This window comes from Gracilinanus agilis, chromosome 3, assembly GCF_016433145.1.
Source record: "Gracilinanus agilis isolate LMUSP501 chromosome 3, AgileGrace, whole genome shotgun sequence".
NCBI lineage: Eukaryota > Metazoa > Chordata > Mammalia > Didelphimorphia > Didelphidae > Gracilinanus > Gracilinanus agilis.
This window is the reverse complement of record NC_058132.1, coordinates 566,368,916-566,441,004: the sequence shown is the minus strand read 5'-3', so window position 1 is coordinate 566,441,004 and position 72,089 is coordinate 566,368,916. Positions and strand designations below refer to the sequence as shown.

Below are 72,089 nucleotides of genomic sequence, written 5' to 3'. Positions count from 1 at the left end.
AATTGGAAAATCAGGATAGGTCTTATGTGGTAGATAGTACTTGAGTTAAATATTAAAGGAAATTAGAGTTCTAACTTAGAGGTGAGAAGGTATGAGGGACAATCTGTAAATAGGCAAGGGGATGGGAAATGGAATTTCAATGTGCAAAATAACAAACACAAGAGTTTAGCTGGATTGTGGAGTATGTAAAGGAGAATAATGGAATGTAATATAATTTGTGTAACATAAGAGTGTGAAAAGATTCAAATACCAAACACATAAATTTGTATATGATTTAGATGAAATAATGAAAAAATTCAGCACTTGAAACAGAAGAGGTATTTAATAATCAATTGATCATTCAACAAGAGCTTTTTAATTTATTACTTCATTCAAAAGTTTCTTGAGATAGAAAGAGGCATAGTCAGATTTAAATTCAAATATATTAATTTGTCAGTTGTCTATTAGATTAATTAGAGAGGGAAAGATAACAGAAATAGGGAGATCAATTAGGATACAATAATAAGAGGGGAGGTGATGAAGACCTAAGATACATTGGTGGTCATATGAATGGAGAAAAGGGAATAGATATGTTGTGGTATTAGAACTGAAAAGACATGGCAGTTTTTCTATGGAGGGTAAAAGAGGAAAAACTGAAAAATTACTCTGGGATTATGAATCCAAGTAAGTCAAAGGATGCTGGTACATACTCTCAACAGAATTAGGGAAATTACAAAGAGAGGATGATTTTGGAGAGAGAATATAATAAATTCTGTATTTTGATATATTAACATTGAAATGCTTATAGGACATCCCACCTAAAACATTGAAAAGGCAGTCTGTAACATGGAACTGAAATTCAAAAGAGAGAACAGACCTAAATATACAGATCTGAGACTAATAGATATAGAGATGATGGTTAAAACCACAGGGGGAGGTGAGATCCTCAAGAAAAAGTATAGTGAGAAAAGCAAATAGGGTCCAAGAGAAAGACAGCAAATATATTCTTGAATATGAGGCAGGCATATATTTACAAACCAATGAAAGATAATTGAGAGGTCTGAGAGTTAAAAGAAAATACCTGGAAAGATCAAGGTTATGATAGCCCAATATGGAGAGAGTATTAAGGCATATAAAGTGGTCAGTATTGATGCTGAACAGAGGTCAGGGAGAATTAAAATTAGAAAACTTCATTAAATTGGGAAATATAGAAATTATTGGTGAGATTTGGAGGGCAGTTTTCAGGTGAGTGATGAGATAAGATGTCAAACTGAGAGGGTTTATAGTCAGTAAAAATGGTCTGTAAAAGATTTGGAGTTAATGAGTATAATTTTCCCCCTTTTCTTTCCAAGGAGTTTGGCTATGAATAAGAGGAAACATACAGGAATATAGCAGAAGGAGTTACTAAGTGCTTAATAATGTTGTGGTTTTTTTTGATATATGTATGGAAATCACAAATATATAATATACCTTTAGAAGAAAGAATAGTGTAAAAGATACAGAGCTAGCCTTGAAATCAAGAAGAAGTAGATTCTGTTTTACCCTCTGTGTGACTAGAGACAGATCATTTAACTACTCTTTGCCTTTAGGATCTATAGTGTGGATGAGAGTTGTAGTCAAAGTACTTAATTGCATAAGTGGAGGAATTTTCCACATTTGCCAAAGCACTGGTCCTTGATCTTTGTGTGTGCATTTTTAGTACATTTCATGTAGTTCTGATGATTTAATCTCCCTAGTTTCATATCCAGAAATATTTCCCTCCTGTTGATTTATCCCTCATTCACAAATGTAGAAATCAGCATTTTATTTTACTCTTTCATTCATTCATGTGTTTGTTCTCATTCTCCTTATCCAACCTCTTGCCAAGGACTGCCAGTTTCACCACTGCAAAATCTCTCAAGTACAACCCTTTCTCTCTTGTGACACTGCCATCTCTCCAATGGAGATCCTCATCACCTCATACCTCAAGTACTCACCTGCTGGTGAGTCTGCCTGCCTCATGTCTCCTCCACGCCAATCCATCTTCCATAGCCATTAAAGTGATTTTCCTAAAGTGATGGCCAGACCACATTACACCCCACTCCATAAACTCCACCTACTCTATTGCCTCAAGAAACAAGAGCAAAAAGCTCTTTTTGGCAATCAAAGCCCTGCATAATCTAGCCTGCTCCTTCCTTTCCAGTCCTCTGATACCTTACTCACCAACATTTATGATTTAGTATCCTCCAGACTGTTCTATGAATGAGGCATTCTATCTCTCTGCTCTACAGACATTTTCTCTGAATGTCCTCCATGTCCACACTCCCCCTCCTCCCTTCTGGCTACTGACTTCCTTTAAGTCCCTACTAAAATCCCATCTTGTACACTAAGTCTTCCTCAACCCCTTTGAATTCCAGTGCCTTTTCTCTGTTAATTATTTCCTATTTATTCTGCATAAAATTTGCTTTTTATATATTTGTTTGCATGTTGTCTTCCTTATTAGAACTGGATGGCAAAGTTTCTCTAGTCCATCCACTTGTCTGTATGGGCCATTTATAAAAAAGGAGACAGTAAGAGATTATAAAGTATCTTATAAAACCAAACCAATAAATAATCCTAAACTAATCTATTGCTGCTGATGGTAGGAAAAAATCCTCACCAATCTAATAAAACTTTGTGATCAATGATATCAAAGCTGAAATCCATAACAACAAAGAACAGGGTAACAATTTCTGAGACTGTAATTTAGGGTTAGAAGCTCTAATAACAGTTTTCTACTTTATTAATGCTGGAAACACAACACAAATTATTACAAAGTTTAAAAAGAATGGTTACTTCTGTGATGTGTAATTTTTTTCATGAGCTCGGCAGTCTAAAACTCAAAGAGAAATATAGAACATACATCGCCATAGATCCAGCCAGGAATGGAAGGCTTTGTTCATCTTAATAAGGCAGCTGTTGTCTAAAGGTCAACTTGTTCTATTTTATTCCCCAACCTATAAAGTTTTCAGAACACAGATCAACTTGTTTGTACAAATGAGCTAATACACATTTCTAGTCATAAACTCTCACTCCATTTTGTTAATTTTACTGCAAAATACCTTCTACTGTATATTCATTATGTTTACTGGCAAATATTTCTTTGCGGCTGCAGTTTGAAGCAGAGAATTAATGGTTCTAAAAGAAGGTATTCTTGGTAATACCTCACTGTGAAGCAATTAAAGATGGCAAATATTTGGTTTCAGCTCATGTGAAGAGCTGTCTGTGATGAAGCAGATGAGCTTAAGCTTATTTTCCATTTTATTTAACAAGTAGGAAAGGAATTCAGTCACTAGAACAGCATATGTTCATAAATGTGTGGATCAATTAATGTTTCAGATAAATCAGATTAATTAGGACTATAATAAATTTGCTTTCAATAATATGCCATTAATATTAGCTATATATAAATATAAATTTTGGGTTCAAATTTAAGACCAATTTTGGGCTGATCTATAAATCACAAGTTACAAATGAAGTTAATGGTAAATGTATTTTGAAATCCAATCTTTTTTATACCATAGTAAAGTATATATGAAAAATATAAATTATTAGATATTAGCCTGTTTGTTCTATGGAGTTCAATATGGATGTTTTCCATGTTGGGCTCCTAAAGGAAGTCTCTAATTATAATTCTGGAAATTAGATATCCAAGTGATATGGGGAATTTCGATTTGAAAACCAGAGAAGAGAATTAGTAGTTTGTGGCCTAATAATACTAAATTACTCTACCTCAAAATGGATATGGTAGAACCAAGGAACTATCTAAATGCAGAAGGGTGAGCATCTCTTATAGTTATGGGAAGAAACGTTAAAGAGTCAATATTTATTAATGCAGGTATATATGATTGGGAAAATCAATTGCCTTAGGACAGAAAATGGATAATAAACTTGATAATAGTATGCTTGTAAAGGAGATGCAATTCTATTGTTGTTCAGTCTTTTTAACCCTGTCTGACTCTCTGTGACCCAATTTGAGGTTTTCTTGGCAAGGATTGTATAGTGCTTTATTATTTCCTTTTCTGGTTCGTTTTTCAGATAGGGAACTGAGACAAATGGGGATGAACAACTTAGTCTAGGATCACACTGCTAAGTGTCTGAGGCCATGTTTAAACTCAAGATAAGTCTCTCTAATTTTGAGCCTGGCACTTTATCCACTGTGTCACCTAGATGCTCCTATGGACTATAAATAATCAGTCTTTGATGAACCCAGAAAACAAAATTCTCATATAATTTTCTTTTGAACTAATAAAAGTGTAGCATCTGGAATAAGTAATCAAGATAGTCCATTGTACCAATTAACATAAGGATATCTTTTTAAAAATACAAATAGATTCTTTTCAGAAATAAGTCCTCCTTCGGGTTTCTTTTACAGAGTAAGCATCTCTTGTGCAATTAAAATACTATTTTGAAAAAAATTTTAAAGATCTTTATTTTAATAAATAATTTCTCTAAAAAACAGTACGGTTCAAACCTATGTACAATTTTGTAGATCTAATCAGCCTTTACATGAAAAGCTATTTTTGAAAACCAAATTTTGCCTTGGATGGACTACATCTAGAATATTGTGATCAGTTTATTATAGAAATTATTATATTATATTATAGAAATGACATTAATGAGCTGCAAAGTTTATGTACCAGGGCAAACCAAAGGTATTCACGACTAAGCCACATGAGGTATAGCTAAAGGATCTGGGGAGAATTTTCCTAAAGGAAATTACCTAAGGAGAGACATGATACTCACTTGCAAATATTTAAAAACTTGTGTTGGAAAGAGACTGGATCTTTATTCTTTTTATTCTCAGAGCACAGAGAATATCTGTTGTCCTAAGTGATGAATAGTCATTATAGTACAGTAGACTTAAACTTAATACATACCACAAAGTTTTCTAACAAATATAATTGTTCAGAAATAGACTTAACTTTTCAGGAGGTACTGAGTCACTGGAAGTTTTGTAATAGAAGTTGGATGTCCACTTTTGAGATGTTTTAAAGGTGATACATGTTTCAGGAAAAGATTGGCCCAATTGATTCTAAGGATCTCTTGAACTTTGTAATTCTCTGATTCTCTGATTTTGAATAGAGAATAGAATACATAATTAAATTACCAAATTAAAAATATCATGATACATGCAGAAGCAGATCTCAAATGAATTAATAGGTTATAGACCAAATGTTCAACTATTATTTTTTAAAAACGCAAAGAGGATTTGAAATGTTCAGAATCCTGTCTTATAATAAATAAAACTTTAAAAAGTAAAAGAAAAACACAGATTCTTTCTTAGGTCCTATCTTAATTACTAATTTATATGAACTCTCTATGGAGGAATTCCTCAGCCTGCAAGCAAATGGTCACCCTTGGAAGAAAAAGAGCTAAGTGTGAGTGGAAATCATAAATGGAATATAACAAATGGCTTCTTTCCTCAAATGGAAATGAACACATCAATGGACTTGATGGATTACGTAGGAAACTTGGAGAAAGAGTGATGACATTTGTTCAGTTTACTGGTCAACCTAAATTCACTCTATTATGGAGTATCACCAGTGATTTTTAGGGTTTTCACTTAAGGTAGAATATTTCTTTTTCCTTTACTTCAAACATGCTTTCCTCAAACCTTCATGGAATCTTTATGATGAAAGGCAGTTCTTTCAGTAATAATTTTCAAACAACAAAGCATCTCCTAACAAAGGGGTGCCTTTTGTAATGCAAAAGGATCTGTGATTTTGCAGAAAGATTCAGTTCAGGTTTCATTTAAATGTAAGCCACCTGGTGCAAATAAAATGCAATCTGAAGAAAAATCAATTAACATACACTTTTTAGGAAACATTGCTTTCACAATGTGACGTACAAACCTGTACACAATTTCACATCTCTAATTGGTCTCTATGTGGAAAGCTGTTTTTGAAAATTAAACCAAAGAGCTGAATTTCACAACTTAGTTATAATAGGTATTTCAGCTTCTTATTATAATCTTCCTGTTTTCTTCCATCTGTGATATGGTAGAGTCTCCAACTAACTGACTCACAGGCAGTTTGTCAGTTAAGAACATACTGGAAATTTTACAAGTAATCTATCAAGGACTGATTACCTAGAGTTTTTGGACATATGGTGATATCTCCTTTATCCACTATTGCCAGAGAAAGAAAGCTTACATATAAGTGAATTTTCTTGACAACAGAAGCATATTCCTTTAAAGTGCAAAAATATTTTAATTTTAACCAGTTTGAATAGAAAGTGTTACAAAATTAAGTACATTTCCATTCCTTCTTAAAGTACACTAAATAATATTTTACTTTTACTTAATGGTAGTCATCATTATGAGAATGAAATCTGAATTATTTTACTCTGCTGTAGCAGACTGATGGCTCTCAGGACTAGTTGATTTAGGATTTCTCTTTGTATAAAATGTGTCCAAATCATTATAGATGGTAATTTCATATTTTCTCCCCTGCTTTACATCTTATCCTTCTTTGCAAACTGTTTAGTCTTACTTTTCATTGCTGTTCATGCTTATAGTAACCTTTTTTCTTATCTCCTCTGATTTATTAAGATATACTATTGGGATAAAATTTCTTATAACTCCATTCTAAGAAAACAGATCTAATTTAATGGATTAATTTTCAAGAAGCACTACATAATATCTGTTGGGTTAAGAGCTGAAAGAAAAATGTGTAACTTTGCATTTAATTTATCATATTGGAAGATTAAAATTTGGAGAAGAGATGACTAGAACTTATAAATAAATAGTTTTAAAGGTTTTACATACATATTTGATAAAATTTCAAAATATCAGTAAGAAAGGAAAATATAAAAGGTTTTACTATAAACCACTGATATATTTCCTTAAAAAGGTAATGTAAGTGGCAACAGTAATTAAAGGTCTATATGTTAAGTTTTTTCTTGTTATAAAATATGTAACAATATTCTACAAGTAAATTAAGGGTATTTTGTGTTAATATTAGAAATTAATTTTCAAGAGTTTGCAAATATTTTATCATATATCTTTATAGAGATAGAAAAATTAAAATATAGAGAGAAATAAGTTTGTAATATATAGTTTCAATTATTTTTAAAAAGTAACAATTGGTAGAGCAAGATACAGGCTTGAAGACTATTTCTCAAGAATATTTCTTCCACACATAAATTGTCTCACTTCAGGTTCTTTAATGGAGATCTAGCAATACTACCCAGGTTTATTCTCAAATTTACATTGGCATACTAGTTCTCCAGAGACTACTGTTCCATCAAGTTTCTAGGTTGTAAAATTAAAAGATTGGGACTCCTTAGGTAATACATGAGCCTCCATCCAACATGCTTCCTAATAATTATCAGGTAGGCATAATTAACTTTATAAAGGTTATTTACTAAGCAAGTATAGCAAAGATAATTGTTATAGAAATAGATTCTTAGACCAGGAAATTATGCACAAAAAATTATTAAGGAAAGTGTCCTCAAATATATAAATCTCATGTAGATTAAGGGTAAACTAATGGTTCCTAGTCACTGGAATTTTTTCCTCATTAAGTTCCACTGGATATAGCTTTTTTTCTGGTCTCTGAGTACAAGTGCCCATTTTGAGTAGAGAAATTACCTTTTCTTGCTGTGTTTAGTTTGTCCTGTAGTGTGTCTCTCAGGCCTAAATTCATAGTCATCAGCCCCTGTTACTTATGGGCCATACTAAAGGTAAATACATATATAATGCCAATGGGAATGTCTTTTTTCTTAACATTTTAAAATTACATAGTAATAACTTTGTCAATGGAAGGAGAAACTCAAAAAGCTCTCCCATCCCACAATGAAATTTCTTTCTTAAGGATTCTTCACCATGGTATTCCAGCACCACTGGCTTTGCCAGTCGCTGAACACTGTGTTTCTAAATGAATTTTAATTGTTATAATTGGGCCAAGAGTGGTGTCTCTTTCTTTTGGCCAATCACAAAATATTTTCTGTGTGAGATCATCTATTTTTATCCTATAATTTTATGTTCTTAATTATTTAAAGATGCATTTATACCTAACCTACTTTTCACTGATTCAGTGTCAATATCTGGGATTTCTTTGATTATATCCATCAGAATCTGACTGGGAAACCCTCACTATTACAGGTACATCTTAAGTTACATTAATTAGCTAACTAAATATAAATATTAAGTAAGGAATGAAACAGGTATAGCTCACTAATGGTATTTAATATAGGCATTAATATAGACATGTGGAAGAAAATTCCTAATAGAAGGTGAAATTATCCAGATAGTCTTATTTGTGGATAAAATTATGTTCATCACATCAGTCTTCAGAACAATATAAAATTTCTCTAATAAGATTTAGTATTCTAAAGGGGTAAATCTCATGAGCCGTATAAGAAAAAATAAATGGATGAAGAATATGAATTTTATTAACTATGATATGAATTTGAAATAGTATGATTCATGAAGTTAATCTAACTGTATATACACATATTGTTTTAGATGATAAATATAGATAAGAGACAGACAGACAGATAGATAGATAGATAGATAGATAGATAGATAGATAGATAGATAGATAGAACCATAGATAAGACAGAGTTCTAAAAGTTTTGGTGCTGTTTAAGCCATGAAAGCTTAAAATTGCACTAAGACCCTGAATTTCTATCTCTGAATCTCTCCACACCTAGTTTACTTTTGGCTGATTGATTGCTTCAATGCAAATTCATGGGACTTCTTTGATTATATTAATCAACATGGGACTGGGAAATTCCATCCTTAAAGACACAACAATTTAAGTAGCAAATTATATAAATATTTATATATATTATTTTTGTGTGTATATAAATATGTATTGATATAAGTATGCAGGTTTATATATATATTTGTGGGTATATACATATATATGCTTCTTCATTTCTAAAAACATATCCAAGTCTTCCCCATTTTTAAAAATCCTCACTTGATTTTGACCACACCTACTAGTTATCATCTCATATCTCCCCTGTCTTTTTGTGGCTAAATTCTTTCTTGACCTGTCTTCTCAAGGAAAGCAGTGGATTGATAGAAAGTGAGCAAGTAGGACTGAGGCTGCAAAAGACTAGATGGAATGGAATTAGATGTATATATGGAAAGATTTGCCTTAACAAGAAGGGCCACTTCATTATGTGAGATAGAGGTGAAGGAAGAGATAGTGACAGAAACTATTTCAATGATGTGAGATGAAGAGGAAGAAAGAAATAATTGATGTCAACATTATCTTTCCATTCATTCCCTTCTTGCCCTACTACTGCTTATCCTCCTACATTGACTAAAATACCCTATTTCTGTCTTCTGACTTCATTATTCAACTGAAATTGCTCTCTCCAAAGTTACCCGTGGTCTGTCTCTTAATGATCAAATCTAATAGCTTCTTTCTTAGTCTTTTTCCTTCTTGACTTTTAAGATTAGGATCACTCTCTTCTTGTGTCCTTCTAGACTTTCGTACTACTCTCTCCTGATTTTCCTCCTCTTTTCCAGATCATTTGTGTATCTTCTGATAGATCTTTATCTAGGTCATGACCATTAACTATAGGTGTCTCCCAAAGCTCTTTCCTGGACAGTGTTCTCTTCTCCCTTCGTGTGATGAATTCATCAGTTTTCATAGATTCAATTATCATCTCTTAGCTGATAGTTCTCAAATTTACTTATCCAGCTTTAACATTTCTCTTAACCATCATTCTTATATGTCCAATTGCTTATGAGACATCTTGAAATGAATGTCCTATAGACTCATTAAAGTCAATACATTCAAAATTGAGCTCATTTTGTTCTCAAATTCTCCTCTCTTCTGAACTTTCTTAGTAGTGTTGAGAGCAAACGGCATTCTCCCAGTCACTCAGGTTTCTAACTTTGGTGTCTGTCACATTCATTTCTACTATTTTCTCTTACCACTCACCCCACACACTATCTATTGCCAAGTCCTACTGATTTTTGTATTACATCTTTCATATAAGCTTCTCTGGTACATGACAACTTCATCACCTCATGCACAGATTATTGAAGTAGCCTGCTGACTAGTCTTACTTCCTCAAGACTCTTTCTGCTCTGGTCCTTTTTCCCTTAGATATCAAATAAATTTTCCTGAAGGTCAATCTAGACCATGTTACCTCCCTAATTAAACTCCAGTGATTCCCTCTCATCTCTAGTATCATATATAAAATCCTTGGTTTGGTGTTCAACGTTCTTCATAGTCTTACCCTCTCCTACCTTTCCAGTAAGAACACCCTTACATTCTCTGCAATCCAGTGACATTGGCTTCCTTTCTTTCCCTCACACGAGACACTCCATCTCCCATCTGTGCATTTTCACTGACTTTCCTGTGCCTGTTATGTTCTTGTTTCTCTTCTTTACCTTCTGGCTTCCCCAGCTTCCTTCAAATCCAGCAAAAATCTCCTCTTTTACAAGCAGCTTTTCTTGATGCGCTTACTGCTACTGCCTTCCTTCTATTGATAGTCTCTTATTTGTACTTTACAGAACATGTTTGTATATTTTCACCCTATTTCCATATTTTCACCCTCATTACATTATTAGCTCTTTGAAATGGGGGAAATGTTTGCCTTTCTTTGCATTCCCAGGGCTTAGAGAGTGCCTAGCACATAGCCATAGCAGCAGCTTAGGATTTTATAAGTAAGGAAACCAAGACTTTCATTCTGAAACATATACATTATCCAATGCCACTTTTTCACTTATAAGGATCATTAAAAAATAAAAATAAAAATAAAAAATAAATAAAAAGAGGATCATTAATTCTCTTCTTTTCTATTCTAAAATGTATGAAACATTTACAAATTCTTTCCATTTTGAATCATGTTTTAAAGGACAATGATAAAGTACCAACCCTTAATTTAGATAGCAACACTTTAAATCTGAAAACTACAAAGCTCATCTGACCTAAGAAACTATAGGTCATATTGTTTTTGTCCTTCTTTCTGAAGAAGGCCAGTGACAACACAGACTGATGTCTAGATTTGCATGTGAGTTGTATTTAAGTGATGTAAAAATAAAATTAATAGATAAATGATAACTCTAAAAATATTATGGTTTTTAAAAGATTTATTAGTAATCTCTAGAAAATAAAATCATGCGCCATGCTAGCTTAGGCTGTTCAAGCAGCCTGCCTTTCCCAGCTCCAGCATGCCATGTTAGAAAGCAAAGAGAAAGAGGAACGCCAGCCCCTCAATTTTATACTCCTGCTTACATCATCACATAACAAGAATCCAGTGGGTTCATGGGAAATGTAGTTCAAAGACTCTAAAATTTCCAATAACACAGTGAGGCAGAGTTACACAAAGTCATTAGCCTCACTCTCTCTTCTAGTCATGGAAGACTGGTGGCGGGTCTAAAGCCAGCATAACCAGTGATGGCCTGGGCTGCAGTGGATGAACTTGGCATCTTCCATTCATGACCAAGCTCTAAGCCTGCTATAGTGTCTGCTTCAGCCCTTTTCATGGCTGCTGAAACAAATCATTTTCATCTTCCCATTCCTTGGGGATGTGGAGAGGTAAAAGTCTTTACATATGAAGAATAGACATCTCCATAATTTACAGACAGGGTTTGCAGTCGCTCTGTTGAGATAGTTTTACAATGGGTCACACAGATTACAAAAGTCCATTTTCTTTCCACAGGATGCTGCATTGTCTAATTAGATTGGGGCTCACTTACCATGATTGTGTCATCCAATAGTCCTTTTGTAAACATCTCATAACCACCAAATAGTTATATGATTTTTCATTTATTTTTATGTCTACTCCCTCATGTTTTAAGTAGTTATATTCAAATAACTAAAAGGACCATAATGCCCTGCAACTCTATGAAATTAATCATTTTTTCAATATCACATTTTGAGTCCTTGAAAAAAATGTTTCTTTATGTTTGCATCAAGTATTTTATAAATGAATGTTTTCTCTACCTCTTTAAACCATCAAATTATTCATATAAAATAAAGCATCATCCTATATCCATTGCAAAGTGATTTACATATTTATGTATATAGAATAGCTTATTTTCTTTCCCAAACTGCCCTCATTTCCATTTGAAAATTATTTCTATACACATCTACTTTAACAGATTTTCTAAAAATTAAACCAAAGTCTTTTGTTTTCTTTCTCTACTTCTCTCAGGAGATTCAAATGTTAATATATGGAAGAAGCAATGTCTTGTAATCTTTTCCAATTAATGATTACAGTTTTCTTTATACAAATCTACTTTTCCCCTCTTTCAGCACCACACTGGTCCATATAAAAGTGTACTTGGCAGCAGTGGAGTCAAATTCAAATAGAAAAGGATGTCTGAGGCAGCATATTTTTTTTGTAGGCCACAGGTGCTCCACAAGAAAACCTCTGCTTTATGATGACACACACAACTCTTTTCCCTCCATACACATATTTCTTTCTGGTAGATGAGGTTTTATTCCTTGCCTAAAATTTTTCAAAGGCTCCTTATTTCTTATAATCAAAACAAAAACATTCTTTCTCTGTTGTTCTTTTAACTGGTTTTTAATACCTTCTGTGATTTAACTCAAATACAAACACATACCAATATGCCAACGGAACTGTTAGTTGCCAATGTACACACAATAGAGATAAAAATCCCATGTGTTCTAACTAGAATATTCTCTTCATTGTAAAGTAGAATGCTAATAGACACTGGGGAACTAAAGAGAAAAACTTGGAATTATAAAAGAAAGATAATTAGGGAAAAGCTTGTGTTTATAGCATCTTAAATTTTTTAATATATGTTTGATTTTCTCTAGTATAATATCATTGAAAATATGATTCTCCAGGCAAGAACATATTTATGTTTTTAGTCCTGTCATGTCATTTAAAAATAAAAGAAGATAACTTTGTTCCATTTCCCAAAGACTGTATGAGGTTTAAATGAAACCGTCATGACAGAAATGCAAAATGTGAAGAATAGCTAAAGAGATCATGAAAATGTTCACTTAGGCTATTGGGTCTGGCATAAGGGGCTGTTACTTACAATTTGGGTCAGTGCAGATGAAATAATGTTTGTCATTGTAAGTGGAGGAAATAGAGATGATGGGGTATAAAGCACCAAGCTCAAAAATGGCTGATTTAAATATAATCAATTTTCCCTAAGAAACTATAGGAAAGATCAAATAGAAAAATCCAAAAATCATAAATATCAGAGCAGAAGGGAGAGACCTCAAGAGATCATCTGAGCCAATCCCCTGCCTTCAGGCAAAAATATATATGATTATGCTCATTCAAAACCTCTTAAATATTCCTATTCCTAACAAATAAATCCCCCGTTATTTTGACAGGCATTGAAAACACTACGACTTAGTGTTTTCCTCTCCAGTGATATCTTCCAATAATTTCCTATATATACCATCATGTTGCAGTTAAAAAAATAACTGAAAAAAATCCAGAAACTGAGTTAGAGAGAATGGAATGCCCAAGTTCCCTTAAGAAGTCTGAATTTTCTGTATAATTGACCTATGTTATTTCTCTATCCTCTGCTTACCTTAGAACTGCCTGATACACAATGCCATAAAGAGATTCATTTATGGACAAGTCAGTTTGTCAAGTCCTCATGCTGATTTTTAGATGATGCAGTGGAGAGAATATTGGGTCTGGAGTCAATAAGATGAGCCTTCCTGAATTTCAATCTGGCTTCAGACACTCTAGCTCTGTGACCCTGGGCAAGTCATTTAACCTTGTTTGCCTCAGTTTTCTCATCTATAAAATGATCTGGAGAAGGACATAGCAAAACACTTCAGAATCTCTTCTAAGAAAATGGAGTTACAAAGAGTTAGACATGACTGAAAACACATGAGCAAAATTCATATTTAAAGTCAGAGTGCCAGTGGTAGGAACAAGTAGAGTAGGAAACCCTCTAGAAAAAGATGTAGACATGGTAATGCAGAAACACTTCTATTGATGTTTATTCAAACAGAAAGGAAAATAAGGAAATGATATAGTGAATAAAGCATTTGACTTGGAGTCATAAGAACCTAGGTTCAAATTGCACTCAAACACTTATTAGCTGTGTAACCCTGGGTAAGTCACATAATCTGTCTCTGCCTGGGCTTCCTCATCTGTAAAATAAAGCATTTGAACATTATGACCTCTCAGAGCCCTCCCAGCTCTAAATCTAGTATCCTCTGAAATGTATTTTCTGTTAAAATATCATGAATAGCCAAAGGCTCCTTCTCTTTTCATTTGTCAGAAATCTGACAATCACTGGTCAAAGGCATTTATCATATGGTGGGAAAACATAAGAGAAACCATTATAAAATCTGCCTCCCTCAAGATACTGAGCCTTTGGCAAACGGGCAATAGCCATCATTAAATAAATTAACCACAAGGCTGACAGAGAACCAGAAACCTAATTTCCAACAAACAGGGAAAGATGTTTAGCCAAGATCATAGGCTTTTCATTTTTACCAGAGTTACATAAGAGCAATGCAAACACAAATTCCAAGTTAAGGTTCCTATTTGGGGAAATGAAGGGATAAAGGGATGCTTCTCTACTCTTTAGCTTCTCAGATGGAACAAAGAATTCCTTTAAGCAATGGAAGTAGTATTTCAAAGACAAAAGAAAAAAAAAAGATCAGGAGGAATCAGGGAGGAATCTAAACCTTTTCTGGAGTCTAGGGAGTGAAAGGTCACTGAAAAGGAAGGAAGCTATTGAATTTCTGTTAGCTAGTTAGCATTTGTTGAGATTTTACTATCTGCTAGGCAGGAGGAATCAAAATATAAACAAACAGAAAAGGTGGTCCCTAAACCCAAGGAATTTGCATTCTAATAGAAGACAAAACACTTGAAAAATTATTTGAAAGTAAATGAGCAGATGAGGCAAGATGGGTCAAGGCAGCTGGTGGAAAGGTAGATCAGTCCCAAGAATAGGTTTAGTTCTGGTTGAGGTAAAACTAGATAACAGGCAACTTAACCTCGAGTCAATGAACTTTTAATTTTTAATAACTATATTTTAATATTATTGGTTTATTTTTTACTTATATATAATCAAAAAATTATTCTGGTAAGGGATTGTGGAAATGGGCATGCTCTTTAAACCGAAGAGTAACTTTGTACATTGACTGCATTAATAGGAAAATAGAAGAGCTCAATAAGTTATCAACCTTGGACAATGACCAGGATTAACCTCCACAGGGTCAGTAACCGTGGAAACCAGACCTCCCAATCCTGAGATATTCCACTGGACTGGGATCCCACCAACTAGTGGTTCATCCCAGCAGCCACCTCTCATGGTCTCTGAGGTAACTAAATGTCTTTGCACTTCACAAATAATAACAACAACAACAAAAAAAAACCATAACTGGGTCTCACGCTCACTATCTCTGGTCCAGGACTTACTATCTCTGTTAATTAAGTCGTTTTGGAACGTTTGACTTTTATCATTTAACCTTGATGGGCACCTGCTAGCATTAACTCTCTGTTCTTTGTATTCCAGAGCCTGAAAACTAGGTTACCTAATGCTAGTTTATCATGTCAAAGAATGCATTATTGTAATCCCAAAATATGTTCCAAAGAGTTTTAGCTCTTCTTTGCATCTAGTAATGTTTCCTCACCCCAACTCTCTGCTCCTTCCACCCCAGACTTCTCCCTGGATCAATCCCTTCTCACTCCTTCTTCTACTTCCCATCCTTAGAAAATTAATTGATCTTTTTTGAGCTGAGCTCTTTAGCAGTAAGCTATGTTGCTCCATATGTACACATATATCCTTGCTTAATAAACATATTGTTTTTAAAGGCATGGTGTCTCTTCCTCTTGGGAACAGAGAGCCTTGAGGCATGTAGGGGTCTGTGCTTGCCTTTGAAGGGCAAGAGGGACTTAAACTCTGTAGAGTTTTAGTATACAGGATCTTTAGACTTCAATAGATCCCTGGACTGGATCCCTAAAGGAAGAAGCTTGTTATGATCCACTTATCAACAAATGATGCATCTAAACGTTTCCAGGAAGATTTCCTGGAAATAAAGGTCATAGGCAAAAAATAAAATCTAAGAGACTTTGGACAAGAGGAAAATCTGAATCACTTCTGCTGATTGATGGAAGGATTTTTCTAAGAGAAAGATGGATTTTCAAAGTAAACAGTAGGAAAGAAGGCAGTGTAAAGAATTTTGAATAATCTTTTTTCCCAATATGGTGAGTGTGTGAGGGAGACTAGGGGATTTTGGCAAATGTAAAAAAATTAAAATGTAGTTGGGTGAGAATACAGATGTGGAAGTATAGATTAGTCTTTCAGATGAGATCATTTTATTTTTAGTTTTGTTTAATTTTTACTTTTCTTTAAGAGAACTTTCATGGGTAATATGGAAATGTAAAAGACCGAAAACATGAGAAACTTTAAAAAATAAAATTGCTAAGTGCTTACAACGAACTGAAACTACTTCCCAAATCCCAAGTACAACTTTTAAAATATTTATATTGTACTGTGATTTTATAACACTTGTGTGGTAGGAATAGAATTGAAATCAGAGGCTCTGAGGAATTAAAACTAACTCTCCTGCAGAGGGCAACAGAAAAACTCATATAGATGGACAGACTGCAACATATAACAAATAGGGAATATCATATTTTCCTTCCCATTGTTGAGGATTGATCCATGTCAGTTAAAAATGATGACTTTTAAGTGTTCCTTTTAATGTGACCCTTTCTAGAGCAGTTAACTCTTTTCTCTGCAGAAAGAAGAATTTTTTTACTGTTGAATGCTTATTAATATGAACAGGAGTAACAAAATTCTTCAGGAAAATATTTAAAAGAAAAAAAATGAAATTGCTGCATGGCAAGCTGGAGATAATAAATAAACAACCAGAATGCTTCACTGATATCCTCATGATGCCAGTAATTTGGTTTGACCCGTACAGCACACTTAGGTAAAGTCATTGAGAAGAGACACTTGATTAACAGGTATGCATAGTCTGTGAACTGCAACATTGGAGACCACACTCAAGTTAATAAGATCTCAGATCCTCGGGTACTTGACTAATGGTCCATATAGTTATTATTGTTATTATATCATTATATCAAAAGTTTCATAGTAAAATCTCATAGCTTTGGAAATGAATACTTTTGGATTTGAAAATGTTTGTTACAATTACAATTCAAATCTTCATATTAATAAGCATTCAACAATAAAAAATTCTTCTTTCTGCAGAGAAAAGAGTTAACTGCTCTAGAAAGGGTCACATTAAAAGGAACACTTAAAAGTCATCATTTTTAACTATCATGGCTCAATCCTCAACAATGGGAAGGTATACAGGCCGAAGGGGAGGTAGTATCAGAAATATTATCTCGTCTTTGTCTTATTTAGCTCTTAGCTAGAGCTAGAAACGATCAGTGTCAGTTTTTTCCAGGATGTATATCTCCCTGGTCTTAATAGATCGATAGCCCTAGAAACTGAGAAAATGGGTCTAATAACCAGTGTCTGCTGCTCTTTAATTGACCTGCTTCTTTCTGTACTCCAGCACACAAAGCTCTCACCTCAACACCGTATATGCAAACATCACTGAAATAGCTCCAATTATTATCTTGTCAAAGCAAAATTCAAGGATCATTGAAATGTGTAGCCTACAAAATTATGTTCCCTAATATCATATTTATAAATCAAAATATAAAAAATACTGATGATAGAAACACAAAGAATGTATACCTTTGTACATCTTTTATTTCATACATATACATATAATACACATATGTACAGTGTATTAGTTAGAAATTTTGTACCTTTAGACTCCATCTCCCAGAACTCTTTCCCCATTCCAAAATCCCTTTTTCCTTTACATGTGTCCTTATGTTGTTTGTTTATAAGTTTTGTGAACTTCTCCCTAGTTCTCTCTTCCACCTGAGTGGCTTGGATGACCTCCCTCTTGACTCTATCAAGCCTTTTAGTTTCCCTTTTTGCTTAATGTTAAATTTAATAAATCTTATTAAATATAATATAGAGTATTTGGGGATATTAATTTTTTAATCTACAAGAGATACATATACACATAAATATCACAAATTGATACTGATGTTATATAAAAAAATATATTGATACCACTTACCTCATTGTCTGCCTACAAACCCAATCAAAAAAAAAATATATATATATATCACAAAATTATACTAATACACCAATGCATCTATCTTTACCTTATTTTAGGCTAAAGTTGTCTTCCACACACTAGCTAGGCCTAAGGAGATAACTTTATAATATAACTTTAACTTTCAGAATTTCATAATTCAAATGAATATTCCTTATTTTAATAAAAATATACATACATAATCAGAGAGTAGTAAATAATTGATATTTTTCAAGTTTTTTTGTACCTTGCACATTTATGAATAAACTCCAAATCAAAATAACACTGGTGAACATACATATTTGAAGACATATGTACATGTGACTCAGAACAAGTTCACAGAAGCATACATAAACTGATACAAACCAAATAGAAAAAGATTAAGTGTTGAAATATAAAATATTTTATTACAATAAATTTTTCCAGATTATATGTCAATAAAATTCCTTAATCTTCATTTTATGATATTTTGTAATCCATGTTCTTTCCCTCTCTCCTACTTTTTCTTCCTTCCCAAGAAGGCAAGTAATATGATATAGTTATATATAATTGCATATATATGTGCATATATATATAATCACATAATATATATTTCCATGTTTGCCGTATTCTGAAAGAAGAATCATATTGCTTACACTAGAGAGAAATTCATGGAAGAAGTAAGATAAAGAAAGGTGTTTTTCAATTTGCTTTCATTCTCCATCTGTTCTTTCTATGGAAGTGGAAATCTTCTTTTTTTTTTTTTTTGTCATGAGTCTCTTTGAATTGTCCTGGATCCTTGTCTTGCTGATAAGTTAAATCATTCACAGTTGATCATAAACATTATTGTTGTTTTCTCCTTGTCCTGCACAATACATTTGGCATCACTTTATATGTCTTTCTACATTTTTTTAATCATCTTGTTTACCATTTCTTATGGTACAATAGTATTCCACTCCAGATATATACCACAACTTGTTCAGCCATTCCTCAAGTGAAAGACATTCATTCAGTTTCCAGTTCTTTGCCTCCACAAAAATAGCTGTTATAAATATTTCTGTATAAGTAAATTCTTTTCCCCATCTTTAGTCTCTTTGGGATTTAGACTCTAGTAGTGGAATTGCTAGGTCAAAGGACATACACAGTTTTGATGGCCTTTTGGGCATTCAGATTGCTCTTCAGAATGGTCGTATCAATTTACAGCAGTGTCTTAGTGTCCTGATTTTTTCCACAACCCCTCCAGCATTTTTCATTTTCCATTTTTGTCATGTTAGTCGATCTGATGGGTGTAAGATGGTACCTTGAAAGGTGTTTTAATTTGCATTTCTCTAATCAATAGTGGTTTGTAGTGAAATATACAATATTAAAATAAATGGAAAACTTAGAGAATTATATTAGACCCTCAGTCTAGGTCATTGAGTAAATCAACTCATTTTATAGTTGAATAAACTGAGGTACAGAAAGATTAGATGACTCATACCTGATTAAACAGTTTAAAAGTATCTAAGGCATTATTAAAATCCATATCTTCCTGACTAGCAATCTTATCTACTAAATCTACTAAAATATGAAGCCCGGGAGAATACTTTTACTCATTGTAAAAGTAACATTCTTCCCCTCCCCTTTCCCTCTGCCTTCTCCCCATTTTGGATTTGATTTTACAAACACCAGTACTGTTCCACAATTTTTCATACAAGAAGAAATTAAGAGAAAGAAATTTTAATTATTTACTCTCCTCTTTCTTAGTATTCCTTGAAAGCAAAGACTATTTCATTTTTTCCTTTGTATCCTTGATTGCCCAGCACACTTCCTGGCACTTAGTATCTGCTTAACTAATGTTATAAATATTCATGGACTGACTGATTAATTGATCTACTTTTTTGTGGCCATTTCTTTTTTAATATTTTACTTGGCTTTCTCTTCTAATCATCATCACCCCACCACCCACACCCTGTAACTCTTGTGAAAGATTTCACCTCCCTGACAGACTCAATTGCTTAGAGAGAAGTTATAGTGTCTCCCTCCCCTTCTGCAAAAGTTTCATTTTAAAATTCCCATCTGGGATAAAGAGATCCCTTTGCACTCAATGATGATTTTCTGGTGCTAAGAGGTTTTCTAACTTTGAAGGTCTCCATTAAAAACTTTCAGTTGTGCTCTTACAATCAGACTGATAATTTTAGTCCTTTCTAAAGGAAATTGTTCTGCAAGGACCTCGAAGGAACATAGGGGCAAGGAGAAATTTAAAAGATAAGATCTTTGTGGTCATTGTACTAGTCCAGTTCAAATGGAAGGTGACAGTTTTGGAAAAGCTCTTTGGTCACTGAGGCTGTGGGTTGCTTTGATGAATCCAATGAAGTATAAAAATATCTATCTATAATTTAGGATTTTTCAATAGCAAGTGCTATCATTCTTCTTGTAACTACTAAAAAAAGGTAGTATAGCTTACTATTAGAAAATATATACATGAATTTGAACATGTATATGTATATGTATGTGTGTGCATATTTTTTAACTTATAGATAGGAGACCGCTAATAGTGAATCTAAGAGGAATACTACTCTTAATAATCATATGTAAGCCTGATGTATTAACAAATATCTCATCTCCCCCACTTAAATTTATTTAGTGTATGAAATCCTAAAATGGTAAGATGAAGTTAATACGTTTCCTGATCAATTGTTTGGAGTTGTCTGTTGTTTCCCTTCTGTGTGCTCATTTGTTGAGAAAAGATACTTTTAGCTGTTTACTTATAGGCACCACCTGTTAAACCAGAACATAGTTGAAAGATATCCTGCCAAAAAAAAGTTGGAACTATCCGTCTTTATATTCATTATTTGATATGCAACAATAAGGAAATCTATCTCACTTAGACATACTTTAAGACTAGAAATATTTTCATTAGGTTGTATCCAAGTATACATATACATACATAAATTATATTAGATCCGTTTTTATTGTCTTTGTTTATATATTTAAATGTCAGTATGGTACCCTTTTGGTTTTTCTTTTCATCCTAAGCTGCTGAAATGGCACCTCTCGTTCTTCAAACTAGTTCTAACCCAACAACTATGTGGTCTTGAGGGAAGGAAGCCATTTTAATGTTCTTCTAGCCTAAGAATATAACAATAATCATGCCAGATATCCCAAATGAAAGGTCAACGTTTTCAACAAAAAGGATAGCTATCCTTGTCTTAGCCACTAGTCATTTATTGTCTTAGCAACCTGGAGAAGAGGACAAGTTGGTGGTGAGGCATCACCAACATAGGGAATTTTCCTAATATAAAGTAGAATAATCTGCTACTGCTGGTGTCTTCTAATAAGCTGATCCTACAAAAGCTATTCTTTTCATTCTTTTTGACAGTTGCTTTGAGATTCAATGTGATGCCAAAATTAGCTAACATCTTTTCATATAGAAGTATCCAAGTACTCTCAGAAGCTACATGTTTAGTCATTGCCCTGCAACTAAAACCTGGTTGACCATATCTGTGTAATTTTTGCTCACATATGTAATTTTTTTCATAACTTTTCTTGGCCAAAACCCACAGTAAATTATACCTTTCCCAGTTTTAATTGAATAAGAAATGTAGAGAATGTAAGTTCACAATGCTCTTGCTTTAATTAGTTTTAAAACTCACTTATGTTTGACTTGGTTTCTTCAACTACAAAACTGATATGACAACAACACCTACCTCATAGGGTTGTGTGCATCAAATGAAATAATATTTATAAATGTACTTAGCATAGTGGTTGGAAAATGACAGTTGTTATATAAATGTTCATTCCTTTCCATTTCCATTCCCTTTATCTAAAGCATTGGTAAAAATCTGAACTAAGAACAAATCTCTTAGAAACTCCAATAAATACCTACTTATTGGTTGACATTGATCCACCAACTAGTGACTATTTTTCATGTAGTAATTTAATTCATTCCAAATCTATCTAACTATATTATTTTCTAGTCCTTGATCTCAAATATTGATCTTTCCTAAAAGGTCAACTTAAATATCCTAATCAAGAATTTCTAGGTAGCATCCTATATCCTAAATCTAACAAAATCTAGGTAATCTAATAAAATTCTAGGTAGCATCCTATATCCTAAATCTAATAAAAATTAGATTCCTTCCACTAGCTGGCTTCAATCTACCTTTCTAGTAATTATTTCATATACTCCTTCTTACGCCTTCTTTTGCTATCAGTTACTCTACTTGGTTTCAGTTTCATTCCTATCTCCTTCATGCATTACCTAGAATAAAATTTATCACCCAGGAATCTCATCATCATGGAATTGTTTCAGCTTTGTTACTCATACTTCAGCAGTATTCCTGTTACTTCTGCCTCTGATTGTCCAGCCAAACCAGCCTTGCTTTTCCATGCCCATTCCATTTCCCATTTCCTGATTCCTTGTCTTCACATAGGCTATCTCCCATGCCTAGAATATGTTTCTTCCTCTCCTGTGCCTCCTTGAAACCCAGCTCTTCCAAAAGTCAGTTGAAATACCACCTTTTCAGTGAGGATACTCAGTCTCAAGTTGCTAGTAATTCCTTTTACTTCTATGATATCTCTTGTTTCTATCTCTTTGTCTCCACTTATGACACCACTAACTTAGGTTAAGCCCTCATAATCATCATTTGAACTATCAAATAAATTCCTAATTAATCTTTCTGCCCCTAGTCATCTTCCATACATCTACCAAATTAAATTTACTATAGAATAGGTTTGAACATAAGACCTCTATATTCAATAAACTCTAAAATCTATTATCCCTAGTATCCCTGGGTTCAAATGAAAATTTATTTGGTTTTTAAAGTCTTTTAAAAACTAGCTATAACCTAACTTTCCTGTCTAAAAAAGAAAATATAGATAGCATTAACCAAATCAATTGATCATTATGCAAGATTTATTAAGTTCTTATTAAATGCCTGGTACCCTGCTAGATCCAGAGAGTACAATGGCAAAAATAAAACAAATCCTTGTCCTCCAAGAGCTCATACTCCATTAAGAGAAACTATATATATATACATATATATATGTATATATACATATATATATACTTAAGCAAATACAGCATAAACACAACACAACGGAATTCTTTGAGGGAGGGACAACTTGCTAGGGAAGTCAAAAAGGATTTCATGGTGGAGGTGGTTCTTGAGTTCTGGCTTGACAGGCTTTCCTCTAACAAGGTCTCCCCTGAATATGTGTAAAATCGTACATGATTTCTTGATTGATGCAGAGATAACTTTTCCCCTGATTATTATTACATAAAGCATAAAATAGGACAGATATTTTTGCCAAGTCTTGGTATATCTGTGATAGAAGAAAAGTAGCTCAGAATCCCCAAAAGAAACAGTGTGATGAAGTAGAAAGAACTTAACATCTAAAGGCAGAAGTTTGGAGTTCAAATCTCATTTCTGATGGTTACTATGTATGTGGCTTTGGGAAAAGTAATTTAAACTTTCTAATTCTCCCTTTCCCCATCTGTTAAATAAGGGAGTTGGGTGTAGAGACCTACTTTAGAAGTTCATGCAATTAAAATTTTCCACCTTATTTAAAACTTTGTGGCTGCCAAGTATTGGCTGACAGTTCATTCTCCCTCTTTTCCTTTCCCACCATTTTCCTTTCCTCCACGTCTTCTAGCCTTACTACAGGAATTAAACATTCAGAGTAATGCTCCCTCCAGTTTTTACTTCCCAAATACTCAGCCACTTTAAATACATGACCTACTTCTTCATTCCACATTAGCCATAAATAGCAATTCCAACTGTTCCCACCTCCCTATAGCCAAAACATGTTATAGCATTTGGATTTATTGCAGAAGTGTGCACTGACCAGCTCATAGTTAGTTTCAAAATAAATGTCTGATGAAAATATTTATACCTCAGGAATTGGAAAAGGGTAAAAGTCATTGCTTGGATTGTTTTGTTTATTGTCTAGAGTTAAGAAAGTGATAGAAAAAAATTAATTCAGATTAAAAATAAAAATGTATTATGTGTACATTTTTGACAGACATTCAATTGCACCCCTCTAATTTGTTGACTTTCATCATTTTTCTATTTATCCTGTATGCATACTCATATAGATATTCATCTATGTACATAAATATAATCATGTACATTTTTGCAGTATTAACAAGTATATGCAATGATACCAGCACAGATATAACTTGATATAGTGTGTATATATTCAGACATGTACTTATACATGTATGCTAATATGGATGTAGGTACACATATGGTATTCTAAACCTGCACTAAGACCTCTGACACAGCCTGTATATAGGTACATGCTGTCTTCCCTGTTAGAATATATTAAATTTTGAAGTGGAATGCTTTAAATTCTTTTGAATTTGTACCCTTACTGTCTAATATATTGCCTGAAGGCATTTTTAAATGTCTATTGATTATTTGATTGGACTAGATGGCCTTTGAGGTTTCTAAGATCCTAAGAGGAGCTTATTTTAGCTAGAAAGGTCCTCCAAGTAATTATGCCTGTGTGTGAGATTATGAACATTGTATAAGAGCTAGAAACATTTCTAAGCTTCCTAAATGTTATCTAATCCCCCAAAGTGTTCAGTTTAACTATATTTGTTCATAAGGGTGGGAATTCAAGGGTCATAGAAGGAATCTAGTGGATGAAAAATGCCAGTTCTTCAGGATTTCAGAAATCAAGTTGCAAAGACAACCCACAGATCTCCTTCAAGATCCTCCTCTATTCTAGATGATCCTTCAGATCACTGCAGTCATTGTGGAGAGGAACTTAGATGGATAATGAACCAGTCCAGACTCAATGAAGTTAAGGAGGTTGGGTTGGACTCATATTCCTAAAACCAAAACCGACCTTTCTAACTCCTCTAGTGAATCTATCTGATTATTAATCATGAAATTTACCACTGCCAAAAGCTAATTGACTCATGGCAGAGGTGAGTTGACTGAAACATATTATTAAGAAAGAATTGGACAACAACAAAAACATAAAAGATATCATCATGAGATGAATCACTTCCAAAAGAATTCTGCTATTCATTCTGGGAATGAGGTATAAACAGATGGAGAGGGTATATATGCCAATGCTACCCACACAATGCCAAGAAATTTAAAGGAAGACCATCCTGTGTATAGGGTTGTAAACTGAGGCACAGACTCTATGGGACTTAAATCTTTCTTCCATCAAAGAGGGACTACCCCTGGAGTATTGTAACAAGTACAGACCTTTCCAGAGACCCCCATTCCATTTTCCCTAAACAGGAAGATAACCCAGAGATACAATGCCTTTAAGATCAAGGTAACCTTTATTAAGCAAGGACATGCCCATGGAAACATATTGGCCTCATACCAAAAAAAGTATAAAATTTTGCTGACTAGTTATATAGTTATATTGTTATATTATAGCTATAATTATTAGTGGAAAGAGGCAGAGAAGGAGTTGGAAGGGACTAAACCAGGGAGTGATCTGGGATAGCATAGGAAAAGAGTTCTCAGGAACCAGGTGAAGAATTCCCAGGTGCAGGGAGAACAAAGATATCTCTGGCACATATTTTTAGCCAAGCAAGGGTCAAGAAATGTCTCGATACTTTTTAAGGAAAAAACTAGTCTGCTGTGTGTGGACAGAGGTTTTAATATTGCTTCTACCACTCCTAAGGAGGATATATGGAAGGATATGAACAAGAATTCCTGAGACTGAGAATTGCATGGGAAATGACTTGAATCATTAGAAGGAGTATCAATAGTAATGAGATCATGGATTCATTGAAATACTGATCAATGCAAAATAAAATTTTTAAAGTATATATAAAACAAACTATTTTCATGAAGAAACATCTCTAAGGGAAGTAATTATTCAGTAAATTCATTAAAATAATTTAATCAATGAAAAAGACATGGAAATAAGCAGATGGATGCTCATAGATAGAATGTCATATATCATTTTGTTCATAAATAGAAAAATGTGTGAGAAACATTTGTTCTCCCCATGATTATTTCATTCAGCATAATTTTACTTTTTTGAGCACTGAAATGTATGACAATAGGTTATCTCATTCCATCCTCATTGCTATTCTATACAGAGTTTCTAAAAGGAAAATCTTTAAAAGCTGAAAACATGCGTTGCTTCCTGAACAAGAAATGATTATCCACTTCTGTCATACAACTTTCCCTGTGGATCAGATGTCAAAAGACTTTTATATTCATGCATGGAAGGGACATTTTGATGGCCTAATAGGTTCCTTTTATTGGTCTACATTTTTATCAGCCCTTTTTATAGGAGTTTATAAAAAAAGGTAATAAAGATACATAAAATTCTTTGAAAAAGAGTGAGTCATTTATTCAAGTGTTTTGTTTTATGTTTTGTTTTGTTTTAAGATTTACTTTGACAACTGGAGCTATAGAGTCAGAATTCTACATTTACAATTTTTTTTAAAGCATGCAATTTATGTTTTTCCCCAGGGTCTAATCTGAACTTTGTTTTCTTCAGCTAACACAGACAATGGCCAAGAATATTGAAATACTCGTCCATGTGTTGTTGCTAAATAAACTATTTTGTTCAAACTGACCAATAATTTCCTTCTTTGATGTTGAATAAATTGACCGGCTATATTGACATTCAATGGACACATTGATATTTTGTCTCAGGAGAACCTTCTGCTATGTACTTTGCTTGGAAGAGAAGGATTTTCTAAACTATTTTCCTTCTGTTTATTCCCAGTGGGAGTACCATAACGCATAATAAGTCGGAATCTAGGAGAGGAGAGAAACATATTCTCAGGGATGTAGCATCTCATTTCCCTAGAGGCATGTTTTTAGGGTATATATTTCCCAATATGCAGGTGTACCTGCTTCTGGGAGGCATATGAAGGTAGGCACAGACATTCTCAGGGACTTGATACATCAGATCCATCACTATGAAGGCTACTAGCTGGGGCCATACCAGTTGAGATCATGGCAGAGACACAAAAGGCAAGTTGATGAGGTTCTAGATGGGATAGAATTTAGTCATAGGCATTGGTGCAGAGAATAAACTTGACCCCACAGAAGACAAGTGACATGGTAACAGGCTCCAGAGAATAGAGCTATGAAGAAAGAATGGAAAGGAAAGGGGGAGAAGATTTCAGACTGGTTCTGCCACAAAACAGAAGGGTAAAACCACCCAAACCCCAATCTTGACTCTTGACATCATAATTTCTGTTTATTATTCCCAAAAAGAGTATAATCATGGGCTCATAAAACACACACACACACACACACACACACACACACACACCACTTTCAGGGTTGGGACAACTAACATTTGTGCTACTTTATCACTTAGTATAAATTTCTCATACCTCATTTCCCTCATCTGTAAATTACAACGTTTGGACTAGATGAAATCTAATTTCCCTTCAAACTCTTACTCTCCTGTGATGTTAGGATTTGCAAATCTCATTTGGCTTCTGTCTCACTTTATCTTCACATCTAAGCTTTCCACCTAAAGTAATCCTCACCAAGTCTCCAAAGAATCCATTAGTTCCCAGTTGGCTTCCTTTAATTTTATTTTCGGAGGTCACAGCAGGCATGGGGAGGAAGGAGAGGAAAGAAGTGAAGAGACAATTTGGCTGCCTCACAGCTAAGTAAAACAGCAGGAGATGTCATAAGCTTCTCAGGTAAGTGTTCCCTACACTTTATGTTCCCCACCTGTGCTCACCTAAGTACTGGCCATGCAAAACTTGTTTCATTTTGTGCCACTGATGCATATATATTGATTTAGTGCTCTTTCTTTACTTTTTTATTTCCTGCACCTATGTAGGGCAGGAGGATAGGCTCACAAGACCTGGGTCCAATTCTCACTCATGTTTATGACCTTGGCAATGTTACTTTTCTCCTATAAATGAAAGAAAATAAACTTATTAAGTGCTTAAGCTGTGTGAAATAGAATTTATTATTATAAATGATTATATGATATTATCCTGCTAATGCTAGGAAGACAAATGCAAGTATGAAAAAGGTTCTTGCCCTCAACAATCTTGCATTCTGATTACTGAGACAGCACATATCAAAGAGTGGTGACTGAGTGGAATGAGTACTTTGGTCCAAAAAGTTGCAGATATAGGAGTGGAGCATAGTCAGTGGTATGTCTATAAATGTTTTATAGTTGACTCTCAAAAAATAGTTTGTCCAAGACACCTTTAAGTCTAAAAATGAAATCTATGTCGCTAACATTTTCTCCAAATTTCCTAAATCTTTATAATCATCAAAACAATAAATCAAGTCCTGATTTGTAGTACTTTCAGTTTCTGAGATATCATGGAAAATTTAGCCATTGGTTCTCTCTAGCCCATAGAACCTGGCTCCAGCACAGGACTAGTAGAATGCAGTTAGTTTTCTTTGTTTGTAAATGGGAATAAGGAAGGTATATTACTAGATAATTCCTGTGGTTCACTGTAGATTGAAATGACTGAATCTATGACAGTGTTGCTTATTTTAGATAACAAATTCTTCTTGGTCAGATATTGTACAAGTACATTTTCCTTGTTTTTTTTTCTCCTGTTTACATGTCTTCCAATGGAATTCTGAACCATTTCAAGCTTATAGTTTGGTGATAATGTAATTGGTTCTAAATGCTGTTCCTATTCAAAAGAAGCTTGGCTTAAATGTGTGCTCTTGTACAGATAATAGAATTTCTATTTGAAGAATAGGGTTACTTTGCTATGCCTACCTCTGAATATTTTGTTCATTAAAACTTTTCCAACTATTTCATAAAGTAGTTATGACCCCTGGGCAAATGTTTTTGGATTGATTGTCATTAACTTGATACTTAAAGAGCTAAATGCATATTCATTGACTTATATGCATTTTATTTCCTTAAGAATTCAGATTGAATATTCATCTTTCTTTCTGGAAATATGATCTTTTGTTTTGTACAATACAACTTGAAATAAAACAATGGCAAAATACTTTTTTTTAAAAATGAACCCTCATATTAAATATAAAGTAGTATTCTTCAAAAACATTGTTTCTCTTTCATTTTAAAACGACTTCATAAAGATGGGATTCTCAGACATTCTTTGCACCCAATCTATAAATAATCGTAATTGGTGCTCTTAGTATTAACAATAGAAGCCACCTGTGCTAAATGCTCTGACATTCAGCAACCCAACAAGTTTCTATCTTACAGTCTGAAATAGCATATACTATTATAATCATCTTACTATAGACACTCACAGAGCACACAATTCACTAGCAAGAGTAAAGTAAAAAGGGAGAAAAAACACATCTGTTAAGTTAGTTTTGAAACCATTTGGGGGAGAAAAACATTGAAAAGCTAACACATTCTCATTAAATGAGACACTCATTACCAATTTTGTCTGCAAATCACAGTTGAAAATGTTACATATGTGCCACTATTATTAAGCACAATAAATGCAGATTGGATATTCATTATCAAAGAGATTCTCAATATCCTTTCTGAGTTTATTCAAATGAATAATTACAATCTAAATTATCCTTGATTTGCCTCTCAGTCCACAAATTACCAACTGGAGGAGACAGAAAACTATTAGAATATTCAGAATTGAGCAATACTTTTCAGTTTTTTAGTTATAGTTTCAGATAAATAATATTAATTAATTAGTCCAAATTTTCTGGGCGTGTATACAATAATCATTTCAATTTAAAAAAACACTCTAACATCACTGAGAAACAAAGAACATCAGAAAATATTGCATGTTTCCTGATGTAACAGTTAATTAGAGGCTGTTTCCTCATTGAAATACCCAGTAAGCATGGTTCCTTTTATGTTTAAATTTGAATGAATAATATTCCAATAGTTTTCTGACACCTGAAATTTTCCTGCAATTTAGGCAATTAGTTATCAAATAAGTGTTGGCCAGCATCTTCCTGGAAATATCTTCTTTTCCCATATTATTCTCTATGTTTTGTCTACAGCAGTTTAATGAGGTCCTAACCTCTGTTGAATACAGTGAATAGATTTCTTTTTTTCTTTTATACCCACCTATTTAAACATTTCAGAAGAATTAACTAATGAATAAATCTTCAGAAAACAAAAACCCTATACCAATTTCCTCTCATCAAAATGTTTTCAATATATTTAAAGAACAAACCATTCCAAACCTAAAAATGTTCTTTCTCAAAAAATAAGAGATTGGAGAATTTGTTTTTTCCCTTTGCAATAAATTAACTGTTGAACATTCTTAACTTATGTTGTTCCATTCAATTGACATATTCTGATCTCTTTTTTCTATAGGAAGGGTTCGATTTTAAAGAGCTACTGAAAAGCTCACTTGGGTAGAGAAGGCTAGAAAGGTAAAAAAAAAAAAGTTATCTTTCTATTTGTCTCTAAATTTTGTAGCCATGAAGCTACACTAGTACATGTATATTCATAAACACACAATGATTAAGCTTTGTGGAAGGAAGAATAAGAGGGAAGAAAACAGCAAATAAATCATAAAAATGGTATTTTACAGACACGACCCATATTTATGCTACACTGAAACATCTGTTCGGCTTAGTCAATTCATGGTTAAATTTGGGGTTCAGTCTAACATTTAAATGTGTCTTCTACATTATTTCAGACATCTAGATTGACTACGTTTTTTTATTTAACCTCTACTTTAGAGAATATAAAATATCTAGTAAATCCTTTTTAAAAAATAAAGATGCTAAAATGTTATATTAATACACTTGGGAGACAGCATAATCCAGTGATTCACATCTGTGAAGCAAAGGACCTGGTTACTCTCTCATTTACTTACTCCCTGTGTTATCTTGGGAAAATTATTTAACCTCTTGAGTTCTCAGTTTCTTTATCTTGAAAATTAGGTAGCTGTATTACCTGACTTACGAGACATGATTCAGAAATATGTGTTGTTTGGATATGAGTTCTAGTAAAAATAGATAAGGATAATAAAATACAAAATTCGCAAATCTAAAGTAGGTTATCATTAATTTTTCAAGGCATGAATTAGTAATTTATACAAATCTAGTATATAATGTTTTGTTTATTGTATTTTCAAGGATATGCCATTAAGAAAAAAGTGTTTTAAGTTCATAAGTCAGGGAATCACAGATTTTAGAGATGGAAGAGACACACTGTTGCATCTACTCATTTCATTTCCCAGTGACAAGATTGAGACTCAGATGAGTTAAGTGACTTGTCTGAGATCACACAGTTAATAAGTTTGCAAAATAACATTCAAATCTAAAGTTTACATACTATAAGGTCAGAATTCTTCCAAATTGTGGCTTCAAAATTCCCAAGTGCAGCCTGAACCTAATTAAAATGCAAATGAGAAGTAGTTGGAAAAATTAAATAAAATACAATAAAACAAATGATGTTAATAAGTGGTTTTCTAAATCAATATGCAGATTCTTATGTACAGGTTAGTGTTTCATTTTAATTTGAGTTTGCCTCTACTGCATTACCCTATGCTATCTTTTCCTTTTTAAAATTAGAATGCTACCAAAAAAATCTCTTAGGAATAGGGACTAGATACACTTATAAGAAAATAAATCATTCCCCAAATGGAAAATGGTCAGAGGATGTGAATAAGATGTTTTCAACAAGGAAATCAAAGCTTGATCATATTAGGATGAAATATTATTTCCTCAAGTCACTAATATAAATTTAGCATCTCTAATAGTTACTGGTTCATCAAGAATAAGGTCTTTTGAAGTAATTATGTTTCATGGAAAGGTAGCACATTTTGTGGCAATTATTAAAATGAGGAAGTACCATACACGATGAGGAGGGCACATACCACCAGCAAATCCCTTAATGTCACTTGAGTGACAGGATTATCTGCCCATCCAACAGGTTACTGCTGGCAAAAACTGTGCTGAATGGGGCACTGAGGATGCTTGCCACCTCCAGGAGTCAGAGTAAAGGCATTTCAACTATGCAAGAGAATGAGGGAAAAGGAAAAAGAAGACCCCAGAGAAGGAAAACAAAACTAGAGAGGAGAAGAAAAAAGGGAAATAATCACTGTCATTGAGTTTTACAAGTACTGTCCCTGTGTTCTCAGTACTGAATTAGGTAGGAGAGAGGCAAAGAGAGAAACAGAGAGACACAGAGAGACAGAGACAGAGAGACAGTAAGAGATAGAGAGACATAGAGAGATAGACAGACAGAGATAGAGAGACAGAGAGCGACAGACACAGAGAGAAAGAGACAGAGACACAGAGAAACAGAAAGACAGAGAGAGACAGAGACACAGAGAGACAGAGAGACTGACAGAGAGAGTGAGACAGTGATAGAGAGACATAGAGAAATAGACAGAGATAGAAAAACAGAGAGACAGACAGAGAAAGAAAGAGAGACAGAGATAAAGACAGAAACAGAGAGACAGACAGGGACAGAGACAGACAGAAAGACAGAGAGACAGAGACAGACAGACAGAGACAGAGAGAGACAAACACAGAAATAGAGAGACATAGACCAAGAGAGAAACAGAGAGACAGACAGACAGACAGAGACGGAGACAGATAGACAGAGAAAGAGAGAGAGAGAGAATATGCAGAGGATCTCCTTTCAAGGCCTTTATAATCAATAAAAGTTAAAAAAAATGCTGAATAATAGCCTGAATCTGACTGATTATTACATCAGTCATAGAATAATTAATTCAGACCTAAATGAGTTATTAGAGATCATCCAGTCCAGTTCTCTCATCCTATAGATAAAGAAATTAGAGGTCAGAGAACTGAAGTAATTTGAACAAGGTCACCCTTATAAGTATGATATACCTAATTATTTACACGTGGTCACCCCTATGGTAAAGTAAGCTCCTTGAGTCAGGGACAATATCATGCCTTCTTTTTTGGCCAGCACATAGTAAGCATTTAATAAATATTTATTGAAAGACTATCTGACTGCATGCATCTATCACTATTTGTTTCCTGCTGTTATTTATTTATTTCAGTTGTGTCTGACTCTTTGTGATCCCATTTATTGGCAAAGATATGGACATGGTTTCTCCAGCTCATTTAACATATGAGGAAACTGAGGCAAACAGGGTCAAGTAACCTGCCAAAGGTTATATGGCTAATAGGTGTCTAAAGTTGGACTTGAACTCAGGTCTGTCTAACTCCAGGACCAGCACCTCTGCACTGGGTTGCTATCCTGGGCTGATCATAACTCCCTTTCAAAAGACAGAGCCTTAGATTGACCTTGCTATTGGAAAAGAGAGTAACTGTGAGAAGTGGAAACAGAGGCAGGGAGTGAGCTAAAATGATCAGTGGTGATAAAGAGGTTGAGATGGCAATAGAACAAAAAAAGAGAAAGATATGGGGAAATTGGTGGAACTAAACATCCTGAAAAGGGAAGAAGTGCTAAAATTGCTTCCTTCTTACCCATACCTTTTGTTTTAATTTATTTTAAATTCATTTATTTAATTAATTAATTTAGAAGATTTTTCCATGGTTACAGCATTCATGTTCTTTCCCTGTTCTCCTCCCACCCTCCCCATAACCAATGTGCAATTCCACTGGGTTTTACATGTGTTGTTGATCAAGACCTATTTCCATATTATTCATATTGGCATTAGGGTGATTGTTTAGAGTCTACATCCCCAATCATATCCCCTTGACCCATGTGATCAAGCAGTTGTTTTTTCTTCTGGGGTTCTGCTCCCACAGTTCTTCCTCTGAATGTGGTTAGCATCTTTCTTATAAGTCCCTCAGAATTGTCCTGGATCATTGCATTGCTGCTAGTACAGAAGTTCGTTACATTGGATTGTACCACAGTGTATCAGTCTCTGTGTACAATGTTCTCCTGGATCTGCTCCTTTCACTCTGCATCAGTTCCTGGAGGTCGTTCTAGTTCACATCTCTATCGCTTTCATAATCACGAAATTCCTGATTATATTTCTAAATGATTGGTACACATATATAATAATGTGCATTCATACTCATTTTTAGCACTTGAGCACACACTGAGAATTAGGTCTTGGGACCACATCTTCTGCATTCAAGGCTGCTACCCTATCCATGGATAATACTTTTATATGACATGTAAATTATGTAGCAAAACATCAACATACTTATATGTGTGGTTAGCTATGCATACACCTATATATATACATATATATATGTGCATATACAAATTAATAATTTCTGAGTATCTTACTAGATAGATCTGTACATGCTATTTCTGGAGGTTTGTTCTTGCATTAAATTTTGAGTAACTGGCCTTTCTTCATTAGTATTTCTCTCAAATTGTTTTCCTTTACAAAAATTGATCTTTCACTCTTTTTCATAAGACTTTTCTTTGACTTCTTAATCAATATAGGATTGTCTAATTAATTATCTTCAAATGATTTTCTATCATGTAGATATGGAAATTTCTGGCCTCACTTTTATCAGTTAGAAACTTTCAAATAGCTCATCTGCTCCTCTAATTTATAGGTACAAGATTAAATGGAGACAGAAATGTATTGATGATTTATGAATAATTAATATAAATCAATCTTTCTTTTCTGTTCTGTCTATCCTCTTTGTTCTTTATGCAACAACATCTGTTATTTCACCTCACATGATTATCTATCAAGATTTTGCTCTATCTAGTTGGGTAAATATTAGTTGATTTGTCTGTGAACTGATGTTTTTAAATGGACAAGACATGTATGTCAGTAGTTTTGTTTATTGTTGATTGGGATAGATAATTAAAAGACTTCTTTAAGGGATCTATCATATATAATTTTTACTCCTTCATCTTAATAATAAATATATAATACTAATATAAATATTTCTACTTTAAAAATTGTTTTAAATAATTCTAGAAGATTTTGTATAATTGTTCCTTATAGGTAACAGAGGCATGTAACAATGGCATAGTATAGTATTTTTCCCAAAGTCTCACTAACATGACAATATATGCCAACTCAGCAAGAAAAATAAATAATATCTAGGTCAGTCTCATAGGCATATTCTTAATCAGATAAGCAGATATTTAATAGACCTTGCTTGTTCTACATGATGTCTAAACAAGGCAGAAAAAATACTATCAAATAGTTATTTATGACCATGCTATTAATGTTAAAATAGTTTGTAAATAAATAAAATAATTATGCTCACTGTCAGATAATAAATCTCAAATTTATTTGCCATTTTGTTCTCTTTTCTTTTGGTTTATATTAGAATTTTTGGCTCCCTCTACATCATTAATTGAGCATCTAAAACTATAAATTATATTTACATAGCAGTCTACAGTTATAAAGTGATCCATCCTTTATTCCATTCTTCACAGTAGTCTTACAATGGAAATATTACAGAATTATTCCTTTTTATAAATGAGGAAACTGATGATTACAGTGATCCCAGAGACAAGGAAAAAAAACAACTTGTGAAATAAATGATTGAACATGTCTTCCAGATATGAAGTCCAGTGCTCTTTTCACTGGCCAGCACTGTAGCCAGCCCTGCAGTTGATACATGATATACAAGACATTGACTTTGCCCTCAAGAGTTGAATTCTAATTGGAATAGAGATTGCATTAACTACAGACAAAATATGACTAACATACCCAGATTAAAAATGGAAAAAATGAATCAAACCAATCACACACATGCAAACACAAATAGACAAATTTGTATTGAAGTCACAAAAAAAAGAATAATTGGACAAAACATAGTTCTATTCTTGTTCTCCTCTTAACATCATTAAGGCAAAAGGAAACAACCTTTTTCCTATATGTGCTTTCAAAACAGCAAATTTTTATTTACCTGATTTCAATACATCCAAATAAAAACAAAATAACAACAACAATAATTATTATTATTATTATAAAGAGAAGGAGCAAGAAAAGGAGGAGGAAGAAGAGGAAAAGGAGAAGTTAAAATACACAAGTATTTAATCTCAACAGATATACATGGGGAGCTTTAGAAATGATAGAATTTTGGAAATCACCAATATAGAAATTTACATGATTACATATAGAAAAGTATTATGTAAAAATGACTCCTAGAGTATTTTTTTGAAAAAATCTAACTCTTTTTTAAAATTTTAGATGTAAAATTTATTTTTACATTCATTGCAATATCTCCATTCTAGTTTCTATAAAATTTTTCTTGGAAATTATGATTACAAAGCTCAATGGTGCTCCAGAAATTCATGAAGAAATTTGACATTTAATTTTCAATTTATATACTTACAACTTCTAGCTATCTCATCCTGTAAAGAGTCCAAAGTTTGACTCAGAAGAAAATTCACACCATCATGTTAGTTATTAGCAGTCAGATCTGTTTCTGTTTCTTTAAGCATTAGACTTTGTGATGGCTAAATGAAAAAAATTTTCATCTTTTTTGATGAAATGAGGATTAATATGTTATGGGTTAATAGAGGTGTTTATAAATTTCATTTTCTTAGCTTGGAATAAATCAGTATAAAAGATTATTATTTTATATCATTACTAATGATAATATTTATGTATTTAGTAACTTCCTATTCTCTAGCTACCTTCTTTGCACCTTCACAAGTTCATCCCTAACTACTTTTATTGCAGTGAATACTGTCCCCACTCCAGCTACATTACCTCTATGATCAAACGAACTTTACCATTGTCCCTATGTGAATTGTACTAATTTACTACTCTATGGCCCAATTCACCATCCTTGTTACTTTTCAAATCAAAATGAACCAATCTGGTCACTACTTCTCTATATTGCTCACTCTCCCAATTAGACTGTAAAGTTCTTAAGGAATTTTGTATTTGAATCCTAATCCTTAAGACAATCTGTAATATAGAGTAAGTACTTAATAAATGCTCATTCTTTTCTTTTTCTTTCTCTTTTTCCTTTTTTCTTTCCCTTCTTTCCTTTCTCTTTTTCCTCCCTTCTTTCCTCCTGTCTCCCTCCCTCCCTTCCTTCCTTCTTTCCTTCCTCTATTTTTCTTTCTCTCTCATCACAGATTAAGATTTTGAAGGAAACTTAGAGGTCTCCTAGTGCAATTCACTCTTAAAATTTAAATAAACATTGACCCATAGAGGTTAAGTAATTTTCCCAAGGTGATACAAGAAGTAAACAATAAAATTCAATTTAAATTCAGATCTTTTGACTCCCAAAACTGAACTCTTAACAATGTTGTGCAATTGATACTACAGCTTGTTAACATTCTATAAGAATACATTGAATAAAATACCAGCTCTAATGCACAAGTCATTCAGGAAATCAGTGATATTTAGATTGTGTCTACATATTCATTAATGGTTCAAGTGTTTTTTAAATTAATTTTTGTAGTATATGGGAATTAATGCAAACATAGATTTTTAAATTCTAAATAAAAAATATAGGAATTGCATTAATTTTAGACAATGTATTAGACAAAGGAATGAGAATGGAAATTTCACCTTTGGGAAGTTGCCAAGTATCATTATAATTGATTCATTTTAATGCATTTTAATGAGACGTCAATTTTGTAAACTTTTCTGACCTTATTGAGGTTCTCAAGAACTGGAGAAGTGAGAGGGGGTGGTGAAATACATCCTTTGATCTTGGAATATGTTTTGGAAAAATACACACAAGACATGTCTCTCTTTATTCAACCATTGTCTGCTTTGTGGATTTCTTATGCCGGAACTTAGTCCTGCATTATATTTCTGTATTCTTCTATAAAGGAAGAGACATGGATTTAGAGAGAAGAAAAGGTTATTATGCTCCTTTGTTAATATAAAAGATCACGTGGGGAAACCACTGAGCAAAGAAAGTGCTATCACCAAGTCAACTCAAATAAAAATTTCATTCTAGAAAATCTAGGGTTTATAACAATATACTTTAGAATGAGGGAATTGGTGTGGAAGTATCTGGCAAACTCAATATATCACATAGAACCTGATAGTGTAGAAGGTCCCCTACAGCCCTTCCTTTCTCTCTTAATTCTCACAAACCCACATCATACTAAATCTCTAGGGATTTTATAGAGCTCTACAAGTACTAATCCTCAGATGCAATATAATAATGTTATTTATTTATACTAAATAAAGTTCAGTACCTAATGCAGAGAAATACCAAGTATCCTTATATCAACTCAACTTGTACAAGAACCTGGAAGTCTTAAATTTAAATCTCTTGCCATAAGTAAAAAAATCACACTTTCTGCATAATAAAGACTTTCATGAGATTTCTAACAATATCACTTTCTAGTTAAATTTTGTATCTAATTATTTTGAAAATATTCTTCTGCAACCTAAATTAATAGATTTATTTAGTAGCTGATTTATAAAACCAATAAAAACAATAATCTAAGAAAACCATAATTCAATTTCACAACTTAAAGTACTTGTTTTATTTTTCTTTTGTATCCACACTTACAATGAGCATCTTTTACTATTCTTAATGTCAAATTCTGAATGTTTAAAAAAAATAAAAATATGTGATTAAACCAGTGGTTCCCAAACTTTTTTGGCCTACTGCCCACTTTCCAGAAAAAATATTACTTAGCCCCCTGGAAATAAATTTTTTAAATTTTAATAGCAATTAATAAGAAAGATAAATCTACCTGTGTCCATCACTGCTCCTCTGGATCGCTGAAGCACCCACCAGGGGCTGTAGCGGCCACTTTGGGAATCACTGGATTACACTAATAAGAATGTTTATCTTTTGTTGGGCCATTTGAAAATGATCCATCAGGAAAAAAAAATTATCTTACCTCGTAAAACAAATATTCTTAAGAATTTTGAACACTTTTCTTTCTTTTCTCCTTTCTTAACTGTAAAATTTTTGAGTCATAACATCAGAGTTTGAGAGTAGATAGATATATCGATGGCCTATCCATATATGCAAGGAATCCTCACTCTAACTTACCATACACACAGGCAACCAACATCTGCTTGAAGGTTCCAAATAGTAACAATTGAGTCCTTAACGAAGTAGTCCATTTTCCTTTTTTTTAATCAAGTAGAACTAACACTGATGACTTCACTCTAAATTTTTTTTTCTCTTTCTTTCAGACTCTCACAAATCCACATCAATGACATTTTCATTTATCTGTTGAGGGATCTTAAAGATTTCTACAAGTAGTGATCCTTCAAAACACCAAAATAAAGACATTTAGTTCATATCAAATGAGGGAGGTTCTATACTTGACACAGAATTATCAAAACTGTTCTGCTAAACTTTTAGAGTGTTTCAATTATCCCAGTGATTATGGCTCAAAAAATTGTCCTACATGTTCATCAAAATGAAATAAAGAAAAATAATGACTTATCACTGGAGTTATTCTAGATGAGAATTATGTTATTTCCTCTGATCTGTATGATTTAAGATTTGTTTATAACTAATTTGATTTCTATTGAAAATCATATCAGGAAATATATAATGCTATGTCTGAAAATTCATGGCTATGATTTCTAATTTTTTGCATATGTGAAGAAGAATTTTCCAGTCTCCTTTGTGTGGAAAAATTAAAATTCTATCTACAAGATACCTAACATGCAGCTAACACATTTAGGCAAGGGTCTATTTTAATAATCTGATTCAGGAAGCCAGATGATAAACTATCCATATTTTTGTCACGACAAATTCATATTTTTTCTTCCTTGTGTAAATTCCTCCAATGATACCCTTCAAACTACCTGAATATGTCTTGAATTTGGCAGTTATAGCATATTATATCTTGTTCACAGCCACAATGCACCTCTATGTTTATCAACAAATAATTTATATCCTCATTTAAGCATTTTAGTTATGCCAAAAAATGGGAAATGTTAAAGTATAATTGAGAATACTGGGTTTATTATGAGTAAAAAATGAGAAAACTCATTCCAAGCTCTGACTTGGGATACCAGAATCATATATACTCAAGACAGAATTTTAAGATTGCCAATAGAGATTTCACAATCTCTTCTTGTGTTGAACTATAAGAAGCCTTTGGTTCCAGTAGCAGCTGAGAGAAGAGGATAGAGCAACAACCTGAACAATCCCATTGCTGCCAGGCATATTTATGAAACCCCTCAGTAGTGACTGGAAAGAAAAATTCTAATGACCATGGCAAAGTAAGTCTCTGATAGTAAGTAGCAGCCTTATTAAGAGAGGATCATAAGTTTAGTGTTTTTGAGTAAGAGATTGCCCTTATATACTGCCCCTATACTCCATGGAGTGTTATCAGACTATTCTAGTCCATGACATTCTTCCATTTTCTGAACTTGATATTTCTGTTTCATACTAGTCACCCAGAAATTAAGCATTCAATTTCTTCCAAAATCTCTTAAATTGTTTCCTTTACAATTATTAAAACATTTTATTTTCATTTAGACTTTCCATTTGGTTTTGTATTATTCCTCCCAAATAGCCAAAAAACTCCTTAAGAGAAGAAATATCATCACCATGCTGTCTTGGTTCTCTCCACATCTCTTAGCAAAATCTTTTGATATCAGAATCCTAGGATCAGCTGTCTTAAACTGGAAGGGACCATAGGGTTCATCTTGTGCAATGGTTTCATGTTACAGGTGAAGAAATGGAAGCATAATGGATTCCTCCATTGTGAAATTCTTGAAAATAGGAATTTTAAAATCAGTAATCATCAAAACTCTCTGGTGTCTAAGAAAGAGAGGTGTGTTAGTGTAACAAAAGAATAGTTAAACAATAAATAGTCATAATAATTCAGGGTTTCATAAACTAGGCAGAGACACATATCTCATGCTACATACCAAGACAAGGGCAAAGTGGTTAGATGGTTTAAACACAAAAAATGATACCATAAACAAATTAGGGGAGCAGGAAATGGTTTACTTGTTATTTCTATTGATAAAGGAAAAGTTATGACCAAATAAGAGATAGAAAAAAATCATTAGATGTAAAACGAATGATTTTTATTACATTAATTTAAATTTAAAGGTTTTACAAAATAAAATCAATGCAGCTAAGATTAGAAGGAAGGCAGAAAATTGGAGGAATGGGTTTTGAAAGGAAAAATAATTATATTCTGGGGAAACTACACCACCCAGCATTCCTTGCACTTCCCTCCTACTTCCTGGAGTGGAATTGGTCTATAAAAGGACCTATCCCACTCCAACGAGGATCCTTTGAATCAGACTTGGAGCTGATTCAGAGGAGCTAGGGAGCTGAGGAGCTGATCCTGAGCAAGGTTATTTTTTCTTTATTAAAGACTTTTTTTTCTCTTGATGTTATCTACTGTTTCTTTATTTTTGATCAACACGGAGGAAAATTGTCTATAGCATGTTTTTTTCAATAAGTCTCATTTCTCAAATATATAAAGAATTAGGTCAATTTATAAGAATATAACTAAAATATTAATTTATAAGTTGTTAAGGGATATGAACAGGAAAATTTCAGATGAAGAAACTAAAGCATGTGGAAAAATGTTCTAAATCACACTTGATTAAAGAAATGCTAATTAAAACAATTTTGAGGTACCGTCTCATACCTATCAGTTTGGCTAATAAGGAAAAATTCAAATGTTGGAGGGCATTTAGGAAAATTGGACATTAATGCACTGTTGATGGAGTTGTGAACTAATTCAATTATTCTGGAGAGAAATTTGGAACTATACCAAAAAGGTTATAAAACTGTATACCCTTTGAACTTGTAAAATCATTACTAGGATTTTGTATCTGTATCCAGTAGGCTTTTTAAAGGATTTTTTAAAAAGGAAGAATACTTATTCATACAAAAATATTTATAGTTGCTCTTTTTGTGGTGGCAAAGAATTGAAAACTGAGGGGATGACCATGATTTGGGGAATGGCTAAAAAAGCTGTGGTATATGACTGAATTATGATACTATCAAGCTAAAAGAAATGTCAAGCAGGATGCTTTCAGAAAAACCTGTAAAAACATGAATTCGTGTAAAAGTATAGTGAGCAGGACCAGCAGTTCACAGTAACATCAATATGGCAAGAGGATTGAGTGAAAATCTTAGCTATTCTTGCCAATTGGTCCTAGACAATTCTGAAGGAATTATGAAGAAAAATGCTATCCATCTCCAGAGAAAGAATTGATGGAGCCTAAATGAAGATCCAAGAATAACATATTTTATCCAAACTAGATTACATTTAAAATAAATCTGTTACTTTAAATAATTTTTATTGGAAACATTCAATAAAAATAGAAAAAATCTTAAAAATAAAAAATTAAGGAGTAGAGTCATTCAACTTCCTACAATTTATTCAATATGTCAACAATTGTTAATAACAAACATAGGATGATGTATAGTGTTAGTAAATTTTTAAAAATAGTAATATTTTATAATATGCTTTATCTAAATACTTTTTGGCAACTACTTAACATAATCAGTCAATCTTAATAATTATGCAGGCTTATTATAAAACAATCATTAATATCCTAAATATGCATCTCCCTTAAAAATCTTTGAGAGATTGATGTTGATTGGAAAGCATGTCTTGGGATAAGAACAGCTGTTAATCTTACTGTGTCAAGAATGTTCTTTCAGCCATTAGGGAACAGTCCATGGGGAGATGAGTTGAGTGGTAATAATCCCTCAAGAATTTAGAGTGAATTGGAAGCTAAACAAACAAACAAAAATGAATTATCTTTTCCTTTTCTTACCAAAATGTGAGGATAAACGAATCTTCCCCAAATGGTCAGCTGGTTATTTCCAGCAAATGTGCTTTCTTTCTTTTATAGGTTGTATATTTGCAGCTGCATGTAAATGGCATGCAGGATTGTTTCTGAAAGTATTTCATCCTAGGAGAAAATAAGATATGAAAAGAAAAAAAGACTCAAAATAGGCTTTCAGCAACTTTGACATCAATTTTAAATTATTTATTAAAATCACAATATATCCACATGGGCCACTTAAAATAAAATGTTTATTCCTGGGAATTCTGTCTATGAATAAAACAGCCATTTTAAATTTGGAGTTGTCTAGAAGGAAAGAAAGAACAGAAACATGATATATTGTTGCAGTTCACAGGAAAGCACATCAACATGCAGCATCATTGCTATAAACTAGAAATAATTGAAAACTATAAAAAAAAAACAGAGCTAAGGTAGGGTAATATTTTTGTACATTCTAGTGTCTCAAACAAAACCAGAACAATACAGCTGATTGGAGCCTTAAGTTTGAATTTATGAACTGCAAAATTTACAATCACTAAATATTTCACATTTTTGTGATTTACAGCTGTGTTTAAATAAATCCGTCTAATTATACTGAAGCCTGCCATGTAATCATGGACTAATCCCATTTGCATGCTTAGAAAGTGATAACAATGAGCTCCACTGGGCTATAAAGATTTAGATAAACAAATTGAGGGGTTTCTGCACTAATCCTAGGTATTTTTTCTGAATTTTATTTGGCTTCCCACTTCCAAAGGATCATGTTTATGACCTTAAACCAAAAGTAAGAAAGACAGATAAGTCAATGCTTGACACTTCCCCACAAAGACTGGACCATCTGGACGCTTTGTATTTGTAACAGGTGCTTCTGGGATTTAGAGCCTAATTCTGGCCCAGATTCTGTTCTGTATGGGTGACTCTGTTGCTATGTGCAATTGTGCATTGCATTAATTGAAGAGAATGGAAAAGGCCAAGTATAGCAATTAGTCAGTTGGTCATGCAGAAAAGAGGCTGGTGGCTTAGTGCCATGGAATGTTGAATGCACAGATGTACAATACCATCAACTTTGCTCTCGGTGGTACCCTGCTAATCTGTGACAGGTAGAACAACGAAAAAACTTGGTTCTAGTTTTCTGTCTCTTGGGAGGAACAACATATTTCATAACCCTGGGAGAGAAACTGCTGGAGTTAGATAATCTAAAAATAAGCCACCTCAGCACAAAAGTCTTCAAAACACAATGAAGCAAAATGTTGTCACAAAATGCCAAATGGGCTAAGCCTTGAGTTTAGGTCCTGACTGTAGTTATTTTTTCTCCTTAATATTAATTGCAGTTTTTTAAAAAATATCCCTTATAAGAATGGAAAGAAAAGGATGATCATAAAATGGCTATCTTTTACTTAAACCCTAATAAGTTCAGGTGTAATGTGTCACAAATTTGGCCACCATTAATCATCCTTCCAGGCATAATTTTAAAAGTGTGTAAATTAATTATAATAAATATTCTACAGAAGAAAATCATCACAAACTTAAAGTACATATCACATCCATGTTTCTGAGGAAATATACTTTATGAATCATTTAAAAATCAATCAGCTTTCCTGAATATAATATCATATCATCATCATCATCATCATATTTATGTTAAAGTCTAGAATTTCATGAAAAACAAGCTGGACCAACATAGAACAAGATTTTTTAGCAGTGAGTTGCCAAATACTTCCATAACATCTGGAATGCTCCTCATCCACGAACCTCAGATTTTAAGTACTTTAGGGGTCAGTTTCCTCTCCAAGTGGATGAATCCCTGCCATTTGGTTTACTTTTACTCTTTAGTTAACTAATGATATATTCATTATTATGTTATATATTATATATTATGTTAATTATTTGTTATGTTCATTCTTGGTTCAATGAGAAAGGAATATAATAAAAAGTATAATAATAGAAATAATAACAAGGAACGACTTTGAAGTTCTTCCCCACCTTCTGACTACTCCCAGCCTGGACCAGATGTCCAAGGTAGGCTAATCCTGCATCTGCTCTTTACACTCTTTTTCTTCTCTGACTCCCTTCATTGAATCTAACTTGTGACCAGAGACCCATTGCCATTCTTAGTCCTTATCATACTTTCCTGATTGCAGAGACCCATTGCTATTCTTAGTCCTTATCATACTTTCCTGATTGGTACAAAAAGTCTAAGGAAACCTCAGTGAGAGAGGCAGAGAGAGACAGACACAGACAGGAAGAGAGACAGAAAGACATAGTGACAGAGAAGCAGGGAGAGACACACATGCTGAACCACTGGCAAGACTATCCCATTGTTGAGTCAAAGAGTATTCTCCTTATTTTAGAGGCAGTTAAATGGCAAATCACTGAAATGTGAATCAAGAAGACCTGAATTCTTATCCTACCTCAGTTACTCATAAACTATGTGACTCAAAACAAATCACTTAGCTTTTATTTGCCTCAGTTTCTTCACCTATAGAGTTTGGATAATAAAAGTAACTTTTCAGAGGGCTTTTTATGAGGACGAAATGTAATATTTTAAAGGGCTTTGCAAGCCTTAAAAAGTCTACAAACATGCTTTTATTATTATTCTGACAAAGTCTCCATCTCTCTGGTACTCAATATTTTCCAATCTATCAAATAAGAAGGTTAGATCAGATGGCCCCTAAAATCCTTGCCAGCTCTAGATATTATTTTATGACAGGATTTCTTAAGTTCACCTCTTGAAACCAGAGCTAGGTCAAAATTTTGGGTTGTTCATCTCCCATCTCTCCATTCTCTTTCTGCTCTGGCTATGTGCTCCTTCTGTCTCCCTCTCTCTTGCTCTTCTGTCTTGAGTATCTCCCATTGTCTCTTTCTCTCTAGCTATATGTCCCTGCCTTCCTCTGTCTCTCTTTCTATCCTTATGCCTCTGCCTCTATTTCTCTCTATCTTTTTTTTTGGCTATCTTTCCCTATCTCTGCCTATTCCTCTGTTTCTTTCTCCTTTCTTCTCTTTCTGTTAATCTATTCTAATCTTTCTATCCTCAAATGGAACTGAGAGGTTCATGGTTCTCATACAAGCCCCCCCCAATATCTTTATTATTCTGTCTTCTTGAAGATATGTTCAGTGCAAGTTCTATAGCTTCACTGTCATCCTCCCACATTGTATGTGTAAATAGGTGTTTGGATAATCTCTCCCTTTTAGGAAGAGTTATCCTGTTCATCTTCTGAACATGTCCTCTCCATATGTGCTCTTGCCACTAGTGGCGTTATAATCTTTTGAAGAATATATCTTTTCTGTTTATGATTAGAAGGTTAGATTAGTAATCATTTGTTGCTATTGTTAAATTAAGAGCCATGTTCTTTGAAATGATGTTGTCTATATTAAAAGGCAAAAACTTTAGTGGTGACTTATTATCTATGGTTTTGAGTGGCCATCATCATCGTGTATCATAGAGTGACTTGAACCTGGGGTGACTTTCTAGGAGCCCACTTGCTGGAAAAGATATTCCCAGGCACTATGAAAGACATACAGGCATAGTTTGGTGTAGTTGCTTGAGTGCTGGTCTTAAAGTTAAGAACATGAGTTAAAATTACAGCTATGGGACCCTAAACAAGTCACTTAATACCTCCATACCTCAGGTAACTTTCCAATTTTATCTACTAAGTCATCAATAAGTTTTCATCTGTGGTAGATGAAACTGAAGAAATCATACATTTTTCACACATTAAATGCATAGAAACATGTATACAAGTATGCATACATAAATTTACATTTATTGTGTAATATACATTTTCGTTGTAGCTGAAATTGTTTTGATAATGACATTTTTATTTTTAGAAATCTTCCTTAAAATAAGAGATACAGACTTGAGTAATATTTAGAAGAAATAATGCAATTATAATTATTCTTATTGGGGGTTTGTTTTGTTTTGTGCTGCTCTTTTTCTTGTTCCTCTCCCAAAATATAAAAATTAACACAACACTGGGGAAAACAAGAATTTATTTTCCTTAATTATAATAAGCTTACTATCTCAGCTGGCCTTCTGGAACTAGGATATAAATAGGTCAAGTTTATAGGTTGTGAAAGAAAATTCTTTATTGTCTATCTTGAGTTAACTAACTTAAGTACCCCTACTAAGTACCTGAGCTAGACTGAAGACAGAATTAACTCTCCTTTGTCTACTTTTAAAGTGAATCAACAAAAGATTGAACACCCTACTTAGTACTAGGTGAGATTTAGAAAATTCACACCTTTAGCTGTGAATCCTTTTGATGAGAACTTAACCTTCCGAAGGCAAGAAGGTCTATCCCACAGACACTGCCCCCTGGGCATTACTAGACAATTTGGAAATTGTGATTTCCCCCTGTGAAAAGCGGAAGGGTCAAGAAGTCACCATAAAAACAAGCTCCGAACTCTCTCAGAGCAGATGGTCTTTGAGAAGATAGTCTGAAGAGAGAGTAATCTGACTGGGGAGAGTCTTCTAGGGAGATTCCCTGGAAACTACAGCTTGAATCTTGGGCTTGGACCTCAACTTCAACTTAGATTCTGACTCCTGGACTACTTGGTTGGGGTGAGTGAAAGACTGACTCCTTTCCTTGTTGCCTAAGAGATTGGCTTCCATCTTGGAGGAGGCCATGTACTTACTTACTACCAGTCTTCCTGGTTGAGAGCTAATTAATCTCTGCCTGGATTAAGTAGATCAGAGAAAAATATTTAGGTTGATAGGATAGAAAACATCTCTAATGGCCTCACATTTCTCTTCTTTATTGTTTCTTCTCTATTTTTATATTTTTGTAAAGAAATTTCTGACTCAAGATATAATAAATACTGACAACCACATAATTTCATATAACCATTGTCCAACCATTATTTTTAACCTTTACAAGGTCAAATACAAACCACAAACATATAAATAAAGTGATTATCTAAAATACTGATCAATGATGGACACGCATGAAAAGAAGTTGAAGATAGATAAAAGAAGGATCATATGGCTATGATACAAACAGCTATTGTATCAGGTTTAGAAAGGTTATGATAAAGAATATTTCTTAAAAAACTACCAAGCAATGCAGGTTTGCAACTTCCTTGCATGCTCAGCATGCCAAGCATATTAAAAGATTGTAATTTGCCATAAATTCTCCATGGGAGGTACAGGATTTGAATATAGGTCTTTCTGACTTAGAGGATATTATCCATTATGTTACATTGCCTTTCTGTAATAGACTATTATTAAAATGTCAGGGCATATTTGTTGAAAGTCAGACATCAGAAAATGTTTACAGGGGAGATGAAAGCCATTAGTAAAAGTAGTAAAAAATATATATCATAAAAAATTATGATATGTTCACTATTTATGCTGGTATAGAAAAGCCTTCCATACAATTTCTGTGATACCTTACTATGTGTTTCCAGAGTATTGAAGCATATCTCTAAGTATGGCCCTGCCAAAAAAGTGAGTGTATTTTCTGAGAAATTAAATAGATTATGGTTAGATAAATAGAAAAAGATTTGATATGGTTATTGAATGTGTTGAGGGGAAACCACCTAGATAACCCTAAGGAAATGGGAAAAATTCCTTTACTGAACTTTAAGCTTCCCAAGAAAAAAAAAAGAATCATCCTTTAATGACAACATTCTATTAGTATTGCTATATGAAAGGGATATATGCAAAATAACTGTCTGAATCATTAAATTTATCATTACAAATGGGGAATGGTGAGGTACATAGTAGGTATGAGAAGTCTTTAACAGATAAATGATGAGGAGCTCAGGAAAAAAATAACAGGAATTAAAGACACCATTAAAGGAACTCTTTCATAGGAAAAGAAGGGGGATGACTACATAGTGAAAAACAATGATGACAGATAAAGCGAAAATATTCCACTTATAAATGTAATAGTATCCTTGTAAATTTTAGGAGAAAGTAAAGAAGGCATCTAAACACATTGTCTGGGTCTCATAAGTGAATTTATGGGAGGGCATCCATGTGTGTCCCACAGTGGGAACTCGCAAGGATGGGTTGCAGTCTTCATCACTGGTATAAAATCCCAAATGAATGAGATTACAGATCTGTTTGAGTGATGAACCAATTTATTGCCAATGTCTAACACAGTTACTAAGTTTTCTGGCTCAACTCACTTTTCAGGAAATAAAGAACAATTTTCAGGAAACTCATGTCATTGTTGATAGTCCTAAAGATAAGTGATTGTCACTTATAAATGGGGATATATATTATAAATGGGGATATAATATATAATAATATATAATAATAAATGGATGAGTGCCAAAGGGCGATTCTTACTGGAACATGATCTCTACTGTACAACCTATGGCAGAAATAGCAAGCATTCAGGGTCTTATTGTTGAATTGGTTGTCAATTTTTGTTCTTTTCTTTTTGTTGACCACTCATTCAAATAGGGCATGAGAATAATACAAAATACACATCACATGCTTTAACTTTTTATTCTGTTGAGGGGCATGATGGGGAAAGACTCTAATTCATGTCTAACCTAAAATACCGAGGTACAGCCTTGATACGTATAGTTGTGACAAGACAAAGAAGGTCTAGATCTTTCAATGGTAAAGTTGGCTTAGTGACAAATCAGGATTTTGCCCAGCATTAAAAAAAGGGAATGATCAGTCTTGTTTGATGATTGAAAGTCTATTCATGATGGAGCCATGTTGCCTGGGTGGTTTCCTGAGTAATCTCAGAGCTGACATGATGAGTCTGAGTTGATCCATGGCTCTGTTCTGGGGTTTTGACAGTCACAGAATGATAGGAAAAGGATTGACTCTGAGTTTAAACATGCAAAGGACTGTTGTTATGCCAAACTCATAGTCCATCTTGATTGGGTAAGATATAACTCAGCAGCCAGGTTTGGGCTTGGAGCTGCTAGGTCTGGGCCTGGGGAACATGATAATTCAGAAAATGAGAGGCATTAACAAGGGGTTAATTTTGGCATCATGCCAGTTTGAATTCCTATTACCTTTTCTTTGTTTTATACTTTAAATAGTTAAGTTTTTGTAACTACACCTTCAAACCAGACAATCCTCAAGAATCTACCCAGCACACCAGAATAGTCATCAGGTATCTTCGGACTTTCTTATCAGTGCAGGATAGCAATGTTGTCACATTTATCCAATGCATAAATAATTTTGGTGTAGAGCTATATTTTTAATAATTACATGCTAATTACACACTAGAAACTAGAAGACAAAGAAAACCATCAAAGATGCGCATAGATTATAAAATAGTTTCCCCTTCCCCTCTATTTTTACATGCCTTCAAAAATCAAACTTTTTTTTTCTTCAAAGTCACATATCGAAGCTGGTGACATTAGCTACCAAGTTTTGTCCTGGTGCTATTGATTAGAGTAGCACAGCTAATCAGTTTTGTGAAACTTGTAGATAAAAGACAGCACAGAATCAGCAAGAATATAAATTTGGAAAGGTTAGTTCCATGTGAGATGTCCAAATCACGTCATAGACTCATATACTCACTGCCAAATTCTCTGAATCTTCCCAGCTGGATGGAGATAGTGACTCAAACTTCCTAACCTTTTAGCGACCAACAAGTCTTCATGTACTGAAGGGAAAGCGTGGGTAACTTAATTCTCACAAAACCTGATGCTGATATTTGGCAATTTCCATTCTGGCTGGGTGCCCTGACATGAATTATAGCTTCTCTTTCTTCCTTATGAGAGGAATTTGAAGAATTTGAAAGCAGATGCAGCAGAAATGCAAATGTTGCCCAAGAGCCAAGTAGCCTGAGTAGAGTTACTCACTAGTTGGGCAACAATTCTGGATGCTTCACTACTTTTAAGGAGGAATAGTGTTTTTCAAAAAAAAGTAATTCTATAGCCAGTTTACACAAACACATGACTAGGGGATGTGGATTTTGTTTCTATAATTTTTGAAAAGCATCTTAAAATAAGTTTTTCTTCCCTTTAACATATTACTTGATGTAAGGAGCCTTCATTTTAGTAGTTCTCTGGCTTAACAATAAGTCAATATCACTAGTCTTACTCTGGCTTTGGTGTCCCAATCCTCCCAATGGCTTGGTTTTTTGTTCAAATAATTTAACATTAATCTTAGAATCACAAGATTATATATTTAGAGATAGAGAAGATTCTTAGATGTCAACAGGTTCAATTCTGTCATTTACAACTGAGGAAACTGAAGTTTATAAAGGTAAAGTGATTTGTCAAAATCCACATAGGTAGTAAGTTTCAGAGTTAAGATTTCACCACTTTCTCTGACATAAATCTCTGTATTAATTTATGAAATGTCTACTATGTCTTAGATACTGAGCTAAGCACTTGGTGGCACAAAAAAGGCAAAAGACAAGCACTAATCTCAAGGAACTTACAATTAAGTGGGAGTGAGGGGAGAAATAACATACAATTAGTTATGAACAAGCAAGATATATAGATATGTAGATTATGTAGACATAGGCTAAATTGGAGGTAAAGAGCAGACAGGTAGCACATTAGATACAGTGTTGGATTCAAAGTCAAGAAGACTCAGGTTCTTGAATTGAAATCTAGTCTTAGACATTTCCCAGCTGTGGGACTCTAGGCAAGCCACTAAGCCTTGTTTGCTCTGATTCCTCAGCTGTAAAATGAGCTGAAGAAGGAAATGGCAAACCAATCCAGGATCTTTGGAAAGAAATCCTCAAATTGAGTCCTGAAACATCAGGCAAAACTGAAATAACTGAACAAAATTGGAGATAAACTCAGAGAGAAAGCAGTGCTATTGCTTATATGGATAGTTTGTTTTACTTGTTCTAATATTTTTTAGCAAGAGCCAAGGGAACTAGATTTGTTCTCTTTATATTCTCATTTCATTTTACAAAACACAAAGGTAGACAGTAGTCCATGTTGAATTATGCAGGTCCGGGAGGGTGGTGTAAAATAAACTATTTGAAATAAATCAGAGACTTTTTTTTCAGAGTTGCAAGTATTTTTTTGTTCTAAGTAATGGAGAAGAATAGAAGGAATACCAAGCTTTTTCTAATCTATTAAAGCAATGAGTATTTGGAGCCATAATGCCATTCAGGTACAAATTTAAATTTGTGGGTAGTCTAGAAACTTCTTATTAAAATAACAAAGCTACATTCTTAAAAAATGCAAGGTATCTTTAAGCCCAAGGAAATAATAAATTCCAAAATAGAACACTCATAGAGTTCTTTCTCTTTCAACTGAGTAAGCATTCCTAGCTACCATAGTAGCAACAGCCACTCTATAAGTAGTAACCTTAGGACCAAGATGGCACCGATTTAGATAAAATCCAGGCTTATTTTCAACTACTGATGAGGACAACTCTGCGCCTATTTCAGACTTAGTAAGTCAAGGAATTAAAAACCTCTTTTCACATTAATAGAAGCACTATCCAAATATTTTTATTTCCTATTATGGCATTCTTCTCATCATTCCTTTTGTAGTTGTTATGATGAGATTACTATTCAGTTGGATGGTATATTTCTAGAAAAGCTATAAGATTTTTATTATTTAAACTGCCAAAATAGGAATTATATAAACAATAGCAGGGCAATTTGTAACATGTTCAAATAATTAACTCTGCATTCTGGATATGGGATCTTATTTTGAGGATACCCATTTTTTCATTAGTTTGATTATAATATATACATTAAAATGCCTCACATCAGTCAGAAAGACTAGTAATGACTAGGTAAAGTCACTGGAAGAGAAACAATGAACAAATTTGTTTAGAGGATTATAGATCTACAGTTAAATAGGACCCTAGGATTATCTAGTTTAACCTCCTCATTTTATAGATAGGAAGCTAAGGTTAAAGGGTATTAAGTGATTTGTCCAAGTTTACAGAGATATATGTGGAAAAGACCAAATTTGGACCCAGTTCTTCTGAGTTAAGTGATCCAGTAACAAAAAAATAATATACATTTATTTTACAAATATCATCTCAATCTATTTTCATGCCAACCATGAGGAGTGGATACTATTGTTATCTCCACTTTACAGTTGAATAAGTTAAAGCAGAGAGAGTTTAGGTGTCTTACTTAGAGTAATAAATTTAATAAGAATCTAATACAGATTCAAACTCAGGTCTTCTGGACTTTTGAAGGCCAGGACTATTATCTCCCTATTGAATTCATATGAAACTCTATCAAAATATGGATTGCAACAATACTTTGATATTTCCTGTTCCAGAATTTTTACCAATAATAGTACCATACACAAATGTCCTACAGGTTTCATGGGGCATTGCCAGGCTAAAAAAAATTTGTTGGCATCGTTATAATGTATGTTTTACCAATGTGTTCTGGATCAATATCCTCTTTAAATGCTTTTTCATTATTTCACTTTCATGATTTCATTATTTATTGATAAGATCTAAGGCATGTAAACTCCTACATATAAGATGGCGATGGTGACAATCCTTGCTCTTTTCAATAAAATATGTGTTTTTAGACTGTTCTTCTACAGAAATATTAGATTTATATGAACACATTCCCAATTTACTACCCTGGATTATAGTGAGGAATAATTTGTACGATCAAGAAGTATAGTCAATGCCCAATGCATGAATTTCCCTCCCTTAATGTGAGGGTAAATTGGTCTTAATGAGAATCAGATCCATGACACTAGGGTCATACTACGCTATGGAACCAAGGGTTTAAGAACAAAGGTGAGGCATAAGAGCAAAAGACAAGAAAACAGAATTAAAAAACTAGGCAAACGTTTCAAATCTAATATTGAATTTAGCATGTATTGTGATTATGTGTCAATAAATATTTAAATAAGTAATATAAAGTAATCCTTTACATCAGTGATGGTGAACTTTTTAGAGAAGGAGTGCTGGGTCCCACCCATACCTCACACCCCAGACCTAGTGACATACCTGCCCCCCCTTACCCAACACAGGGAGGGAGGAAGAAGCACTCCCATTGGACTGGTGGGTGGAGGGGTGGGGGATGTGAAAAAATGTCCTAGGGGACAATGGAGAGGGGGAGGGGAGCAGCTCCCTCTGGAGTTCCTCTGCCTTTCTAGTAATTAACTCGGGGGGAGGGGAGGAAAAGAAAGGTGGCTACATGCCCACAGAGCACTTCTGCATGCCATCTTTGGCACCTGTGCCCCAGGTTCGCTATCACTGCTTCAAGTAATTTTCTTGTTTATTATTTGTAAATTATACTGATTGCTTGATGTCTTCAAGTATTTGAAGGGCTAAAATATAGAAGAGGGATGACACATACACATACACACACATATATATGTGGGTAGGTATATGTATATATATTTTCATATATACATATCTACATATTAACATATATTCATTTTCTGCTTAGCACACAAAAATACAAAACTAAGGATCATTAATTAAAGTTTCAGAATTGAAGACTTTTGACTGAGAAATATGCATGAGAAAAAAGGTTCCTAAAACAGCTCCCAAAAGTGGAATGACTATCCCTGGAGGTAGTGGATTCCAAATTAAAAATAAAAATAAAAATTAAAAAATCATCTGGGTTATTATACTTGTTCAGATGTGTTGATTGATTGGCTTCTAAGGTTTTTTCAACTGAGATTCTGTGATTCCACATAGATATAGACATAAGAGCAAAAGACAAGAAAACAATAAAAAACTAGGCAAATGTTTCAAATCTAATATTGAATTTAGCATGTATTGTGATTATGTGTTATTGTATTAAAATCATTCACTGCCTTCCTTCCTTCCCTCTTTATTTTCATCCTTCTTTCCTTCTCTTTCTTTCTTTCCTTTCTCCTTTGAAATTTGAAGTTTCCCATAATCAGGAATTATAAATTTTTTTTGTATCAGGGATGCCTTCTGTCTTCTAGGGAAGCGTGTGATCCCATTCTAAGAATAATGCTTTTAAATACATAAGATAAACCATATATAATAACAAAAGAAATTAATTATTTTGAAATACAATGTTTAAAAACTTTATACATCACAAGTTGAGAATCATTGAACAGTAGATGATCTTAAAGATTAAGTAGCTTACTTTAAGCTTTTGACTTTAAGCAGAGAAACACCAACAGTATGACATTTAAACCATTTAAATTTACCTTTGTTTCAAAATCAGTAAGTAAACAAACATTTATTAAATACCTACTATGTGCCAGAATCTAGTAAGTGTTAGAGACAAAGAAAACAAAAATATACCCTGCCTTCTTGGTGCTTGAATCTATTTGGGAGACCATACAAGGTATATATAAATTAGATAAAGAGTAACTTTAGAGGAAATAAAAACATTTTCATTATTTTTTTTTAAATTAGCTTATCTTTTGTATGGTCCCTCCCTTTCCTGTGGCCATGGACTGGGACAAACTTAGGGAGGTGGTACAGATAAGGTTCACCCAATAGCAGTGTCAGCTCTTGTATATGACATCACTATAGATGTCCTGACCTGTTGACTCTTCCCTCACTCAAAAGCCTAAGACTTCCAGGGCATTCAAAGGCAGCACAAATGTAAGTAACAATTTCCAGCTTTTTTGGGTATAATTAACAAAATACTAATTAGAATCAGCAGAATGATATATTATCCCCATCCTAAGTGAGAATTCTTTGGTCTCTATGGAGCCAGAAAAAAAATTATAAAATATATTTTAATGCTACACTAAGAAGTAGACGCCCAGGGTTGGAGGAAATTAATAGTTTATCAGCAGAATAGTTGAAAAAGAACTAATTCAATGTACTAGCAAAGAGCAACTCAGATGAAATTTGTATGAATTTATTGTACATATTTAGAGTTATGACATCCTATAGTAAGTTTGTATATTTTTAATATGTCTGGTTTCACTTTTCATTCTTTTCTTTGACAGTGGGACTGAATGAGCCTTGCTTTTAGATTGCTATCATACTCATCCTTGCCAACGCCACCAAGATAGGACACCAGTTTGGAATCAAATAATTATCATCTGATTCATACCAAAGACATCTGTTTTCTGTAAGATTATATAGTCTTCTCATTTTCTGCTTAAAACAACAAAACTTCCTCTTTGGTGGATCTTGGTATATGAATAAAGGCAGGTGGATTTTATTTTAATCCTTCTCACGTAAAAGTGAAAAAAATGGTTGTCTTAGGTTCCAAATGGATCGTGAAGGGGCAGTTATCCCGCCTTTTTCCCTCTCTTACTCCTGAGCAAAGTCAGGTCCACCTTGAACAACAGCAACAACATTATGAGGTGAAAAAAAATCTTTGGAGAGATAACAAGATCTTTCGGGATGAGAATAAAGCCCTCCGCAAGGAGAATAAGTTCCTTTGGATAGAAAACAAGGCTCTCCAAGGAGAAAATAAAACCTTTCGAATAGAAAACCAGGTACTTCGGGAATCAAATCAGTCCCTTAGACAGCAAAATCAGATGCTCTGGGAGGATAAAAGAGTTGTTTGGGAACACACAAAAGCCCTCTATGAAAAAAGTAATGCCTTGAGCAAGGAAAAAAAAGCTTTTTTGGAACAGAACAGAGCCCTTCAGGCACAGATCAAGGCTCTCCAAGAGCAAGAGAGAGCCTTCCAAAATGAGGAAAAAGCACTTCAAGAAGAGATCAAGTCCCTCCATGAGGAAATCAAGGCCCTCCAGCATCAGAAAAGTGCTCTGAACATGGAGGAGCAGGCCTTGTGGAAGGAGGGCAAGGCCCTGCGATTGGAGGAGCAGGCCCTTTGGAAGGAAGAGCAGGCTCTTCGGGAGGAAAACAAGGCTCTCAGGGAGGAGAACAATGCCCTACAGGAGGAAGAAAGAGCCCTTCGGGAGGAAGCCAACATCCTTGAAGAATGGAATAAGATTCTCAAAGGGGATGGAGAGAGTACTGCACCTACCTATGAGATTGTAGAGTAAAGACCTAGAACAGAAGTACAGTTTGTAGCTGTGACTACATCCCTGAGAGAGGAAGATCCAGGGCATTCTACATAAGATGAAAAACAAAACACAAAAAAATAACAAGAAAACAAAAAAGTCAGTGACAACAAAAAAAAAAAGTATGGAAATCACCTGGACCAATGAAACCAGTTAGGGTGGAATGATTATGCTGGGCTTGGGGCCAAAGGCCTTGAATTTTACCACTGTAAACTTATTCAGTAGCTGGTCCTGGAAACAATATAGTGCTGATAAAAATTCAATAGAGCAATGGTGTCTAAGTTTTGTTTCTTTAATGCTAGACTGCTACATATATATGTAATTTTATTTTATTTTTTGCCTCTTCTTTCTTCCTCAGGTCTTTGACTAAATTTACATTAAAATTAAAGATAGAGCTGGAAGGGAACTCAGATGCCAGGTCATTCAACCCTTCCTCTACATGGGGAACCTGAGCCCCGCTAGGCTTCCCCCTTTTAAAAATTTTTTCTTTATATATTTGTCTATTAAAAAGAAATTAAGTCTAGGTCTTCTTATCTTGCTTGGTCTGGAAATATTGAGGCTATTCATAGACCTGATCAAATATTTACTGGAACCTCCCAGGGGCAGTGGATAGAGTGCTGGGCCTTGACTCAGGAAGTCTTATCTTTGTGAGTTCAAATCCAGCTTCCGACATTTATTAGCTGGGTGACCCTAGGCATGTCCCTTAGCCATGTTTCTTTATTTCTTCATCTGTAACAAATTGGAGAAGGAAATGTCAAATTTCCCTAGTATTTTTTGCCAAGAAAACCCCAGAGTCAAATGGGACATTTAATGACTCAACAAACAACAAGGCAACCCAGAGCGCTGGTTGTGATAAATATCCCATTTAGAGCAGAGGACCTGATCCGTATAGACCCAATGTAGCTCAGATCTCTGTATCTCCAGATCTGCTAGCTTCTGCTTCCTCTTTTTTTTTCTTATTAGAGGAGTGAAAAGATGGACTCTAGTGCTCTCACTTAGAGGGAGTGTACCCCTCCCTTATCAACTACTATTTATCTACCATTGGAAAGATAGATTTGGAGATCTAGAGGGCTTTAGAGATCATCAAGTTTTACTCCCTTCATTTTGCCTCTTGGGAAACAGGTCTGGAGACAGAAAGTGACTTTCTTCAGGTCACACAGACTACAGAAATGACAGAGCCTTCAGGGTCTGGCCTCAGATTTTTGGTTAATAACAAAAATCACATCATGATAAAATGCATACTACTAACTAGAAATGGATATTGAAGCACTTCATACCTGCCCCCAGGAAACCACTGTGGACAATGAGAAAGGCAAGAAAAAAGGGAGGCTAGAGGGGGAAAAAATATAAAATAAGATTTTTTAGGGCATAAATATAGTGTCACATGCCATACTGTAGCCCCTATTCCCATCATGGAAGCAAAATTCTGCCCCCATGTGAGCACCTGGTAAGTATTTAGGGAATGAATGCTCTGCTCAGTGAGTCTGTATTCTGAGCTTCCTCTACGTTGTCCTTGAAAGAAGGAAACTGAGAAAGGAGTGAAAAAAAACCATTTTGATGGTTCTTATTTACTCCCAGATGTTGGTGACCCTTAAATGAAGTAGCTTTGAGGCAGTGTGGTATTAAAGGAATGGAGTTCTGGTCTTAGAAGTCAGAAAAACCTGAGTTCAAATTGGTTGTTAGACCCATTGGAATTGCTTATCAATTCTGAAAGCGGGGAGGGAAGAGGGGAGGGAGACAATAAGAATCTTGTAACCATGGAAAATTAAAATTTTAAATTAAATCAAATTGGATGTTAGAGAATTACTAGCTTTGTGGCTCTGAGACAAGTCACTTAAACCCATTTACCTTTGTTTCCTCATCTGTGAAATGAGCTGGAGAAGAAAATGGCAGACCACTCCAGAGGGTTAAGTGGCTTGCCCAGGGATCACACAGCTAGAAATTATCGGAGGCTGGATTTGTCCTCCAGTTTTCCTGATTCCAGTGCCTGCCATCCACTGCACTGTCTAGCCGCTCTTTGTGACCCCATTAGTAATAGTCATTTATCCCCTCCTCTAGCCTGAAAATTTCTGCTACATTTGGAAAAGTAAAAGAATGCCAGGTTCAGCAAATCTCGAGCACCCACTCCATGAAGATGACAATACAAGGCAAGGTATAGACATGCAAAAAAAAATAGAAAATAGAAAATCTGGTCCCCATTTTAATGGGCCTTCATGCAACACACATAACTATGACACAGAACAGGAGATGCTAAAAAGAGGCACCATGTCTAGACTGCAGGAATGGTCTCATGGCTCTATGTCCTGGGCAGATCATACTTAAGTATAGATTCATTTCATTTCTGAGCATCCTCTATTGGAGGAAAGATATTGACAACGTGGAAGGTGACCCAAACATTAAAAAAATGCTAGAAACAATGAGATACAAGGTCAGAGAAGGGCAATTAATGCTGACTTTGGAGTCAGGAAGAGACTTCCCATTCTACCTCAGAAACTTGCTAGCTATGCGTTTCTGGACAAGGCAATCTCTTTCAGCATCAGTTTTTTCACTTGCAAAAAGAGGGCAATATTAGCAGTTAATTCACAGGGTGATTGTGAGAATCAAATGACACATAGTGTGTAGAATACTTTGCAGACCTTAAAGTAAATGCTATATAAATCTGAGCTCTAATACAACAATCTGGGAGAATTCTGAAGGAATTAGGACAATGCTATCCACCTCCAGAGAAAGAATTGTTGGAGTCAAATGTAGATCAAAGCACACTTCCATATTAATTAATTTAGTTTTATTTGGGGGTTTTGGTTTTATATGAGCATTCTCTTACAATGACCAAGATGGAAGTATGTTTTGCATGATAATACCTGTATAGTTCAGATCAAATTGCCATCTCTGAGAAGAGGGAGGGAGACAATTGGATCTTATAATTGTGGAAAACTTTTCCATGTAATTGGGAAAATTTCTTTGAATAAAAAATAATAAAGAAATTTGAACTATTATCATTGTGAGAATGAATTCCAAGATCTGAAATAGTTTCAGAAAGAAATTTATTAGGAAGAGAACAAGTCATAAAGCAGTTGTGAGCCCTCCCCAGATTCTGAAAGGCTTATTATGGGATTTTGACAAAAGTCTTCACACAGAAGTCACAAAGGAATAACATGAAGAGAACTGAAAACCCAAACTTGAGTGGGCCCTAAAGTCCTGGGTGTGGTAACCCAAAAAGAATGTTCTGATTGGATCTAGGATTTAGGGGAACCTAAAATCCCTTGTAGCCATCTCCAGCATTTATAGAGAGTTCCCAGAATCAGACGACATTCTGGGATGAATATCACATTAAGTTAGATTTAAACAGTATAATTTTTTGGAACAACATAAATAATTTTTTCTATATCACTGAAATTAATTGAATCACTCATGATTATAATTATTGACAACAGCTTGTGTTCTTTTTCTTGATGGTTTATCTGCTCATTGGGACTGCTGTAACTGCAACTCTTTATAAATTGATCCCTAGAGAATTTTGCCATTATTCCCATGAAATCACATAGACACAGGTCAGAGAGAAGCAGTTTCAGCAGAGGAAATTGCCTAGTGGAAAAGTGTCCAGAACCATCAATCAGTATAATCAGAATTCTCAGCTTTGTCACATTACCAGCTCTACTTCTATGACCAGATGACTTCTCTAGGACTTGATTTCTTCATTAGCAAAATATAGAGTTTGGAGTAAAAGAGCTAAAAGTTTCCTTGCAGCCCTGAAATGTTTTGATCCTAGGATGCTATCCAACAGTCAGGCAACAGCTGGATGTAGGAGGAGACCCCAGCAAGCTGTCATAGATCTAGAACGATCATTTTCTGCCTTGGTAGTGATGGCAGCAACAACAGCACAAGAATATCTTCTGGGTTTATTGACATTACTAATATATAAAGGAATAAATTATAAATATAAAATGGAATATAATTCACATAATATATAATGAAATATGAGTTAAAATATATGGTATATAATTCATAAATTATATAAATGTTATTATAAATTATACAATTTCTAAATATTTAGTGAAATAAATTATTTCTTTGACTTTTTGGTGGTGGGAGATACAAGGAGGTTAGAAAGTAGACATCATTGTGGTTTAACAGAGTATGACATTCAGCCAAAACATTGTCATATCTTCCTCACTCTAGAAGCAATAACAAAGTTAGATGAAAGTAGAATAAAGCCTAATTAATGGGACAGAGCATCATCATGAAATGTACATTATAGGCTTAACTCCTTTGGGCTTAATAGATGTTTGCTGATTTTTCTGCTTTGGTGAATATTCTTTTTTCAGCATTCATATAGAATTGCTTGATCAATAAGCATTTATTATATGCTAAGCACTCTTAGGTATTGGAGACAGGGACCAAATGGGTGATTCATTGTTTTAAGAAATTCCCACCTGAGGAAACTCCATTTTCTGCAATGTATGCTCTTAGAGAATTGCCCAGAATAATAAGAGGTTAGGTGACTTGCCTAGGTTACATAATTAATATATATAAAAGACAGGACTTGGACTCAAATCATCTTTACCCTGAGTCCTGTTCTTTATCTATTATACCACCCTTTCTCCTGTAATGTGGGGAGATAAAAAGAAATAACACAAACCTAAAAAGAAAATGAAATTGTCCCTGACTTTAAGGCACTTTTATGCAAGTGGAAAGGAGGGTATGAAATATGAAGGATGCTTCGGAGGGAGAATCAACGAAACTGAGAAATTATTGGAGAATATTCATGGTAGGTCCAAGGGAAATTATGTTACTATTGCCTTAAAATAGTGGTTTTGCCCTAAAGAAGGAAGCTCCATAGGAATAAATCCTCCAAAATGCTGAGCATCCTCAATGCACTCTAAACTTTCAATTTGATTTACTAGAAACCAAGTTTAGATAAGATTAGGTCTTTTGATGACTCAGATGTTCTTATTGTATCACATTTTAACAGAATGATGACATTTTGGAACTATTTGAATGTTTCTCCCAAGACTCACTGTCCCAGGACTTCAATGATATTATGTTGTTTTTTGCCCTGGTGTGCCAGTGCCAGCCCCATCCCAGCCCCAGCTCTCACTGGGTCCCATTGGACTTACTCAAGGGTTCAATTAGTCCTCTTATAAAATATACAGTGTTAGTTTCTAAATTTGAAGTTATTCATTTTAACTTCTCTAAAACTCTTATAAAAAAAAAGTACTCAGCTCGGTTCTGATAGCTGAAATTAATGAAGAAAAGGAAAAAGACCTTCTGATATGACCAGCACATAGAAGTATTTTTCTTCTTCATCAGTCCTAGATTTGGACTCTAATTCTACTTTTTTATTAAATATTTTTGAACACTGTCACTTCAACTTGGGGCCTCAGTTTCTTTTATCTGTAAAATGAAGGGATTAGAAGGAATGATATTTCAGATTTATTCTAACTGTACAAGTGGTAAGTCACTGAACCTGATCATTTCATCTTCTCTGGTCCATCCATAAAAATATTTAATAGTCTAGGTGGATAGTGACTAGAATAAATAAGAGATAGCTTTATGTGACTTAGGCAATGGGCTTAATGAGAAATTTAATATCCTCTGACTACTTTCTCATCATCATTTGTTTGATTTTCACATGAATATGTGTTTGTGAATGAGTTCTGAGTTTTGTTTGTTTGTGTGTGTGTGTGTCTGTGTGTGTGTTTTTCAGGTGGGATGCTGGCATTCTCTTGTAAGAAAAGTTGTAAAAAGATGTAGTATAAAACAGGTCCAGAAAGAATAGCTTTAGCAAATCTCTTTCAGAACAGAGAATATTTCTTTTTCAGGATGAAATGATTCTTGCAAACTAGTAGACAAGTTCTTGTCTTTTGTACCAGCTATTCACCGGCTGCCATGATTAACCTGCAAGAATATTGTCAACAATGGCTTTCATGGAAGAAGTGATATAAAAGAAGTAATAAAGAATAAACAGAAAGGGAAATAGTCCAATCATAGACCAATGAGGAATTAGCCACATGGTTAGTATAATATTGTTTTTTGTTTCTTCACAATACCTGTATCTTCCTAAATCACTCTTTCCTCTCCTGTCTATAGTGGAAGTTTTTATTTTCAAAGAAACAAATGGGGGAGATGAGAGAGAAGAACTAAAGGACGTGATGACTCATATCTCTCTTCCATGTCAATAATGGTTCCCAGGCAAGGTTCAGAGAACCTCTCTGCAATGAACTCTTAGATATACCATATCGATATGGTGGTAGGCAATACAAATGACAACAAAATATAAATGGATAGAGATTTGAAGAAAGGAGAGGAATTCAGATGTATGGAAGTAAGGTAGCACAGTAGTAAGAGACAGAGATTAAATTAGGAGAGGGGAAAAATGGTGGGAAAGAAACTATTCTAAAAAACATGAAAAAAGTACACATTCTGAAGGGAAAATTAATAGTATATTAGGACATAAATTCCAGAAGCAGCTGGTAGAACCTGGACCTAGAGTTGAAAAGACCTGGGTTCAAATCTGATCTCAGACACTTAACTAGCTGTGTGATCTGCAGTAAATCATCTGTCTACCTCAGTTTCTGCAACTATTAAATGGGGATCATAGACGCATCTCCTTCACAGAAAGATCATATGAGATAATATTTGTTGAGTACTTAGCAGAATTTCTGGCAAATAGTAGACATTTATTAAATGCTTGTTCTCTTCCCTATATCTTCACCCTTTTTGATAAAAACTGTAATTTTATTTATTTTTATTTTTGGTATTATAACACACCACAGTTCTTGGCATCTTATTGTTTATTTTTTTTAATTGTAGCCAACTGTTCACAACCCTTTGGGGAGTTTTCTTGGCAAAGATATTGGAGTGGATTGCCATTTCCTTTTCCAGTTCATTTTATAGATGAGTAAACTGAGACAAATGGGGTTAAATGACTTGGCAACGGACACACAGCTAGTGGGTCTCTGAGGCTGCTTTTGAACTCAAGTATTCCTGAATCCAAGCCTGGCACTCTGTCCTCTGTGCCTTCTAGCTGTCCCTCTTGGCACATGGCAATTACTTAATAAATGCTTATTAAGTTGGCGAAGTAAGAAATGCACTTTATTATTACAATAGAGTTTAAAATTATCCTTTCCAAATGTCTACTTCCCATCCATATGGAAGGGTGGTATCTGGCAACTATTTTTTTAATTTTTTTTTCACACAAAATAAATATTTTTAATGGTAGGATGAAGGTGAGGAATAACCCTATGGGAAATTCCTAAGATATATAAATCCTATAGAATACAATTGGTATTTGATTCGAAATATTTCTCCAAAATGACTTATTTGGAGAAGTGTTTAATCTCAAATATCCCTTTCATAATCCCAATTTTGTGTTTTGTGTTTTTACCATGTTACTTTCTACCTTTTGTGATAGCCTCATATTTATGTATGATATATTTATTTTAATTTAGTTTGTTATTATTATTATTTACTTTTCCTCTTACTCCACAATTAAATCATAAATGTTCAGGGAGAGTATCATTTGAATTTTACATTTCCCCTTCAAACTTTATAGACTGCTCTACGTTATTTATATTACCCATAATAGTATGTTCTTCATTACCTATATTACCTTTTACTAGTATTACCCATTGTATAAGAGGCACTAAATATTACCAAATTATTGTAGACTCTAATTTATAATGTATTAATAATTCATTTATGGTAGGCAACAGACAATGGAACCAGTGCATGATGAATAGAGAACTGACTGGCTTTACAGTTGGAAAGACCTATATTCTAATAGTCCTACCCCTGAAAAGTATTGTGCCTATTAGTTAATTACTTCGTGTTATGAAATATTTTTAAAAATTCAAATATTTCTCAGCAGAAAGACAAAATGCCATGCTATTGAGTGTTAAACTTAGACCTGAGTTTAAATCCTGCCTCTGGCACTTATTTTTAAATCATGAGCAAATCATTAAGACTCTCTGAACATTTGTTTCCTGGGCAATATAACCAAGAAAATCACAATTACGATAGCTACATCGGAGAATTACTTTGATTCTCAAATGAGATGACAGTGATGATGGTGAGAAATAGCTTTTACCTAACACTTTAAGGTTTGCAAAGTTCATATATTTTAACTCCTTTATTCTTCACAACAATCCTATGAACTGGGTGCTACTATTACACCCATCTCACAGAAAAAGAAATTGAGGCACAGAGCAGATAAATATTTTTAAGAGTCATAATGATAATTAAGTGTATGAAGCAGGATTCAAACTCATATCTTCTGGGTCCAAAGTCTTGTGCCACAGTGCCAATATAGAACCAGCTACAAAATCTCAGGTATGGACAATATCTTGATTTTTTTCTCTATCATTTTCTGGATAGATTTTTAAAAGTGTGGATAAAAGAGAAGGTAGATTGATGGGGAATGATAGATATGAAATAGAACATCAATAAACCTTTTTAAAAAACATTTAAAAGCTTCTAGATACATGTATCTATGTATACATGTACATGTATTCTTTCTACATTGACAGAAAGAGGGAGCTATAGAAGGAAGGAAGCAGTCAGAGATGGAAAATGGATGAAAGAAGGAAAAGATCTTGTAGAAAGAATATAAAGGCAAAGAGATGGATAAGGCGTGGACCTTTGATTTCCCTGGTAAGGAGAAATAACTAATGAGGAAAATCTCTCTACTAATACAGGTTAGCATTTTCTTGGAAAAGCATTTCTTGAGAATGGCTAGTTCAGTGACTTGCACAGAAACACAGAATATGTCAGAGACTAGACTTGAACACAAGCTGCCCCGACTCAAAGGATACCAATTGCTTCTCCTAAAAATATGTTTCTTAAATGTTTTTCTATAAGAATAAAATGTATTATTACCACATGCAAGTATATAATATATCTGTTATATATGCATAAGCTACCTTTTCAATCATTAATAGCTTCTGCCACTATGTTTCTGCTTAGTCTTGCAAATATTAGTGTACTTTTTAACTGAAAGAAGTGAGCTATCTATACAAAATATAATCAGAGAATACACATGCATCTTGCTCAAAAGTTGGAATTTGCTATTTCATGTGGAAGGGAAAGAGAAACACTGGAAACCATGTTCTGCCAAATTCTCACTTATAATAATGTAGAATCACTTCATAAGAATTTTCCATTCATAAAGGTTGTTTTTATTACTACAGAGCCTAATTTTCTATACAATGTTCTTCTTGCCGACAGCTAACAGTTCTAGACTAGCATAGGATATATGAGGCTATCTGAGGCAATTCTTCCTTCCTTCCTTCAAAGAGAAATCAGAAGTCTTAAAGAAGTCCTGCTAGCTAAGCTAAGCTAGCTAGTCTTTGCTCTTTAGGAAGGACAGAAGTATATCTAATTTGAATGAAGAAAAATCATGAATTTGATAGAAAAAAGAATGATATGCAAAAAGAAAGAATTTTCTTTTTTTATTCAAATACATGTAAAATATTCACAAAAATCCTTCAGATTCTGATAACAAAAGAAATTGAGCCCCAAATAAATTTAGATAGGAAGAAATCTTAAATAATCTTTAATAATTAAATTTATAGAAATGCATACCTATATATTTATTCCTTGTATTATAATCAAACTGATAAAAGCAGGAAACTGTATAAACCATTGTAAGAAATAGAAAATGTATGGGCAAATACTGAGCAAAAAACAAACAAACAAAAGAAAATTCCAACTAGCATTTTAAAAAGAATAAAAATACTACATATTTCAAATAGGAGGTATGAGTATCATCATTTACATTTATTTTTTCTTTCATGGAATTTGCTTTTCTTATGTTTTCTTTCCTTTTATAGATTATATATTTGAATGCTATATTTGATGATGGGGCATAAATACAATTTATTAATAGGAAGGAAGGAAAAACTTCATGAAGTTGCTCATCTAATCCTTCCCACTATTAGATTTTTGCTTAGGATGAATTCATTATTCATATGAACCTTTCAGATTATTAATATAGCTTCCGTGAGAGCTCCATAAGTATAATCAATATAATATATATGAATTATTTTTCTTTTTAATTTTTTGTTAAAAGTAAGCATGTCTTATTTTAAGCACATAATATATATTTAGCTATATGAAATGTATTTATATTTTTAATAAAATTCTCTTATATTATTTTCCAGTTATATCAATGATCTATAAAGTTGAAAAATGACATTAGTAAGAATTATAGAATGAAACCTTATTTTTTGTGAACTTATGCTATTTTTATTACTATCTCTTTCATTTGAAGAGGTCTGTGTGATTATAAAGCATTGTTATGAAAGTTCACAAGGTCTATTTGTAGAATCACTTCTAGTCCATGAATTTTTTTCTACTGTAAGTGAAATGTGTCTTTCATATCATGATGATTATGGAAATATGTATTGTATGATAATACATGTACAACTTATATCATATTACTTGCCATCTTGGGGAGAGAGGAGAAAAATGAGGGATGGAGAGAATATGAACTGCAAAATGTTAGAAAACACTTATTGAAAATTGTATTAACATGTAAAAAAATTTAAGTACTTTTAGTAGTAGAGGAAACTGAGGCATAGAAGGAGTTTGAGAGAAAAACTAAGTTCAAGAGCAAGCTAGGCATGGAACATAGATATCACAATTCATATTTTATGTCCCAGACATTAAACCTTATGTTCAGGGATTGTAATGGACAGCAGGACTGAGAAAATGGCTATTGGAGGTCTCCTTAGGGAAATCATTTTATGGTTAAGGATGCTAAGGAAATATTAGAGCTGTCCAAAATTATGGATTTTGTTATGGTGGAGTTCAGAGAATTTAACACAATTCAGAGAACTGAAAAATCAAAAGGACATTTGAGATAACTAGGCAAGGAGAAGAATAGTTTTGCTAAATCAAAAAAGAAATTTAACTGAAAACACAAAAGTCCATATAATTTTAAGCTACTTGCGATTCTTCTTGAAATAAGTGTTCTAGAGGGATACATGGTTTTATCAATAACACTGAATAAGAAAGATATGCTATGATTTTCTGTCTAGCTTTCTCTTTAATTTCTAAACTTAAAGTTCCCAAGATACAGTAATGAGCCAAACCTGAACTTAACTTTTTTCCCCCATACCTCTGTAGGCATCTTTAGCACCTCATCAAATGAGAAATCACCATTAAATGAATTGGAAGAAACACAAGTGATCATCATGTTAATACATAGAGGATGCTCTATTCCTTGCCTATGAAATTGGGAAGTTGTATTAAATGACAAAGTTTAGAGCTATATTTTCTCTTACAGCCCTAAATTTGTGATCTTATGATTCTGTGCTACAAGGCAACCTACAATCTTTTTTAAGTTAGCTGTATTTTTAACATGTAATTTGATTAGGAAATAAAAGTGGAGCCTGAAATTGAAGCAATCCAGCATTAATATTATAGCTAAAAGTTATACTTTACAACTTTAAATTTAACAATTAACAAATATTTCTAAATTGCCATGTTGAGAATTTCTAAAGAAAAATTTTCTTGAGATGATTAAATCATATTTTACTCCCTTTGAGTTTATTTTCACAATCTGTTCATTTAAATAATGAAATGAGGTGTTCGTTTATTGAAATATTAATAAGAAGAAATTTACTTGCATAGGCTAATAATTTTACAAAAATACTAAATATAAAACCACAGCAAATGATCAAATCTGAGAACTCCAATAATGATTAAAGGTGTTTAATGATATTTAAATGTCTTTTCAATTCTTCTTAAGGGGTAGGGTAATGTTAGTGATCACTGAGTTTTCAGAAAATATATTGATATCTTTATATGGAAATTATCAATGTATTATCTTAAATACATCAAAACATATATTAAAATTTCAATATGTTATATTTTTAAGACAGAAAGAGAAGGAGGTGGAAGCAGTTTTAACATCAGCACTCCATTAGTTCAGGTTCAATTTTTGAACAAAATTAAGCATTTGCTAGTCATTCAACAATTAAAAGGAAATTTAATTGCCTTACCACAATTGGGCTATGTATTAGAGTTATATGGCACTTAGATTTTCAGGACGTTCCTTCTCTCAATGGAAATGTTTCTTATTACCAGGGTAGGTTATGGTTAAGGATGTGGTGACTTGATTGGTCTTTAGAAAATCACTAAGTCTAAGGGGACTAGTTAACTTTGATTGGGACTTTTTGTTCCCTTCTAAAATCAGAAAACTGCATTGGAGAAACTGAGGATAATCAGTTTCACTGAGCAGCTCTTTTCTTCTTGTAGGTAAATCTTCCCTATTTGTGAGTGAGAGAAAACAAGTTGCAGCAGGGAAACACTAATACTATCACAGAGAATACAAATATTGACAATAGGATGGTAGAACCCTAATTCTAAGACTTACTTCATTATTACTTTAAAAAATATTAGAAACAATGATTAAGGAAGTCTTGTTCAGAGACCAGGAATTCAAGGGAATTAGGAAAATCTCTTTGCAGAAAGTGAAACTTTTAGCTGGCATCTGAAGGAAACTAGAAAGCTATGAGACAGAGATTAGAAATGAGAAAATTCCAGTCAAGAAGGTCAGCCAAGTTTAATTTATTTTAATATATTTTTTATTCTAACTGAAGTAAGACAACTCATTTCCCTTGTGTGTTGGGGGATATTAAGAATTATTTATGCTTTGACAGCTTGACTTTGAGGATCTGTTAAGAAAGTAAAAATCAGTTCCAAAAGTTTTCAATTTGTATTACTTAGTGTGACTATGTAATTCTTTATATTTTGAAACACTTAAGATCAAAAAAGTTGTTTTTATGTTGTTTTTTATTATAGCCAGTTGATTTTTCTTTGGATCTACTCTCCTCTTACCTAAAATTCCCTCTTGTCCCTTTTGTACAAATTCCATATTCATACCAATAATCTGGTACCTTACTATAACCCTCAATGTTTGGATGTATATTGAGCTATCCCATTGTGGAGGAAATGGGATCAAATAGGAGGAATGATTAAAAGAACAAATGAAGAATATTTATCAGACATGTTCTTTGTGTCAAGCATTGTACTAGGTGCTAGAGATTCATATAAAAGAAAAAATAATAAAATCCATGTTCTTAAGGAGCTTACATTCTAATGTAACATCAAATGGTTTCAGATGAATGGTAACCAGGGAAGAGACAGATCGCCATGGTGAATGGAGTCATAGAAGAACTGATTGTCACGACCTGTCCCATAGGAACCACAATATTGCTTTGACCATGAGGCAGATCTAAGTCTGTCTAAGGTCAGCTGGGTAGAGGTGACTGTGGGGGTTTGGGATCACTGAGTAATCAGGGCAGGTCATCTGCCTGGGATAATTTCCAAAAGGAAGTAGATTAAGTCCTCAAGGACATAATCTCAGGAAATCCCCAAAGGGTTTGGTAAAAGTATGAATGGGAAGATGACAAGTGCAAATGACTCTCTTGTCAAAAACAAAACGAAGGCTAAGCAATGGATGTAGATACAGAATACAAAAGGGATCTTCAATACCATTACTGTCTACAAGACATTATTATGTTCTAGTAAAAGATCAGGACTTGAAGTCAGGGAAATGGAGATTCATATCCCATCCCTAACATCTAGTAATTGGGTGATTCTGGGTAAATCTCCTAACTTCATTGAACCACACACTTTTTCTTCATCTGAAAAATCAGGACCACTCTCTCTGCAGTACCATATGTGCAGCTTGAATGAGAACAAATATGTAAAACACCTTAAAACTTTTAAAGCACTATATAAAGGACAACACTGGAATTATGAGAGTTTATGAATAAATTGCAAAGTGATTCAAAGCCAAGTGACTAATACTGAGGTATAGACAACCTGTATTAATTGGATGAGTGATCTAACCAATTGACCAAAAAAAAGTCTCCAGTAGTTTTTACAAATACTTTACCTCTATATACTATTCCTTACTATATACTAAAGACAGGAAAATAAAAAAAATAAAAAAAAACATTTGACTGAACTCTTTTGGGAGGCAAGAACAGTGTGTGTGGGAAAAATTGAACATTTTGAAAGAATTTATTTTAAATTTCCAAGGATGACAAGAAAACGTGTTAATTTATGATGAAAAGTACACCCTCACCAACTAAGTTAATATAGTAACAAGAAATAATTAATTACTCAAGATAAGGTGTTAAAGTATTAACATAGTGTTAACGTCCTGTTATCCCTTTACTAAATATGAATACCTTTCTGGTTTGAGTTAGAAGAGAACAATGCCTGCATTCCTGATGGTTTGTGATGCCTTCCAGCAACCTTTAAAGACACAGTCTTGTTAGTTTGAGTAGTACAGGCAGGAGAGCTAGGATTAGAGGAAGAGCCAAGACTCTGAGACCGGCTTTTGGAGTAGATTTCTTTCTTTTCTAGTTTCTAGCAGCAAAATTACTCAGCCAGAAGGAAACACCTATTTCATCCTGCAGTTAGAGAGGCAGAGAAAGTTAGAACCCCAATTGAGGTAAGAGAGAAACATACTCCACATAGCCATGAATAGAGAGACACATATTTGATTCCAGATGGAAGAATAACTTAAAAGTTAAGGGGGAAAAAAACAACTAGAGAAGATGGAAGTAAATGAATCAGGCAGGTGGAGAGGGCACTGCATTTGGATCAAGAAAATCTTAGTTTTAAAACTTCATCTCAGATACTTAGTAGCTCTATGATTATTTGCAGTGCTTAAAATTCAGTCTTGGTTAATTCTTTTGTAAAATGATGGAGTTGGATTCAAAAGCTTTTAAGATATCTTCTAGTTCTAACTCTATAAACATATTAAGTAAAATATATATACAGATGTGAAAATGAAGTTTTCTTGTTATTGTTCTTATTTTTAAATCAATAAATGGATGGAATTATTGGGGATAAAATAGTTGCATAGAATGTTATAGTATCCAAAAAGAATTAATCCAGTCTTAAAGGTATAGTCTTCAGGCTTGGGGAGTTGATAGATTCACATTATCCTGGTCTGATCACTCCTGAATAATTCTGTTCATCTATGTCTCATTTTATGAAGGGCAATGACAAGCTGGAGAGTGACATGTGAAGGGCAACTAGGATGATGAGAGGGATGCAGATTCTTTTCTACGAGGATCAGATAAAGGATTTGGGGATTTTTAATCTAGATAAAACTAATGAAGAGAGTGCCATAGGGATAGGTCATCTTAAAAAGAAAGCTATGTGTCTGTGTCCTATTTTGTTTTTTCAAGTCATGACAAACTATTCTTGACCAATCATTAAGTAGATCAGTATAAAATATAAGCAGAAGACAAAAAAAAATACATGTTCACAAACCTGTGATATTTTAGAATTGTATAGTTCTCTTTAAAACTGGATTTTATATGAAAGTTTCTTAGTGATTAACTCCTTGTAGAATTTATTCAGATAAAACCAAAGCTTGTCAGATTTTTCATGACTCAAAAGCAAACTCATTCTGATAGAATGGGCTACATTATATAATGGCTTCAAAATGATTCTCCTAAAATATCCTATATTCATCAAATAAGATAATAACTATAAAGCACTTAGCACAGTGCCTAGCTCATAGTAAGTACTTTGGAAATGTGAGTTTTTATTCTCATTAATCCCCTTCTAAGTGATCCGCTAAAGAAAGGAAAAAGGAAAGAAAAAAATTAAAAGGGGGAAGAAAAGGGGAAAGGAACCTTTTTTTGTTTTAAAATTTA

General features: G+C 33.7%; 1 protein-coding gene across 1 annotated transcript; it reads left to right on the top strand.

Annotated features, from left to right (window-relative positions):
• The first annotated feature begins 55,617 nt into the window (after window positions 1-55,617).
• On the top strand, window positions 55,618-56,382 carry LOC123241852 (coiled-coil domain-containing protein 70-like). The gene has a single exon (XM_044669369.1). It carries the CDS (start codon window positions 55,618-55,620, stop codon window positions 56,380-56,382), a length of 765 nt encoding a protein of 254 aa, XP_044525304.1.
• Window positions 56,383-72,089: the final 15,707 nt, after the last annotated feature.

Excerpts from the sequence above, each read along its gene's own strand:
- LOC123241852 (XM_044669369.1), top strand. The coding sequence starts at position 55,618 with ATGGTTGTCTTAGGTTCCAAATGGATCGTGAAGGGGCAGTTATCCCGC.